This window comes from Cucumis melo, chromosome 8, assembly GCF_025177605.1.
Source record: "Cucumis melo cultivar AY chromosome 8, USDA_Cmelo_AY_1.0, whole genome shotgun sequence".
Taxonomy (NCBI): domain Eukaryota; kingdom Viridiplantae; phylum Streptophyta; class Magnoliopsida; order Cucurbitales; family Cucurbitaceae; genus Cucumis; species Cucumis melo.
Genome location: NC_066864.1, coordinates 22,108,655 through 22,180,743, shown reverse-complemented (window position 1 = coordinate 22,180,743; position 72,089 = coordinate 22,108,655). Strand labels below are relative to the sequence as shown.

Sequence of the window (72,089 nt, the reverse complement as noted above, 5' to 3'; positions counted from 1 at the left end):
GAATTAAAGCTGACTCGTATATCTACCAAAATTCCGAACACTGAGTACTTCTCATAAACATTGCAGCCATTCCATTGACCTCCATAAAAAACAATAATAGGAATATACATTCTAATCTGGAAAAAAAATATAATGACGTATTTAGATGTAATAAGAGAATACTAAACGATCGTGCAAAGAGGAATTGTAACAAAACTGATAAGCTAATAAATACTAAACGATTGTGCAAAGAGCAATTGTAACAAAACTGATAAGCTAATAAATACTAAACGATCGTTTACCACCAATACATGATCGTATATAATAAATTAAATCATCATATAGAATAAGTTATATACGATTGTTTAAAGACACTGATCGTTAAATCATCGTATTCATTTTGATACACGATCGTTTAAAGACGCTAATCATTTAAACAATCGTATTGAATTTGATACACGATTGTTTAAAGACGCTGATCATACAAAATATTGAAAATTTTCGTGTTCATAAAGATGAACGATCGTGTTCATATAACAAAACAATCATCTATATATTGTTAAACGATCATGTTAATAGAGGTAAACGATCAAGTAATTAAAAAAAAATTAACCTGAAAAACTTCAAACTATCAATCTTCATAATGAAATACATAATTCTTACAGTAATTCTTAAAAGTTCAAAAAAAAAAACTTAAATTCTTACAAATAACAAAAAACTCAAACGACATTCATACTGAAATATAAATTTTTAAATCAAATACAGGATGTCTTACAATAATACCTACATCTTCTAAACATTCTATCTTCACGCCGAAATATATAATTCTGAACGAAATTTTATAATCAACTAAATAGTTCAAAGAAAAAACAATATTTACAGTACTCAACAAAACCAAAATAACTGAGACGATATTAACATAGCAATATACACGATTTTGATTGTCCAAAATGACAAGAAGAAAAACAATGTTATCGAAGATGATTGATATGAGAACGAATGTTGTCGAAAGTTATGAAAAAGGTAAAGAATGATCAAGATGAAAGATATATAAATTAGGATGAGATGAATAACTCGGAAATGACGATCGTGAAAGAATCGAGAAGAAGAAGAAAATCATATTTGAAAGATCGTTATAAAAGATTAAGGGCAATTAAGGAGTTATGAAAAAATAATTTGCCTTAATAGGCCTGTTATACAGGCCGTAAATAGTTTACAGTTTTGTTACATTTATGTAAGTTTCCCTAACAATTATCCATAAAACTAATGTAAGCAGGCTAAAAAATAATAAATCTAAATTAAAAATGTGCCTCATAAAAAGTCACCCACAACAAATGATAAAAAGAAAAGAAAATTCAAAATTTCATAACATAATGCAAAAATGTAAACTAAAACAAATAATAAATCTACATTTGTCTCCTAAAAAGACATCGCACAATAAATGACCAAAAAGATATATTCATAATCTAACTAAATTAAAACAAATATTTTATCTAATATTGATTTCAAAATTTAAAAAAAAATAGAGGAAAGATGTGCTAAAATTTAATATTAAATCTTACTTTGGTTAAGTTATAATTCCATAACAAACTAATAAAAACACACTATGTTTCAAAATTCAGCTACCTAATCCATGTACTTCGTTATAGTTATAAACCTGATATACACCGAATTAAAACAAAGGTTTTACTAAATACAAATTGTTGAAACAAGATGCAAATGGAACACAAACCTCAACGACACGATGATCGTGATACTGAAAAGTTTCGATCCATCTACTATAAAAAATTGTCTTTACACGTTGTAAAGTCATTACAAAAACGTATTGGTTAAAATTCTATTATTTTCATGTGTACATACACAACTTTTTAAAATATAATGTAGTACATAGAAAATAATTTAACATACAAATCATGTCAAACAAGGAAGATATATTTTAAAAATTAGTTTAATACAACTATAAAAGAATAAAAAAAAATAAAAGGTAAATATTTCTGAAATCTAACTTTAAAAATACAAATATGATATCTATTTAATTGATCATAGCTAATGGTACAAATGGGTTAAATAAAACATACAACTAAGAAAAATATATTAAATATTTATTAAAGATAGATCATACAACTAATAAATATATTAAACATTTATTAAAATTAAATATTCTAAATCTAACTAAATAAATAAATATAAGATTTATTAAAGATGGATATTTTGAGAATCTAATTAAATAAAAACAAAATATTACATCTAATATCGATTTGAAGATTAAAAAAAAAATAGGAAAGATATGCTTAAATCGACACTTAAATCTCAATTTGGTCATGTTATAACTCCAAAGTCAACTAAAAAAAATATGTTTCACAAATTTAGTTACCTTATCCTTTGTAGTTTGTTATAGCTGTAAATCCAAGATACATTTAAAATCATTGTATTGTATCCCATCAATAACAAAAGTCAGTGCAATAAATAACTAACACATCAATAACAATAGAACTTAACCAAAAAAACCTCACAATGAAAAGAAAAAAATCCTAAGATAGAGAATACTAAAAGTAAAAATATCAAAACAAACTTCAAATTTCAAAACACCTAATACAAAATTTCAAAATAAATCTAAATTAAAAATGTCTCATAAAAAGACATTTTCAACAAATGTCCATAAAAAGAAAAAGAAAACAAATATTTCCTAAAAAAACTTTGCACAACAAAAGATAAAAAAGAAGAAAAAGAAAAACTCACAATTTCAAAACAATCCATAATGCAAAATGCAGAGAAATTAAAAGATAATAAATCGAAACTAAAAATATCTCATAATAAACGTAGCACATCAAATAACAAAAAAAAAAAAAAAGAAGAAGAAATTCCAAATTTAAGAACAATCCATAATGCAATAATAAATCTAAACTAAAAATATTCGAGAAAAACATCACACAACAATGAGCAAAAAAAGAAAAAGAAACTAGAATTTTTTATTAAAAAAATCATAATACAAAATGCAAAGCAAGCTAAAATATAATAAATCAAATTAAAGATGTCTCATAAAAAGACCACACAACAAAAAATGATCAAAAGACGAAAAAGAAAAAACTCAAAATTTTAAAGCAATCTGTAATACAAAATGTACACAAACTAAAAAATAATAAATCTAAATAAAAAATGTCTCATAAGATGAGATATTGCAAAATAAAGAATAAAAGAAAAAGATAAAACTCCAAATTGCAGAATAATCCATAATACAAAATGAAATAAAACTAAAAGTATAATAAAAATCTAAATTAAAAATGTCTCATAAGAAGTCATCGCACAATTACAAGACAAAAGAAACTCAAAGTTTAACGACAATCTACAATGCGAAAAATGCAAACTAAAAGAAATAAGAAATCTAAATTGAAAGTGTCTCCTAAAAAGACATCGCGCACAACAAAGAGGCAATAAAAAAAAAAGAAGAAACTCAAAATTTCAGAAGAACCCATAATACAAAATGCAAGGTAAAAAGTTAATCTAAACAAAAAATGTCTCAAAAAAAAATATTGCACACAAAAGACAAAAGAAAAAGAAGAAACTCAAAATTTCATAACAATTATTCATAATAAAAATGCAAGCAGGCTAAAAACTAATAAATCGAAATTAAAAATGTGCCTCGTAAAAAGTCACCCACAACAAATGATAAAAAGAAAAAAAAAACTCAAAATTTCATAACATAATGCAAAAATGTAAACTAAAACAAATAATAAATTTACATTTGTCTCCTAAAAAACATCGCACAATAAAGGACCAAAAAAATAAAAAGAAGAAACTCAAAATTTCAAACTCCAAAATACAAAATGCAAGAAACCTAAAACAAATAATAAACTTAAACTAAAAATGTCTCGTAAAGAGACATCACACAACAAAGGATCAAAAAAATAAACTCAAAAAAAATTTCAAAACAACCTATAATACAAAATGCAAGTCAAGATTTAAAAAATGAGAGAATAAAAAAGAAAGATCCCAACTAAAATGAAACTAGAAGACTTGTCTTCTATTAAGGTAAAGTTAAGGTAATATAGAAAAATTGGTTCATGGACAAGCAATTTTTCTTAAATCACCTCAAATTTATTAAAAACACTCCAAAATAAATGATAAAGGAAAAAAACAATAATAGCCATGAATTAAACAAATAAAATTCCAAAATATTCAAAAAAAAAAAAGGAAAAGAAAAAGAAAAAGAAAAGAAAGGAATAGAAAAACCTAAGAGAGGGAAAGCTATGAGATTGAATATGGGGCTGTGTATTTAGATCACAGACGATGACCAATATTAATTGAAATAAGATACCCAAAATGCATGTAATTCGAATCATAATAAAAGTTTAATTAATTAAACTGGTAAGAGGATTTATGGTTTGATTAAATTCAATTACCAATTCAAAACTAGAGGTTCCCTACCATGATCATGTGGTCTTCTTAATTTGTTCCCCATCATTTGGCTCCAACTTAAAAAAAATTATATATAATCAAAGAACACTACAAGAAGTGTGGGGACTCCAGACGTACAAAAACGTCCGCGGAAGTGGTAAAAACGTTGGGAAAAGACTTTCTGGAGCAGAAAACGACGTCGGGAAAGTCATCGGAAGAAATGCGTCGGGAGAACACAATTCCTGACGCATCACCAACAAAGCGTTAGGAACAACCTTTTTCCGACGTTTCCTTTACTGACGCCTTTGATGCGTCGGCAATACATAAATCCCGACATCATCATGTCTGACATGAACTATGCGTCGGGAATAACGACTCCCAACGTCATTATATCTGATGTCACTTATGTGTCGAGAAAAACTATCCTCGATGTGTAGTGTGCAATGTATTCCTAACGTTTGTTGCGTCAGAAATTCCTTATATGTAATTTTTTTAAAAATATGTAGTTTTTAATTTTTTTCCTAAAATAAACTATAATGTTTTTCAATCAAGTCTCTATTTTTTGAAATATTCACATTCGTTTTGGATTAAATTAAAGACAATTCAAAATAAATTAGTAAGTTACGAAATACAAACACAAATTCAACAAAAAAAATTAACATTGATAATACAAAAGGTTCAAAAAAAATATAATAGTGTTCATAATACAAAAAATATAATGTTTATAATAGAAAAAAGCGTAAAGAAAGTCGTACGTCTTCTAACGAGCCTCGTACACCATTCTACACCGCGGGTTCTACAATGATAAAAAAGTGGCTAAGTTTAGTACATATATATCCATATCTTCATTGTATACTGTCATTTCAAAAACTTAAGAATAATGGAAACATATATATGTACGGCAGAGCTAGGGATTAGGTGGTGGTCCTTGCTGTCCCGAGTCATGTCTTGTATCAGCTTTCGTATTTGTTCCACTTCTAAAGCTAACGCTTGGTGATTTCTTTTCTGCTCTTCAATCCGTTCAATTCGTTCCAAAGCTTGATCAAGCTTAGCTTGTAATTGAATCTCTCTTTCTATGGATTGCGAACATGACGTCGAGGAACTGCTCGCACTCATCGTCTTGCGGGCCTTCGGCTTGGGTCCCCAACCAAGGCCTTTTGAGTAGTCTGGTTTTCTACCCAACACCTAATCGTATATCTCATCCCCATAGGGTGGTTGACTACCCTCTGAAGTAGGCTGGGACTGGAGTTCCAACATTTGATTCTGCAACAAATTTAAAAACTAAGTTAGTAAATAAAAAATATATATCAAAGAGGACGATTAATAAGGGCATAAGTATTGCTTCGATAATTTACATGCGCATCCTCTATGACCTGCGACACGAATGTCCCAGCTCGAACGTGTATTTTCTAAAATAACTCCACACAGTTAACCCACTCCCTTCTTTGCTCAGCGTGCTTGTGTTGTCGTTGTAGAAACGACTTTGACCCACTGCTATGATTGTAAGATTGCTTCTGTCTAGCAGCCTTGTTCGTCCGTGATTGCTCCTGCATGAAAACAATTATATTGTTTATTTCTTATACATATTAAAAGTTGAAATCATAATTAACCATGACAAATGGTTTAATTGTTCACCTGGAATGCACGGCTCATGTAGTGGTCACAGAGAAAGTGTCAATCCTCATCACGTCCCACCAATAGGTTTGGTGGGTTTGCACGAGCCTTCTCGGGGTCACTGTACTTTTTGAAGTGCCTGTGACAGTCGCCCTGGAACTCTTTAAAGGTGTTGAGCATCTGATGCTCAACGAACCTATTCATTGCTTGATCATTGAAATCAAACACAAAAAACCGCTACACATTACAAAAATAACACATTAGCTTGGTTAACTTAAATATGTTTCAAATGAAATTATAAATGTGTAATGGACTTAAATACCTGGAGGTCGGTCTTGACGACCTCAGTGTATTCTCTACCAACGTCCGCCCACTTAAGGCAGCGGACGGAAAATGTCTTTCGCACATACACGCCTATCGCCTGGCTGAAGCGAACGGCGTGTGGGTAAATAGGCTTCTCCATACCAGGGACAGTCGTCATTGGAATGCGCCCATTGGCTACAACGTAGCGCTCCAACTCTAAGAGTTGAGACTGCATATGTCTCTAAGGAGTCGAAGTTGCAGATGGTTAAGAAGACGACCATGCTCAATAAATTATAAGAATATATAATGTTAGAGAAAAAACATGAAATAATCTTATGTTAAAATGTATACCAATATTAGACTCACCCGAATTGTCGCCCACCGACGACGACCCTCCCGTAAGGTTATCTAAATTGTTTGCAAACTTGAGGAACATAGTGTCCATCTCGAGGAAATTATTACATGGATATGACGATGACATAACGCCTGTGGACATAGAAAACAAACATTCAATAAGCAAATACGAACACATTCAATAGATGTCGTTCCACACCCTCTAGTGAGTTTCAATTTAAATTCATACATCTCTTGCATGGACACCTTAATCGTCCGTAGGCATCAATGTGAAACTTAGCAAATTCTAAAAATTGGGTCACTCCCTCTCTATACTCAAGAGAAAACTTATTCCTTAAGTTTCATCCAACCTCTATCCATCATTTAAGTCCCTAAAACATAAAAAGGTTTGATTAGAAACATATCCATCTCCTATCACATCCTAAATTTACTCCCCCGAATATACAATCTCTCAAAATTTTTACTAAAACTAACTTCAAACTACGGAGGCTACCATAACTGCATGATAGCCAACACAACCTAATTATTAACCACAAAATACTTTAATCTCCGCATCCTACCCACCCCTTCCAACAATGCTACCTTACAAGCTATCCTACTACCACCCCTTCAAACCTTCACAAATACAAACAAATTCAAAACAAAAAAAAGGCTACCATAACTGCAAAATAACCATCCCAAATCAACAACGTAAAGTTATTCAACACAAACAGGATGCCATAACTGCAGGATAGTCATCCCAAATCAACAACAAAGTTATTCAACACAAACAAGCTACCATAACTGCGGATAGCCAAAACGAATTTTAATACATATTACAGAATTTTTGACACAAACAAATTTCATTGCTTCCCTTAAATTTTCAATTCAAACCCCCCACCCCCTTCAAAATTTCTATTTAACCTCCCTCTATTTCAAATTTTCAATTCAACTCCACCCCCTTCAAAATTTCAATTCAACCCCCAACCCCTTCAAAATTTAAATTCAACCCCTACCTTCAAAATTTCAGTTCAACCCCCCACATCAAATTTCAATTCAACCCATATTCAAAATTTACATTTCACAAACAAAAATATATTCCTAAACAAAATCCTAAACTATCTAACAAAAATAATTCATCATCAAAATCCTAAAACAAATTTTAAAAAACAAAACCCTAAACTATTTAAATAAACCTAACCTAATTAACTAAAATTAAGGATTTTAAACTTACCTCAACTAAGAATATGTGGCGACAGACATCGGGAGAGGGACAACGGCAGCTAACGACGATGAGGGCAACAACGGCGAGGAAACGGGGCTTCTCTTCCTCGATCGCCGACAGCTTCTCTTTAAGTTTTTCTTCGTTCGTTTGAAACATCGAATTTATAGGGGAACTCCCAACGCAACACAAAAACGTCGGAAGATTTCTTTTCTTTCGATGCCTTTCCTGACGGATAACTAATGGTGTCGGAGATTTCGCGTTACTACCGACGCCATTTCGACGCACCAAAAGAGTGTCGAGAGAGCGCCTTATTCCCGACGTCGTCCCCGATGCCATGTAGCATGCGTCGGGAATATATGTCTGAGAAAATTAATGTTATCTAATTTTTGACAGTCAATTCTCGACGCGACATGCATGCGTGGGGATAACTTGTTATTCCCGACATCTATATCACGACATTGGAAAAGGGTGGCTCCCCCGATGTGTGTAACTGTCCATTGGGATATTGTGTCATTCTCGATGAATTTTCTATCGATGCCTTTCTCTGCATTGGAAGAACTCCGATTTCTTGTAGTGGAAAAAAAGTGTGCTTAAAAACGATACTGACAAAGATAATAAAAATATAACTAAAGCAGAGACAACAATAGAAGAGATGTAAATTAAACAGAGAAGAAGAGTATTAACTTATAACCTGGTGATGTTGACTTCGAGAGAAAAAATAATGAAAGCCCTACTAATAGAAGAGGCAAAGACACACCTCTTTTGTTGGTTTTTTCGACAATCCAAATAACACTGTTGCCAATCAACTATCGATCAACACTTCATCTATTTTGAATTACAAATTAAATAGAGAAACGATTAATTTATTTTATTTTTGTTTATATACATGTGTTTGGAATAAATATATATATAAGACACATGTGAAAATGTTCAACGACAAAAGATTCTTTAGCATTTATTGACTTCCCAATTAAGGAATGGTTGTAGATCCTTAACAAAATATTCAAAACATTCCATAAATTAAAAATACAAAAGAAAATGAATGAAATTAAAATACCAATAAACAAAATGAAAGTGCACCCAAAAAAATGATTAAAGAAATGAAAATAATTAAAAGACTCACAATATAAAAAAAGAAAATATAATCAATAGTTGGTCAAGAGAGTTGTATCTATGCTAAACAAAATAAATAAATAAATAACTCAAAACAAATATATATGAAAAAGTGATCTACAATTCTATAAAGAATTAGGGCAAGAAATAACTAATACATGAATAACAATAAAACTAAACAAAAGAAACCTCACAGTGAAAAAAAAATCCTAAAACAGGGAATACCAAAATGTAAAAATATCATAACAAACTTCAAATTTCAAAACAATCTTTGTACACGATCATGATCAAAAGAGAATTACATGCGCGCGTGTGGTCGATATTGATACTACCTACACGATCGTGTATCATTTTCTAGAGGATTGTGTATCATTTCCTACACGATTGGATATCAGATGATCGTTTAGAAGAAGAATTACATGTGTGTGTATCATCGATTAATCGCATGTTGATTGGGGCATTTTTTTCGTATTTCCCATCGTGGGCCTTTAGGCTTTTTTCGTTTACAAAATTGTTCTATACAGTAAATATTTTGCTGATTTGTTATATTTTTTAAACCTCTTTAAATATCGGGGAATTGTAAAAAATGATAAAATGAACAAATTATTTACATTTTATGTCAAATGTAACAAAATTTTGTCTTTTAATGGTTTTTTTGGTGCCATAAAACATAAATAGTTTGTATTTTGGGGGTTTTCCAAAAATAGAATAAAACGCGAAAATATTTACCCCTTATAAAAGGATTTTTAAAAATGAAAAGGTCCACAGGTCCACAATGAAAAATACCAAAAATACCCTGCGATTAATCGACCATTTGCACTTGAAAAGCTTGGTACACGATTATAAATCAAGAGTTTAGATCTTGGTACACGATCATTTAGATTTGGAAGAGAAAATATATGAGAGATAATGAAGATTGTTTATCAATTGGGAATATGAAGAGGTGATGATAAAATGTAAAAGATTTCGAAAGAGGAAATGAACAAATCACGAAAAAAAAGTGAGAATATGAAAAAATTAATAATATGAGAAGGAGAATAATAAATCTTGAAAAAGAAAAGAAGATAATGGTCTACCAAATGTGCGATTTATGAAAATATGATGATTTTCTAATTTTGTTAGGGGTGTTTTGTTATGTATTTTAAAATTAAACTTGAATCTTTTTATTATTCTGGAAAAAAACCATTAAATATTTGGGAAATTGCCAAAAATAGGTTAAAAAAAGAGCTTTAAATGAATTTTGGGACAAGTTTTCAAAAGAAAGACTTTTAGGACAATTTGGGTGTGAATGGACAAAAATGCCCTTCATTAAATTTCTATCGCTCTCTATTGATTTTTCGCCTACCCACGTTCGCTTTCCCTTCTCTTTCGCATAGAACACCTGAAGTAAAAAAAAACATCTCCTTTCGTTGGCTTTTGAAATTTCCCACTCTGCTCTTCGAAGATACTCCGACTGTTCGTTTGTCGTCGGTCCTCCAGTGCATTTCGTCGCTTCTCCTTTTCGAACCTAAGAATCAACTTTGAGCGTGTTCTCTTATTTCAGTGAGTTTTATTTGTAACCCATTTTCAATATATTTGCTGGAATTTGTTCCTTTTTCTTCAGGCTTCAATCATGACATCGACTTCGACATCGACCGACGGACCCTTGTACAAGATTAATCCTTCCCATCATTTTTATTCCCTAGTAAGTTGTTTGTCTCATTTGGAAAAGACAACACATAATATTAAGGCCAAACTCAAACCCGATCAATTAGCCTTATTTAGGAAAACAAAGTTTGGGCACTTTTTGGACCTAAATATTGTCTTTAATGGGCCACTCATCCACTACTTACTGTTAAGGGAGGTGGAAGATGAAGGAAAGGATTCTATAAGTTTCTTACTAGGGGGCGTTGTTTGTACTTTCGGTAGGAGAGAGTTTAACATCATAACTGGACTATGGGGTCCTAAAGAGGACTATATTCAGTTGGTTGGGAATAGTCGACTGTTGGAGAAGTTTTTCAAAGACAAGGAGTGTGTTTATGTTAGCGACTTAGAGGATATATTTTTGGAATACGAGGGTGATGACGATGATATTGTGAAATTAGCTTTAAATATCTTTGTTGGGAAAAGATAGGCGAACCAAAGTGGACATTGGTTTTTTCAAGATTGCTGATGATTGGAATACATTTAATAATTATGATTGGGGTCGGATTGTTTTTGTACGCACGCTAAGTGCCTTGAAAAGAGCCTTGGACAAGCAATATGCCAAGGGAAAGAAGAAATCAACACAGACAAAAAAATATACTATCAATGGATTTCCGCATGCATTACAGGTATGTGACTTCTTACTTCTTACTTCAAAACTTTAAAACGATCGTTTAGTTATTTTAAACGATAGTTTAGTTATTTAAACGATAGTTTAGTTATTTAAACGATCGTTTAGTTGTTTTAAACGATCGTTTAGTTGTTTTAAACGATCGTTTAGTTGTTTTAAACGATCGTTTAGTTGTTTTAAACGATCGCTTAGTTGTTGTTTTAACGATCGTTTAGTTATGTTAAACGATCGTATAGTTGTTTTTTAACGATCGTTTAGTTATGTTAAATGATCGTATAGTTGTTTTCAAACGATTGTATAACCACTTGTTTATATATCTATATATATCTTGTGGTACTTCCTAAACTTGTTTGTCAAATGTCGAATAGGTTTGGGCATATGAGTCTATACCAACCATCATTGGATGTGGTGTAGATAAAGTAAACGATCATGCCATACCACGAATGCTGAGGTAGGTGTGCCAACAATCACCAAAGTCCCAAACTATAAGCCAGGTGTTTGACTCGCCAATGGTAAGTAGCAAGCAATAGTAACTTACTTAAGGATCGCGTGATTTTGTGCTTATTTCTTTGTCCTAAATACATTTGCCTTTTTCTATTTGCAGTTTATAATTAAGGCGGTCATTGAGATGACACCTGAAGAGGAGCAGTTGAAAATTGCTTCAGGTGAACTTTTTGAAAACTTCCGCTCATCTACCATTATTCAGTCGAAGAATGGTGGTTCAAAAAGAGTAAGAGAAGTTGTTAATGATGAAGATGACTTCAAAAAGAGTAAGAAACAGAAGTCCAAGATTAAGATGAAAAAGGCTATTCGAAATCTCCAAGATCGAGTAGCGGTTGTTGAAGGGCAACTTAATAGTATAAAATCAGATATTGACGAATTGAAGGGCATGATGTCAACCATATTGAAGCACATTGGACTTCAAAGAAAGGTTAGGAATGAAACTGTTAAGTGTATTGACGTTAGTTGTTTCATATTTGGTAATTACTCATACATTAAGTTGCATGTTCTCGCTAATTCATTTTGAGGTTCCATAGGGTGACGAAGGGGACCACAAGGTGTCCGAAGGCTTAGTAGATCATACATTAGAAAGTAAAGATGTGGATAATGCTAAGACCGAAGATGTTGACACAGGCGGTACCCCTAATTGGTTGAGGATGCCAAAAGAGGATGAACACATTGAAGTTAAAAAGAAGGTTTGGTTCCATGTTCTTGCTAATATTGATGTTTAATTTCTATCATTATCCACACTAATGCATTATGAGCTTCCATAGGGCGACGAAGATGTGTTGAAGAAGAAGGTTGATATTGGTTTAGAGGAGCCAATAGATGTCGTTGACGATGAGGACGTCACAGAGATAGAACCATTTCTCACTCAACGACCACACATTCGGCCCGCCCGTAGGAAGCGTGCAAGTGTTTACCTATCAACCCCATTCACAACTCTACCTAAACGGTCTCTGACATCAACCACCAGCACCTCTGAGTATGAACCAATTGTTTATGATCCTATGCACAAAATACTTGACGTCCATTTAGATAGACTTCGAGCTTGGATTACAGACAAGCGTACAGACGATGAGCTGCGTGAAACCTTTCATAGGAAAAAATCGAAGGCTTTTTTCAGAGACTTGTTTATGTGTCGCCGGTGGTTGTCAGATGAGGTATGGGATTATCTTATCATTTATGCAATTATAATTTTATCATTGTTATGGTTCTATACATTTACTGCTTACTTTTTTTTCTATTAGCATTTGGATGCACTTTTTCTTTTCATTCGCTTGAAGATTAAGGCAGTCGGGATACCTTTTTCTCAGAACTTCACAACTGCAGACACAATCTTTATGGTTTGGAATCGTCGCGTTACTTTATGTATGTATTTGCGTTTGATATTTGTCTTTCGGTCTGATATTTGCGTTTGTATGTTTTTCTTTGCAGCGCATTTTAGTTTCGAAGTGGCCCCTATACAAAGAATGTATTAAAGAGAATCGCCCGTTTGACTGGGACGAAGAGTATAGGTTGGTTGACTATGTTGTCGGGTCAAAAGAGGACTTCCAAGATCCTTGGGCAAGTGTTGATTACGTTTACTCTCCATTCAATGTCCATGGCAACCATTGGGTTCTATTATGCTTGGATTTGGTAAGTTGTCAAGTGAAGGTATGGGATTCGCTTCCGTCACTTACAACTGCCGAAGAGATGACAAACATATTACTGCCCATTCGACAGTTGGTGCCAAAGTTGTTAGATAGTACTGGCTTCTTTGATAGGAGAGGTAGATCATCGACATACAAGGAACCTTGGCCAGTTGTCATTGTTGACTCAATTCCACTTCAACGAAATAATAGTGATTGTGGCGTATTCACAATTAAGTATTTTGAGTACATAGCTACTGGTGTTGGTTTAGATACATTATGTCAAGAAAATATGTCATACTTTAGAAAACAATTAGCATTTCAATTATGGACCAACACTCCTATGTATTGAAATATTAACATAAATCACAAGTAGCAATTGGCTGTTCAATTATTGTGTATGTTGCATTTCAATTAGTATCAATTGACATTTCAATTAGTAGTATCGATTATTCTCTATGTTGCAAAACTACTTGTAGCTAAACGATCGCTTAACTTTTTTATGATTTTAAGAAGATCGTTTAGACTTTACCAAACGATCGTTTAGACTTTACTAAACGATCGCTTAATATTTTGACGTTTATTAAGAAAATCGTTTAGACATCGTTTATTAAGAAGATCGTTTATACTTTACCAAACGATCGTTTAGACTTTACTAAACGATCGCTTAATATTTTGACGTTTATTAAGAAGATCGTTTAGACATCGTTTATTAAGAAGATCGTTTATACATATGTGCGTGATGAGTATTTCTCTACACGAATATTTTGTGATATGTATCTAAACGAATACAAATATTAACTCAAATATTCTTTCTCAATTTTGGCCGTGTTTAATTGAAAATATCACAAAGTATTTATTTTATAACAAAGTTTAAAATTATAATATGTTATTCTCTCTATAAAAATTACATAAAAAAATTATATAAACGAATACAAATATTAACTGAAAAGTACAAGAACGAAATATATATTTTTTTATTTAGCAAAAGTATTTATTGGCCCAAAGTTCCAGCACATATTGTTGTCTAAACAGTTTCATGTTTGGCACAGTTAGACAACCAAGGTCACTAGCAGTGACAAGGCATTCAACAAATTTAGCACAGAAAATTCCACAATCCAATGAACGCCCTTTCTGTAATGTGGCCTTCGATCTGCGTATTGGCCAAGGGCCATATGTGAAATGATCTGAATGGAGGTTGACTCCAATTGCAATCGCGAGTGAGGGGATGCATCGTGCAGGCATTTGAAGAGCTTCATCAACAAGTTTCTGCTCAACATAATTTGGCATTGAGTCGGACACGTAGATCCTGCATTTTCTCATATCAGCTGCAATAACCAACCAGTGTTCTTTTATGTTGATGCAGTTAATCACGTAGTTGACATCTCCCCACCCTGGTATGTGGTTGTAATCACCAACAGCAGTGTTGAAATAGTATTCCACATCTTTTCCTGTCCATATAGTTAGGTGTGCTGTTGGGTCTGTCCATTCAGCTTTCGTATTATCTGGTGTCACCAGATGAGTATCGAAAATATGGTTCCAAACAATGCAGTCTGGTTTATTGATTCCAAGCTTCAAGAACAAGTCAAAAAATTTAGTCAGAATATAATGATGCAGTTTAACTTCTATACAAAAAAAAATTAAAAAATAACAACTTACTAGAAACGAGGAATGTAATATTCTAAAAGAACGCTTGCAATGGTGCTTGAGATGCAACATTTTATTCTGCAAGTGGGATAATAGCAAATTCAATGTCTACAAAGAAAAAATAAACGATTGTTTAGTGAATGAAAGGAGAGTATAAGCGATCGCTTAAGAAATGTACATGTGATCGTTTTACTTAGTAAGCGATCGTGTAATATTAACTTAACGATCGTTTAGTTAATAGAAGTGATCGTTTAGTTAATAGAAGCGATCGTTTAGTTAATATAAGCGATCGTTTGGGAAGAGTACTTACGTCTCCATGTACCCATGTGTTTTCTTCAAGCTGTCTGAAAAAGTCTTTCTTTCTGGTTGTGGAGACTACTTTCCTTTGTTCATGGGTTGTTTTTCTTGATCTTTTCCATTGTAAGTATTCCTTCCATAATTTTGGATCCACTTTCCACATCGGATTATATGTATCTACTTCTCTGATTTCCACATCTGAGACAGGTGTTGTAGATTCTGATATGATCTGAGCAGATGTTGTGGGTGGATTACCTTGTTCATCTTCATCTTGCACCTCTTTATTTGCTATTTTACATAGCTTTCTTCTCTTTATTGGTTTTTCTTGTTCATCTTTATCAGGCACAGTTACTGGTTCTTTTTCAACCAAAGTAACTGCTTCATCATTTTTTTTTAATCTCAACCTGTTTTTTTGTTGTTTCCTGCAATGTAATCGTATTAAACAAGTAACAAACTATTCATTCAAACGACTACAAATTTGTTGTGTATACATACCAGTTGAGATTCTTCATTTACAATTTGTACAGTTTGATCCAATGGAGCCAATTCACAAAGTGCAAGAGGTTGGCTCACAAATGGAAGGGTAGTAATCATTTGTGGCAGGTCTGTTTCTTTCTGAATTTGATGACTTAGACTATCCGATATATCTCTTATAGTCATTAGCAAGTCTGCATCCCTACCGTCTATGCTTATATCACTACCACATTCCTCTTGATGTTCCCTAAACAAAATGAGAAAAAACATGAGAATAAGAAAAAAAATACAATTGTTAGGTATTTATAAACTAGTAAACAATGAATGAAATGTTAACCTTTGGGTTTCCTCTTGATGTTCAGTATGTTGTTCTTCAGTAGGTTGTTGTTCAGTATGTTGTTCTTGAACAACATACTCATTGTCATTCTGATTAGTATGATCATTCCCTTGATTTTCAGTTTGATTCTAATAAACAAATAAAAACGAACATAAAATTAAAAAAATAATGTATTGTTAAACCATCGTGTATATAAAAGTAAACGATCGCGTAACTTTGATAAACGATCGTCTATCAAAGTTAAACGATCGAGTAACTTTGATAAACGATCGTCTATCAAAGTTATACGATCGTGTAACTAATGTATTATGAAAACAAATTTTACCTGGACCAATCTCTCCAGCATATGCTTCATTTCATACAGCTCAAATGACTGCTTTGTGATTGTGTCATCCATCCTACAGACTATAGAAGTCAGTGTGGATAAATCCTTACGAACTTCTTTTATTTCCTTCTTCAGTTTCTTGTAGGATTTTGAATGACTTTGTTCTTCTTTGTCATTGGACTTCTTTGATCTGAAATGTTTCTTCTTGGTGATTGGATGCATTTCAGACTCGTCAGCCACTGTTTGACTTTGTTCTCTTTGGGGTGACAGTTGTTCTCTTTGTGGAGATGAGTCTGATTGCTCCAATGATTTGTTGTTCATTGCTCCAATGGATTCATCGTCCTCCATTTGCATGTTATTATCCCCTCGAATTCGACTCTCCATGAAAGCCTTCTCTTGAGTTGACATCTTGAGTTTAGGTTGAACAACAGTCTGCAATATAATTGTATTAAACGATTGTGTAATTATATTAAACGATGACTGACAGGTTTTACTTACATTTTTGTTGTCGAATATGTTATTCTGCAGCATTTTGTAAGATGGAGCTTGTGTACAATTCCATCTCAATATCCTAGGGATTAATCCCTTACTGTTTCTTGTGGCCAGGTGCTCATTTGCAGTTGAGAGTACTTCATAAGCCCACACCTACAACATTTAAACAAATATGTTAAACTTTGATGTTCAATTGGCATTTACTTAAAGTGTATGAACAAATAAAAATCACCTGAAAAGCAAGCACGTAGCCTTTGATGTTGTAGTATGACACTGCTTTGGAACTTCGTGTCTTCTTCAGCTCGTATGCTTCTTTTTTTCCTTGGAGACTTGTCTTTAAACTGTTGAGCAGACGAGTGTAGAAGAAAGTTGACCAATCGAAGCTTTTAAATGCTTCTTCATCATCAACTCTTCCCAAAATATCCATGTCAAACTGTGTTTTCTTATCCTTCCCGACCATCACATTTTCTATAAAGACGGTCAAGGCGACCTTCACAGCATCATCATCATTTGTAAACTCAAAATTCTTGAAAATTTCCTCAATTTCCAAGCATGTTATTAGTTTCTTATTTTCTGATCCGAATAGAAGACTTTGTAGGCGCTTGCTATCGCAATCTTTCTCCAATGGATTGTTTGTTGGCCACAATCCAGTTATGATGTTGAATTCCTTTTGGATAAAACGGGCGTTCTTCCCTAAAACTGAGAAACAGATTCCATCTGCGTTACCGTCTTCAGGTATCTGCCTCAGCAAGAAATGATGGATCAACTGGCCGTTGAAGACCATGTTCACATTCAGCAATGGACCAAAAATTGTTTTTTCGAACATTTGCAGCTGGTCCTTGGTCAGTTTATCCTTAATAAGACTGCCGATCTTGTGCACTTGGCATGATGCAGTGGCAGGGAAATACTTGTCGCTAGGTACAGCCATCCTGAAATGATAGTTAATCGAAAAGTAATAAATTTAACAATCTGGAGAACTATATTGAAGACAGAAGTCGAATCCGAAACCCTAAACGCTTCACAATAATAATTTAAGAACACAATGATAGTTTTTGAAGACAGAAGTTGAAACGTTTGAAATATAAAGAAAGGAAAAGTGTAATGTTATAGTAGGAAAAGTTCGGGAAAATACCTTTTAACGTTGACGAAAAATATGGACTGAGACAAAAATGGTCTGAGAGAACAATTGACTGAGAGAAAACGAAGGTGAGTGATCAGTGCGGTTGTGTATTGCGTAGTGACGAAAAACGAACGAAGAAGGCGGAACGTATATATCGGTCGTTTTTACCAAAGGGGCAATATTGTAAATTCGCATACTTTTTTGAAATGTTGAATCGCGGTTGTAAACAAGTCGCGTGTGTCTTTCGTTGTTTCAAAAGATCGTTTAGTTTCTGTAAACGATCGTTTAGTTTTTTTATAATCGATCGTTTAGTTAATTTCAAACGATCGATTGGTTGTTTTAAACGATCGTTTAGTTTTGTTTGACCAATCGTTTAGTTTTGTTTAACTGATCGTTTAGTTAATTTCAAACGATCGATTGGTTGTTTTAAACAATCGTTTAGTTTTGTTTAACCAATCGTTTAGTTTTGTTTAACTGATCGTTTAGTTAATGTCAAACGATCGATTGGTTGTTTTAAACGATCGTTTAGTTTTGTTTGACCAATTGTTTAGTTTTGTTTAACTGATCGTTTAGTTAATGTCAAACGATCGATTGGTTGTTTTAAACGATCGTTTAGTTTTGTTTGACCAATCGTTTAGTTTTGTTTAACTGATCGTTTAGTTTTTTTCAAACGATCGTTTGGTTGTTTTTACACGATGTTGTTAAACGATCATTTGGTTGTTGTTAACCGATTGTTTAGTTATTTTTAAACGATCATTTAGATATTTTTAAACGAACATTTAGTTATTTTTAAACGATCCTAAAACCAGTTTTTGTGTTCTTAAATGAATGTTAATTGTTATTTTCGTCTTCTTCATCCATCTGGAAGCACAGAAAGTAAGAATGTTGGGACAAATCATTAAGAAAACACATCATTAACAAACATTCATTAATTAGTGTAATACTTAGTACATTGGTAGAGAAATTTCTAATATTGTATGCTCGACTTGTCGGTATATAAAATTGGATTGGTACACGTTAATCTGTTGTGACCTATTTGTTTACACCGACCACACTTATGCAATTTCGGAGCTTCACCAACACTTGGAATCCTCTTTTTCTTCGGTCGACCAACTCTTTTGACTACTTTTGGAGGTAAAACAGTCATATGTACGTAGTCTTCGCTTGTCTTCCAATCTGACTGATTCCCAACTGGGTAGACGGCCTCCGCATATGCAGCCAACAAACATTCATTAGTGTAATAATTAGCACATAAACTATAAACATTTATATTACGATCCCGTGCTACAGCAATGGCATGTGAGCATGGTAGTTGCTCAGCTTGAAACTCCTTGCAAGTGCATTCTTTAGTCTGAAGGTTTACGACCTCCTCCTTATCTAAATCTTTGACATGAAATTGGTAACAGTCAATTGGGTTGACCTTCATTGTCAAAGCTCCTTCTTGTTTCTTTTGAATAACTAACTCTGCCCATTTGGTCAATGTAGATGTCACTTTAATGCCTTCTTCTCGACGCTCCCAAAACCAACGTTGTAGCAAAGCTCGAACATTTTCAAGGAATGAAGCAATAGGCAAATCTCTAGGTTCTTTCAGTATAGAATTCATGGACTCTGCTATATTTGTTGTCATCATGTTATACCGTCTTCCTGGGCAGTGAATACGAGACCACCGTGCTATTCCAACATCATTTAAATATTTCCCTGAACCATTAGGAAATGCAAGAAGATGTCTCCACGCTTCTACAAATGTTGATTCACGATATGTTCTCGATGCATTATAAAACAAAGTAGCAACCGTGTCATTCTTATATTTATCATGCAAATTTTGACTCAAATGTTGGACACAAAGGCCGTGGAATGCAGAGGGGAAAACTGATGAAATACCCTTGGCGAAGCATGTTTTCCAATCTGTCACAAAGCCTAGATTAGGCACCTCCCCTATTGCACCTTTCAATTTTTCTAAGAACCACTGTATTGAGTCATCTGTTTCTCTATCAACTACTCAAAGGCTAGAGGATAGATCTGATTGTTACCATCTAAACAAACGGCCACTATCAACTGACCCCGATATTTGTTCTTAAGAAATGTTCCGTCCATGACTATGACCGGTCTAATGCAATTTAAGAATCCTCTAACACATGCACCAACAGCCATAAAAAGATATTTAAAGAAACGATCATCTTCGAGTTCCATGTGAAATATTGTACTTGGATTTGTAAATTTGAGTGCTTCACCATATCTACGCAAAAGATTATATGACTCTTCAGGAGACCCTCGCACTCGTTCATATGCATTTTCTCTGGCACGCCATGCTTTCTCATAACTCATATTTATGTCATAGTCTTGCCTCATGTCTTCTATGATATCACGTGGTTTGTATATGCGACCGGGTCCCTTGAATTTGGACTTTATTAATTCTCCAACAACCCAAGATTTTGCTTGCCTATGGTCACGATTCAAAAACTCAAGAGAACATGAATGAACTTTCACATACTTTTTAATCTTGAATATATTTGAATCCTTCAGTCTAACCGTTCGCAATCTCCAACCACACTTGTTGTCGATGCATCTAACAAAAAGAACCTCTTTTGTAGACTTTTTTACTACAAACTGAAAAAAAAAATTTCATTGCCAACACACTTAATCTCATTGACAAATCTCTCTTGCAAAAAAAGATTTGTCCTACATCCAACTCTTCACTTGTAGAGCTTTCTTCCGACCAGCCACTTCCTTTTGTCTTCAACTTCCGACTAGAGGAGCTGTAGTCAACTTTACCTTTTCCTTTGCAATCTTTTGTAGGAGCATCTCTTTGTTCTGGGATGTCAAACAATTCATTGTACATCTCAACTGACTCCCATGTAAAAGTATCATCTATTGAATGATATGACTCATATGATTCCCATATAGCCGAATTGGTCCCTATCATGTTATCACACAAGCCAACCTGAACTTCACCAATATCAACTTCATTCTCATCTAATGTATCCATTCCAATTGGAGGAGGATGAGGGTTTAAATTTTGAACTTGGTTGCTCCCAGATACTGAATTGTAATCTTTGTTTAACACTTTCATGCTTCGATTGCTTGTAGGCTCAAAAGATAGGTATAGGGGGACCTCCAATGGATTTTCACTAAGAATATAAAACTTCAAATCACGGTCCTTGCTTAACTCAAATGGAGGAGCTTCCTTTTCCCCTTTGATATCATATATACATCTTATCTTTATGTCAAACTTTGTAGGGTCAACTTCTGCAAGGTCATATAGTTCAGACTGTAAATCTTTGTGTGTTATTTCTTTAGGGACAACAATGCCTTTTAACACTCCTCCTTCATATTTTCTTTGTCCCTCATCCCATTCACCACCGTGACGCAATAAAATCCGAACATGTGTCATCCTTAAACTACCTTAAGTAGTTTTGTATCTTCAAAAATTGATTTGAACTTAAGAACCTACAAGATGCGTGCAAGATGTAAAGAAATAAAAAAAAATAACTGCAAGATGTGTGCGGGCCTAAGTGAGTTACTAAACATGCAAAGAATAGATCTACATGGATTAGGAGGTGTACCAATTTGATTTTGAAATAAATAGTGGAAGTTTGGAACGTGCGAGATGTGTGCGAGATACGTGCGAGATAAAGCATGAGGGCCGAAGAGAGTTACTAAACATGCAAAGAATAGCTCTAAATGGATTAGGAGGTGTACCAAGTTGATTTTGAAATAAATAGTAAAAGTTCGGAACGTGCGAGATACGTACGAGATGTGTGCGAGATACGTGCGAGATGTGTGCGAGATACGTGCGAGATAAAGCATGAGGGCCTAAGAGAGTTACTAAACATGCAAAGAATAGCTCTAAATGGATTAGGAGGTGTACCAAGTTGATTTTGAAATAAATAGTAAAAGTTTGGAACGTGCGAGATAAAGCATGAGGGACTAAGAGAGTTACTAAACATGCAAAGAATAGCTCTAAATGGATTAGGAGGTGTACCAAGTTGATTTTGAAATAAATAGTGAAAGTTTGGAACGTGCGAGATACGTGCGAGATAAAAAAAATACGTGCGAGATAAAAAAAAAAACCTTCATTCCTTCTATTCCTATTGCTTACTCCTCCTCTATTTGATCCAACTAAATCCTTATCCTCTAGTTCAATTCATTTTTCACTACCCATTGAACTTTCTAAGAACCTAAAACCAAACTTTGACTAAACTAATTTACGGCAAATAAGTCCAATTCCAAAAACCAGACAATTACGGATGAAAATAGCACCAAATACCCCAACCAAACATTTACTTACAGCAGATAAATTGAAAATCGGTTAGACATGAAACTCACCTAAATAAGAGAAAACACTCGAAGTTGATTGAATGGTCCGAATAGGAGCGACGAAATGCACTGGACAACGACCGACGAAAGGCAAGCGACGAAGGGCAAACGACGATGGGCAAGCGACGATGGGCAAGCGACGATGGGCAAGAGACGATGGCCGGAGTAGGTTCAGGTGTTCTACACGAAAGAAAAGAGAAGGGAAAGGGAACTATACGCGAAAGAGAAGGAATCGATCGTGGAGAGAAGGGAAAGCAAACGTGGAAGAGGGAAAGGAAAGGAAGGGCATTTTTGTTCATTCACACCCAAATTGTCCTAAAAGTCTTTCTTTTGAAAACTTGTCCCAAAATTCATTTAAATCTCTTTTTTTAACCTATTTTTGGCAATTTCCCTAAATATTTTGATATGAAAAAATGAGTCGAAACCAAATGAAATGAACTGAAGTTGTGAAATATTTTCTTGATTCTGGTGGCTACAATTTCCCTCGGCGAGCGCCTAGCGACGGAAGGGGGTGGTGTTTTCGCTTCATTTCTTCAACAGATAACCCAAATTCTACACTTACCCACAATTTACTTCGTGCAAATTCTCTCCAATTTCCAGATCATGGATCCGAACCAGGTAAATTTCACTACTTTCAAACTTTTTTTTTACCTTCTCCATCTTTTAATTATCATCTTTTCGTGCTTAGACATGCTGTTAATCTTCTGCGTTAGGCATTTTCGTCTCCTTATCCTTGTTGATTGCTAGATCCAATCGCAAACTAGGGCCGACGGTTGGGATGCGGCGTAGAAGTAAACATTCATATCTGTTAACGAACAAAATCCGTGATTACTGTAAGATCTGAGCTGATGATGGGCAGATTATGGAGGATTTTCAAATTAGCTACGGTTGAATTTCAATTGGTTTAGATTTTAGGACCTCCGCATATTTCGTTCTTGAAGCATAGGATTGAGCGCATTATTGGGTATTAGTATGTGATGCATTTATGAAATTGGGGTTCCATTGGGATTCTAGATTTGGAAGGTTTTCTTAGAGAGTTATTGCTATTGTTTGACTCATATGATCCCTCTTTTGCAGCCACCTGTGGAAAATTATGCTAACCCAAAGACTTGTTTCTTTCATGTTCTTTTTAAGGTAAGATTATGTTACTAATAGACTTCATTCTTGAATGGTCTCTGGGCTTTCTGGGATTTATGTGATTGTGCTTCTTCTTTTTCAGGCTGGAGCATTGGCCTTTTACATTCTTTCCTCTCTCTTTTTCAATAGTTTTGTTATCATTTTTGTGGTGACTGTTTTTCTTGCTGCTCTTGACTTCTGGGTCGTGAAGAATGTGAGTGGGCGTATATTGGTTGGTTTAAGGTGGTGGAATGAAATAAATGATCTGGGTGAGAGTGTGTGGAAATTTGAAAGCCTTGATCAAGAGGTGAGTGCTTAGTTCTTTCATTTTCAGAATTTGCTTCTCAATTATGTTATCAGGAAAACATTTAAATGCTTATTTCTTGCTTCTAATGCTCTTGGATCCTTGGTTGTTTTCTAGTCATTGTCTCGGATGAATAAAAAAGATTCCTGGCTGTTTTGGTGGACCTTGTACCTCACGGTAAGAAAGTATGGTGATCCCAAATATTGTGATAATTTGATTATGTGTTTGCAATGGTTTATCAAACAAGCGAGATGGTTTTTGAAAAATATATTTGATCATACAGATACGATTGAATGTCAGCAGGTGTGATTCCTGAAAGAGAATAATATTTGATATACATGTCTAAAGCTTGGAGGCAGGCCAGTCACTTTGTTTTTATGTTATCTTTTGTTGGATGTTGGGAGGGAACTTGAAGAAATTACTTATCCCTGATTATTTGAGTGCTTTGAAGAAGAACCAATTTTTTGTTTTTGGTTTTTCTTCAAAGTATGTTGTGGATTTTAGTTATTATTCTCTTAAGAAATGCCATTGCTTGCTAAACATGGACCATGGCCTTAGAAAGTAGGGAAAAAACAAAACAAAGGAAAATAGTTGGATTCAACAAGATTTAATATTTTGAGCCGTTTCTTTCTTGATAATAATTTCTAATTTTATTTTTATAGAGAAAATAATTTTTTGTTTTGGAATTTACTTTTATTCTAAGAAGCAAACGTAGGGGTTAATTTATGATCGACGTTATGTAACTACAAAATTAGACATTTACCTTAGAACTGATAGATTTGAATAAATGTTGTAGGGTCATTACTCGTTACCTTGAAATTCTCAAAAATGTATATGCTTTATGCCATGCAAGGGATATTTGCATTTCCATAAGCTAATATTCGGGAAAACAAAAGAGAACAAGAGAAAAAAGGAAAAAAGCAAATAGAAGAAGGAGAAAAAGAAAAAAAAAATCAACGATGGGGGATTGTTCTTTGGTCATTATGGTTTATTGCTAATCTAAATGGGTTTTCCTTTGGTCTCTATGGTTAGAGAGGAACTCCTGCATCTTCACAGGCGAAGATTGGTGTTCTGATTCCATAGTTTTTTTTTTTTTTTTTTTGACTCATCGATGGTTTATAAATAGTCATTTTTGTAGTTCCATCATTATCTTATTACCCGATGGAAAAGTTTTTTCTGTAGAACCTCTGGATAGTTACTCTACTCAAGAGTGGATCTACTTTATTTTGCAATTTCACTTAAGCATTTCTTATATTTATATATATACAGAAAATTATGATCTTCATTATTCATGTGTGCTCATGCTTCTGAACCTATGAAAAACAGGCAGTTGCATGGACTGTGCTGGGCATATTCTCTTTGATAAAGTTTCAAGCTGATTATCTCCTTGTCGTAGGAGTTTGTTTGACTTTGAGCATTGCAAACATCATTGGCTTTACCAAATGTCGTAAAGGTAAGCAATAAGTTCCTGGAGCTATCAAAATTCTACAGTGTTTGTACAAGCACTGAAATGCCTGATTTGTTGTTGCTTTCTCCGTCGGCAATAGCTTTGGAATTCTTTTCCATGAAAAACTTCTGAATTCTTTTGAAGGTTTTAGAAATATGTTTTTAAATCTCAAGGGATGGACCATTGTGAAACCCTGTCTGCTGTTTGTTAAGTTCAGTGTCTATTTTTAAATCATTGTTAGAAGAGATTGAGTTTAGTAGGGAAGTCTTCGTATACCAGCATGTGAGGATATGATTATATAAACATTTCTGTTTTGTTTGTCATTTTAACCTTTTTGCTGCTTGTGGAGCATAGTCACTTGTAGTGTAGCCCTTAGATACATACACATGCATATGGATTCAAATAGCTGGTATATATATGGTTAGAGCCTCATATCTCCAATACATCAACTTTATCAATGAACCCGATAACAATTATATTTTCTATAAGGAAACTAAGAGTTGCATGGACATAACAAACTATTTAAAATGAGGTAAAATTACATCGAGTTAAAAGTGTATGATTAAAAGACAATAATAATCTGATGATTACAAAGAAATTTAGACAAGGAACTTTACGAGGAAGCCACAAAAATAGTAAAATTATATATATATGCCTAAGAGATCTCCAAATCCAGACACTTCCTCAAAAATATTTTAATTCCCATAAAGCCATAGAACTTTTTTGTCCTTGCACACTAGAGAAAGACAAAGACCAGCCAAAAGATGAACACCTCCTTAGTGCTTCTCTGTCTGGCAGCTTAAAGAAAATGCCAAAAGACCTCTACCCTTGATTAACTCTTTCATTCATACCTTTTCTCATATTACACTGGGGCAAAGAATGTAAATTATGCCTGTGTTTAGTATTATTTGGCAACTGTAGTGGATATCACCCATAGGCCTAATAATTAAGTGTATGGTAACATTCTCAAAGAACGACAAATATAGCAAAATCTGTCATCAATGGACTCTATCACTAATAGACTCCAGTTATATAGTCAATCATTGACAAACTTCGTGGGTTGAATTTAATTATGCTATATTTGTAAATTCTTTTGCATTGTGCTATATATACTTATATGATAGACCCCTATCATTTACCAATATAGTAGTAGGAGAGGAAAGAAGACTTCATCTCATAAGGAAGGAGAAGGAAGCCGGGGAATATAAATAATAAATAAGTCAGCTGTAAGTATAAATAGGTTGTTACCTAGGGAGGGAAAGGCAGTTAGTCATTTGAATTGTTAGTTGAGTTCTGTTCTTCCTTGAGAGATAGGATAACAGAGTGCCCTTGTTCTGAATTGAGATTACTCAATTCATTTTATCGTTTTCATGAGATTGTAACTGAACTACAGAGTATTCACTCTATTAATAAAGTTCTGTAGTTGATATTCAAGCCCGGTTCCCATCATGGGTTACTAACAATCTTTTGGCATCGGGAAGTTTATAGGGGTGTTCTCTTAGACTAGTCATCACCATGATTGGAGCCATAGGAGGGCTCATGGGTTACTAACAATAGTCATTATATGATCTTTCTATTTGATTCAAATTATTCTAGTGCTTATGCACTTTACTGCTTTATTCTTCCCTTTCTTTACATTTTTACTTCAAAGACTGATTAAGGATGGAGAGGTTATTCCCATGTACTTGACTAAAATTTGTGCAATTGTTGTACTACTTTCAGATGCCAAGAAGCAGTTTCAGCAATTTGCCACTCAGACCATTGCTTCTCAGTTCTCCTCTACATTACAGTCAGCTTTCAGTGTTGTTTGAAGCATCCCATAGCAATTTGAAAGAAAGCAGATGAAAGAAGAGCAATGGCACAAGAGATGTGTTGAGCAACAGCTCTAAGGGCATGTAAATGTGCATTATTTTAGGTATTACTGGGTTGGATTGGATTGGTTCGTTTTAAACATTCCTTTTTCTTCTTCTTTTTGGATATACAAAGAAAAATATTAAATAATTTTGTACAACTCCCTTTTTCCCAATGTCTTGTATTGTGAAAATCCAATGAAGTGAATCATAGGGAAAAAACAAAACGTTAATTTTGGTTTATCCATATAGTTATAGTGTAGGCACATGCAATGGAAGAAACATTTAACACGCATGTTTTTATCATCACATTCATTTGTTTATTTTTTTTTTATTTTTTATTTTTTATTTGTTTATTTTTTATTATTTTAGATAAAGGCGATCTCTTTTACCATTTCATTATTTCTTTTGAAACTTTCCATTAAACCCCCCAATGCATGACAATTTTTCAATGAAGTCATATGGTAGAAATGGGTAACAATTAACATATTTGATTATAGTTTAGGTGTGTTCTTAAGTCTTACACTGTCACCGGAGGGGATATGATTTTTATAAAGGATTAAAATGTCACTGAGTTTAATTTGTATATTTAATATTCTATCAACTTCTTTGACATTGTAGGATTATATGATTATTTTGTGAGATTAAACTATTTTGTGAGATCAAGGTGTACATAAAATGACTATATAGTCGTAAATATAAAAATTTGCAAAATGGATAATTGTTGAAAATGATTCACGTGTTTTCAAAATAAATGACCTTATATTGACTAGATAGTTGTAAAGTTTTTGCTAACTTCTTTTAACAAAACAAATAAATTAAAAAAAATGTTAATTTTCATAAATATAATAAAATATCAAAATATTTACGGTATATGTAACAAAATAAAAAGTTCGATACTTTCATAAATTTCAGATTTTCCTTTGAATATTGCAAAGGATTTTACTTATTTTTCTTCTTTACAATTTATTCATCTCCTTTTCATATTATTAATTTTTTTATATTATTACTTTTCCTCATATTTCCACTTGTTCTTGTTTGTGGTTTATTCATTTTCTCTTATAGAATTTCTTCCTTTTGTCATCTCTTTTTTTTTTTTCTTTCTTCATCATCTTTCATATATTTATTCTTCTAGATTTAAACGTATACCAAGATCTAAACGATTGTGTCTAAATTATGGTGTACTAAGATCTAGGTTCAAGATCGTGTATCAAATATAAAAGATCTTGGTATATGATCTTAAATAAAAATTGTTTAGATCTTGATATACGATTGTGTACCAATATCTGAACAATATTGTATCATTTCCTAAATATTCTCATATCATGATCGGTTAGAAGAATTACACGGACGTGTGTGATCGATTAATTGCGTTTTGACTAGGACATTCTTGATATTTTCCATTATGGACCTATGGATTATTTTTGTTATCAAAATTATTCTATACCGTATAAATATTTTATTGATTTATTATATTTTTAAAAAAATCCTTGAAATAAGACCTAATGACTTCTGTCGTATTAACATAGAATGATAATATAATATTATATCTTTTTCATTTTTTTTTTTTGGGAAATTGCTGTTTTTTATTTAAAAAGGGTCTCATTTAAAGTAACCTCATTTTTAAAATCTACTTTTTCTTAACTTATTTTCAAACATTTCAAACATTAAGTGGAGAGATCCAGGACGTGAATGTAGAAGTTTGTCTTTAATAAATGGTCCTTAAATTGTCTAAAAGTATTTTTCTTTTCTTAAAATATTTGAACATTTATGGAAATCAAGGAACTTTGACGAAGAAAAATAACAGTGAGCTTGGTATAACCTATAATAAATTTCATAACCCATTAAAGAAAAGTAATAATATACACACACGCGGTTGCAGTTTAGAGTAGGAGAAATAGCGCATCCTCGATTTTAGCATTTCCATTAAACTAAAAGGATGCAAAAGTAAGCCTTGAAAGTTGATATAGATACATCAACTAACTAACCTTTCAAGGGGCCTGAGTTTATTGGCTTCTGCAACACTCTCACTGCAGGCATCCCATCCCCACCATCGTTTCCCATCCGCCACGATCGATCCTTTTTTCTCTCTGGCTTCTTGTGGCGTTTATGAGAAGATGCCTTAGCCTTCTTTTCGCTAATGTTTGGCTTGGCAAGTCCATTAGCTAGATCAAATGAATCAAGATAATCAGCCACCTGTTCAACACCGTGGCCTTTTTCACCATCATCCGAGTCTGAATCGTGCATTGTAGCGGAGAGCTTTTGAGTCTCAGCATCTTCTTCCTGAATATGATCCTCATTGGATATTCCTGGGGGCAATTCATGGTGGGGAATCTTTCCATCAACGTAATCCTTCAAAATTTGGCGGGAAGCTCTAGTTTCGTCCGGCAATCCACTAGATGCAACATAACCTCGGGAGACGCAATATGCTTTCAAAAGTTCTGATGCTAGGGGTGGTTGAGATTGTGGCTCATAAGGTTTTGGTTTCGGCAATTTAATCTTGTACACATCCTCAATCACATGCCTTGGGACTCGATTGGCAACGACTTGAATAGCCTCCCTGTGCTCCGTCATTCGATCAATAGGCAATACTCCATAAGCAATCATTTCGTATCTTGAGCTTGAAAATGAAGGAAAAACTAAACCAGGGCAATCACATAGTGTAAGCTTGTCGGAAATAATCAATGTTTGGAAGTGCTTTGTCTTCCCAGGAGTAGAGGTGACTCCTGCCCGTTTCTGGCCAACTAAAGCATTAATTGTCGAGCTCTTTCCAACATTTGGATACCCAACGAATCCCACCATGACGCTACCTGGTGATTTTTCATTCATTTTTCCTCCTACAGAAAGATTATCTGATCGGCTTGTAGAGTTAGTGCTTGATGTTCTCCTTTCAACAATCTGCTCAGCCTCATACTGCAAACGAGCCAGAAGCTCGTCTCGAGCATATATTTTCATATCAGGATCATCCACACCATTCTGGGGTTCATTGGTGTTCCACTGGGTGCTAAGTTTTTTCCCATCCAGAGCGGCAGAGGCAGCTTTAGCTGACCAAAACAGATATAATATTTCGTGCTGACTGAAAAATTCTGCCCATTTCTTCCTGTTCATAAGTTTTGACAAGGAATGTTTATTTGTTAAAAGATTGCACTAAAACATAGAGACTAACATTCCACTGGTGATTGATAACCTGACTGAATAAGACAGCAGATCTGCCTTGTTCACAAGAAGCATTGTCCTTTTATGTTGATCAACTTCTCTTGCATATGCCTACATGAACAACAAAACCAGGCCATGAGCACATAAAGGAGACAAGTTACAAACTAAGTTACATGCATTGGAATCATAAAGAGGACAAGAAATTTATGTAAGCGTTCATCATTGTTATTGTGAGTAGCCATTTTTATTCAAACATTGGAAGGTAAAGAAAAGACAATTAATGAACATAAACATAAAAGATGAATGTTGCCGTGTAGAGCAATACAAAATATTATAAAGATTCAAAACCAAGTAAATGATTTAACTGTTCAAAATATACAAAATATTTGAACTAAAATATACCATACTATTCTATGATTTTTCGATAGTACATCAAACTTTAATTGAGAATAAATAAATAATGCAAGGGCATAAAGAAACCAAAACCACAAAAGGAAACCTACCTCTGTCTAAAGAAAAGAACTCCTATGAAGAACAAGAAAAGACCTAACAAGTAATTACAAAGACTTCATCACTGACACCTCGAGAGAAACTTCAAAACCTCACAAGGGACAATCGTATGATTGAAAAAAAAAAGCCAAATATTTCTCATTCAAGTACTTCACTTTTTTCTTTTTTATTGTTTTTTTTTTTTTCTTTTCTTTCTTTCTTTCGTTGTTTTTTTTGGAAAGGGAACATGCTATTTTATTGCTTTTTCAGAACTAAAAAAACTACACACGATCGTCACATCAAGTGAATAACTTGTGTTGGAGAATGTACATGTACCACATAGAGTCATGATATCAATTGGGGAACTCATATTTCAGACACTCAGAATTTAATCAAACGAGTGCTTTCAACATAAAATTTACTATTTGGATCAACAAAAAAAGAAAAGAAAAAAAAAAAAGAAGAAAGAAAGGCAACAAAAACAATATATTAGCTAGTTTGCAACTCATTCTTCATTATAATTTTTATTAAGAGCCAAACTTTCAATTAATAAAAAATGAAAGATCCATTATTTTCTAGTATAAAATATAAACCCTGCTCCATATAAATGAGCTAAATATTCTCCAGCATAAAACTCAATCAAAATAGAAATAGAATGATAGAAAGTTATAGTGGAAAAGGCAAAAAAGAGTATAAGTCACCTCCAGGTCAGGGCAGCGGTAGAACAAAGGGTCTCGAGCATCAACAACCATCACAAGCTGAAAAGAAAGAAGAAATCAGCATTACGAATTACGACAAATAAAAGAATATCATGGATTCATGATGGAGGATGAACTGAACAGTTAACTATTGGAACTCCAAACAATTTGGTAAATTCTTTCTTTATTGATTCTCTTTCTGAACAATCTATAGGATTGTAGGAATGTCAATCCTAGGTTACAAGGTAAATTCTGTTCTTCTCTCTACCAGAAGAATTCAGAACATGTTGTCTAATTTCTCAAAACATGACATATCCCTCCAGCCAAAAGACAACTGTCTTTTATACAATGTTCCCGCCCAAAAAGACAACTGTCACTAAACTAATTTCCCGCCACTGACCTATTTAAATCCCACGTGCTATTTATTAACAAAAATCTATTTCTTCCTTCTACTATACACTTGCTTAATAAGAGGTCTAACATTAACATGAATGTACATGCCAATCAACAAAGGAAGCACTTAAACAATTACTGAAAAGGGATTATTGGAAACAATGATTGCTTTTTATAATACTTGAGGAATATTTTTTAAGAAACATACATAGTAGCTAGCTTATATTCACTTCCTAGTTTTCATGACCACTAGACGTTAATAATAAAACAGGAAACTACAATGGCAGTTAGTAAGTTTCATAATGTTTTTCAGCTTTTGGTTGGGCCTTGCTTGAAGCCTGAGACTCAGCTTTTATGATCAACTACAGTTAAAGGCTTACTTGTTGAAATATTGTTTGAGAGAGAGATGAGTTTGTCAAGAAAAGCCTTACATGGATAAATTGTATCAGTCCTGGATCAATATCTCCACTTGGTGTTCCCTTTCTAAGCTCTTCGCCAATTTGTCCATTCAAGACTTGAGCATAAATTGGATTGCATTTGTTTTTCCAGCCTAGTTATAATATTTGATGTTTTGTTGTTGAGTTTTCAATTTGTTTGTTACTTTTTGTATTTTGAGCATTAGCCTATTTTCATATTTTGATGAAAAGTATCATTTACTCTTTAAAATAATAATTAAAAAAAAGTATAAGGCATTCCAACAGTTAATGTATAATGTCATACTAAAGTTTGATACCAAGTTATCAATATGCATTGTAATGCAATAATGATTTAGGACAAAAATTGCTGTACTGGAACACAAGGTAGTTTTATATTTATTGTAAATTCAAACTCAGAAACTTTCCGATTATAAACTTTATATTGATACATTGATTTGCTACTCTGAACTTGCCGCACATGATAGGGAAAAGGACGAACCATTCTCAAACAGAAAAGAAAATAATAAACTTCAAAAAACAATTCCTACAAGATGAAGAAATAAACCCTATAGATTTAATACATCAACTCCAGAAATGGGAAAATTACTCAACTCCGGTAAGAGAAAAAAATTATATATGTGGCACAATTAAAAGATCTAAGAACAAGCTCTCCTTTTAGAGAACCCAACAACCAAAGGAATCCCCCTAAACTCTAGCAAGCGCCCACGTGATAAATCATCCAACCCTCTGTATGATTTGTTATCGTTGATCATACAAAATGTCTATTCTTTTTGTATGAAAGAACAATAATGGTAACAACAAATTATGTTGGAAAAGAATGGTGTGTGTTTGTTGACTAACAACTATATCAGTCATCATCAGAAGGATAAATGCCACCTTACCAAATCACATCGCTCGACAACCCGCCAAAGCTGTCTCCAAATATCTAGGTTTTTCTCAAATGGAGTAAGAACAAGATTTTCATTCTCCTCAAGCCTAAAACAAGTAAGTATAATCACATAAAAATGCTATCAATGAACAGGAATACTTGAGAACAATTAACAAATTTGAGTTTAATATGCTAACTGCTAAGACGAAACAAATAAAAAAGAAACAAGAACATCTCTTAAGAGCAAACCTCGCAAGGCTTCGACGCCATATTAAGAAAGATTGTCTCTCATTATCATCAAGCTCCTCTGCAGACATCTTTGAATTCCAGGGGGGCCTAAAACAAGAGAGAGATTTACTAATTGCCCAACCAAATTTCCAAACAAGAACTTGCATAAATTTGGTAAGGATAAGAAAACCAACCTACGTGGAACTCGTAGACTGCTGGCGTGCAAAGCCTCCTCTATTTTTTGCTGCTCTCTTCTTTCTGCAGGAGTCATTTCACTAATACTCGAACTTCCATCCCTAATAGCAAACATAGCATAAACCAATAACAATATCCCTTAGCAAAACTTCATTCATACTCAATACCTTCCAATCTGTCCATGACATACATCTAACTTGAACAAACTATGGCCACTTTCTATGTTGAAAACCCAAACGAACTTTAAAGCTCGTGGATTAACAGTTTCAATTTCAATCAAATACTGTAAATCCAAAACCTCAGAGGTACAGATAGCTAGAGAAACTTACAAGTTGATAAGAAAGTTGGGAGTAGGGTTATTGATAGAGAAGAGGCGCTCGGCCTCATCTGCTTGTTGGATAACAGCATCAATGTCACTGACCTCAGTGACCGACTCCAAAACCTTCTTCTGCTGAGATTTGTAGAATCTACCTTTCTCCTTAGACTGCTGGATCATTTGGTTATGTTGCTTCACAAGAGCCCGACCTAGCCCCATCTTGTCGTTCTTCCCCATATCGAAATCCCAGCACACAGCGTAATACAAGTATCTCGTCTGGAACCGTTGATTTTATTTCCTTAGGTATAGATATTTATCTATACCGAAATGGTGCATACTCCCTATTTAGAACCCCAAAGAATCAGTACATGCCTAGGGACTGAAAAATGATCTAAATTGTAACTTGACTTTTTAATACCTCTAACTAGGGTCACTACTTTATGCATGACAATTAGAACAAAAAAGCTCTCAAATACTTTATCTTTACTTATTTGTAAATAAGAGAGCCACATAAACATCATCAGTTTGAATAAATACTTTTATTCTGGCATACCATTCGTAAAAACAAAATAAAGTCCTTCAAACTACTTAAATCAACTTCAGTGCAAAAATCGCCCCAAAGTGCTGAAATAATTTTACAAAACAAACATATGTGGAAATAACATCTTAAGGCACTGTCAACGGACCATCTTGTCATGTGCCCTACACACTACTATAAAAAAAAAATTATTATAAATACTCAGCAAGTCCATGTCTGGGCATTCTAGAGAACTCAAACCCTTTTCAGTAGTAGTTGGCACCCATTCAACTGAGTTAAGTCTCACTCATCAAACCCTTAATTTAAAGAAAAAAGTAATTGCTCTTCTCCTCTGCCGACTACTCCACTTTACATCCCCTGTTTGAGATTATTCATATTTTTTTAGCATACTTCAGGTATTTCTATTAATTTATCCAAAAGTGAGCTTCTGGGGATTCATATTGATGATTCTAACTTGGATTGGATGATTGATTCTTTTGGCTGTAAGCAGGGCGTTGGCCTACTACTTACCTTGGCTTGCCTTTGGGTGGGAACTCTCTCTCTAATAGAATCTACCATCCCATTGTTGAGCGTATTTAAAAGAAACTCCACAATTGGAAGTATGCTTTCATCATTAAGGGGGAGCGGCATACTCTTATTCAGGCTTCTCTGTCTAGCCTGCCCATTTATTACTTATCTCTTTATTATGCTCCTTCAGATAACATTCAGGCTATGGAAAACTTGATTCGTGATTTCTTCTGGGAAGGGCTCACAGTGAGGATGGGATGCATAATGTGAATTGGGAGATTACTCAGCAATCTAAAGTAATGGGTGGTATTGGTATTGGTAATCTTTGCCATCATAATTTAGCTCTCTTAGCTGAATGGATTCGGCATTTCCTTCATGAGAAAGATGTTTTATGGTGTGAGCTCATTGTGGCTAGATATTATTCCATTATTCCCCCATTTAAATATGGCTGATCCCAATGGTTGTCCGTGGTCACTCTAAATCTCCTTGGCGGTTCATTTGCCAAATTATTGACCTGGTTGTCAATTGAACCCGTATTCAGCTTAGTTCTGGTACTTCGACTTCTTTTTGGAAGGATTCATGGATTTCTTGGGCGCTACACTATCTGTACAGCTTTTCCTCGTCTGTTCAACCTTAACCACTCCTCGGATGTTAGGGTTGCTAACGTCTGGGTTTAAAACATTGACGCTTGGGGTTTGCAACTCTGTCAAAATCTAAATGATTTAGAATCTATTGAGTGGGCTGCTTTGTCCCTTTTCCTACCTTCTGTCCATCTCCGCCTATTGCTTGATTCTTGGATTCAGACCATTGATCCTTCCTCCACGTTTACCGTTAAATCTCTTATGGATGATTTGGTGGGATCTCTCGACTTTCAAGTTAAGGAGGTTTATTCTGCTTTTTGGATGGATCATATTCCAAAGACAATCAAAATTTCCTTTGGGAACTCAGCCTAGGTACGATTAATAATGTTGATCGTCTCCAATGACGTCTGCTCTATATGTCCATCTCCCTTTCTTGGTGCCACATGTGTCATAATCATTCAGAATCAACTGCGCATCTCTTTATGCATTGTCCTTTTGCTTTACAGTTCTGGCATACCATATTGCAGGCCGTTGGTTGGTTGACTATTTCTTCTTATTATATGTTTGACAACCTTGCTTCTCTGTTTGGTTGGTCATCCATTTCATGGCACGAAGAAGACCATCTGGTCAGCCATTGTTCGTGCTTTTTTCTGGACCTTGTGGAACGAGCATAATAAGCAAGTTTTCAGCAATCTTCCTTCAAGTTTTGACCTATTCTTAGATTATACTCTCTCTACTTCTCTGTATTGGTGCAAAACTAAGCCACCTTTTTAATCATTTGAGTATTTCTTATTTAGTTTCCAACTGGAAGTATTTATTGTAATCACCTTTTGGTGCTTGGGGGTTCCCCCTATTTCATTTTATCAATAAAATGTTTCTTCTCTAAAAAAAAGTTAAAAGAGTAATTGCCACTCACTTTCCTTGACATATGTGATAGCCACAACTATGCATAAATTCCATGACTCGTATATTAATTGAGACATGAATCCACTGCTTTTCATTATCACATGCATCCCTTGAATCACACTTCATTATCAAATGTATTAGCATCACATTCACATTGAATACACATAACACTAAACAATTTAGTCATTCAACACACATACATCATCAATAATTATACATGATACTTAAATATACGATATACACATATACACATTGGATAGCCCTAAGGCTGTCATCAAAAGAGCCACCTAGCTTTAGTTAAAAAATTTAGTGATTAACCCAAAAATCACCAACATAAAATCTCATTTGGGCTAAATGACACTTCGGCTCAACAGGATTTCACACATCTTTTACCAACACTAATCAATATTTTGAATCTTATACTTCAGTGGTTACTCATACGGCTCTCACTTGGTGTAAATTGGCTCATCCATTTTGTGACTATGGTTTAGACTCGCTTATAGACTATTGGTTAAGTTTTTGTAATCCATTAGATTGGTCATACTTTTCTAATATCATCTTATCAATGAAAATGTTTCCTTTCCAATTAAAAAGAATATCGATGATGATTAAGAATGAATTTTACTCCATCACAAAAGGAGGGAAAGGGAAAAACTAGGTAACGTACAAGAACCCTAAACAATAAATTCCATGAGGCACATTGGGATTCAATGCATACTTGAAGAAGAAGATATTATTCCAAAATAAGAGCAATTTGTATTGTGGCAAAAAAAACTCAAATTCTACAACACAACGAAAAAGTGTAGTGAACCTTGAGAAATGAATGAAAAAAAAAAGCAACAAGTGACCATAACGATGAAGATGATAATACCAGGAATTGACAAAGAAGAAAGCAACAGAGGTGGTGAAGATTGAGACTGAGATTTGAGGCTTGAAAAGTTTGACAATGGCAGAAGACAAAGAAATGTGTATAGGACAGCATAAGAAACCCGTGCCAATAACAATGGGGTTTGAAATAGGGCTTCGACTTCTTTCTTTTTTTTCCTTGGGCTAACCTTAACAGGGATTTCAATTTCAGAAGTGTCTAGTCTGATGGAACTCTAACTTTGTAATAGCTTCTCTCTTTACTTCAATATGAATATAGAAAATGAATTGATTGGATATCAATTCGGAATTACAACTTCTGTTGATCTCCTCTCAAGATTCAACAGCCAAACTTTACATGAAAATTCATATCCTTTTTCCTGCCTAACAACTAGTATTTATACTTCCTAACTCACCAACCTACCTGCCCCCCCCCCCCTCTCACACTCTTTACATGTGTGTTTTATTCCTCCTCCTATAGACAAGCTTAATGGGAGGTCTAACATTACTCCCCCCTTCCAAAATCACCTTGTCCTCAAGGTGAAAAGTTGGATATAGACGATGTATCTCATCGTAACTCTCCCATGAAGTTTCATGTTCCGGCAGTTCTTTCCAACGAATCAATACTTCCCCGCCACAAGCACTGTTCTTTTGATATCCCAGTGTTTCTTCCGAGGTCAATATTTCTTCAACCAGCTTCTCCATTTCCTCCTTCTGGTCGAAGCCATACCTATAAGGTCTGACGTTTTAAGATGAATGTGATGTTCGATTTCTCTCCTTGGGGGAAGTTTTTCCGGCCATTCAAAGGCATCCTCATACTGTTTGAGTACCATCTGCACCGGATCTGATTCACTGGGGGGGACTTCAGTCATATAATGTTCTGAATTTGCAGTATTTCTTACTTCAACTGCTCTGCATTCGATTAAGTATCCCTCATCTTGGTCGCCCCAGGTTCTGAACATGCTTTTTAGACTAATCCCAGTCTTGGTTAGACTAGGATCACCTTTGATACAAATCTGTTTACCATTACCAGTGAAGGTGAAGGTCAAATTTTTCCAATCCACCACATAAACTCCCAAATAATGGAGCCATTGCATCCCTAGAATAACATCTACACCTCCCAATTCAAGAGGTAAAAAATCCTCTTTCACTTTCCAATCTGCTAATTGAATTTCAACATCTTCACAAACGCCCTTACCTTGGATGTGCCAGAGCCTAGGATAACTCCGTAATGGGTTGTTTCCTTAGTTACTATCTGTAAGGATTTAACTAGCTTCTCCAAAATGAAATTGTGCGTGGCTCCACAATCAATCATAACGATTATCTCCATATCTCGCAATTTCCCCTTTACTTTCATAGTGTCGGGATCGTTTAAACCAACGACTGAATTGATTGACAACTCTACAAAAGTCTGGTTATCATCCTTCACTTCTAACATTGCCAGTCCTTTCGCTGCCGATTCTTTTTCCTCAATTATTTCATATTCTTCATTTTCTCCAACCACTACAAACATTCTCAGCTCACGTAACTCCTTCATTTTACACTTATGGTCAGCTGAATATTTTTCATTGCAACGAAAACAGAGTCCTTTCTCCTTTCGAGCCTAGAATTCCGGTAATCGTCGAGAATTCGCCTCTTTCCTAACTTCATTAGCATTTGAGCTTCTCAATATTATCGTTCGAATAGGAAATGTAGTATTTCCTTTGTTTTCGAATAGAGTATTTCCCACCGTAGGTTTGCTGGAAGACACAGTTTGAGAAGGATATTTGCCGCCAGAAAATCCATTCAAACTTGCCTCATTCCTCATTAACTCTTTGTTTTCCACTAACTGAGCAACCTGCATCATCTCAGCTAACCCTTTCGGTCGACAGAAAGCAACCTCAGCCCTTATCCATGGAAATAACCCATTCATGAACGTATCTTCAACTACTTTTTCTTGTACATTAGATAAAGGAGCTACAAGTTTATCGAAAAGGTTATGATATTCTTCTATGGTGGTTTCCTGTTTGATTCGAAGAAATTTTCCTAAAATCGTTCCATCTCTACTCGATCTAAAACGGATTAGTAATCTTTCTTTCAAATTCATCCAGCTGAGGAATTTATCTCTTTCCTCTTGCAAACAATACCAGTTTAATCGTCGACGCTTATAGTCGATACTAACATCCTTTTAGATTCATTGAGTTTATGAATTTGAAAATACCTCTCTGCGGAATACGCATGAATCCGAATCATCTCCTGTGAATACTGACATTTCCACTTTCTTGAATTTGCTCCGTTTTGCTGTAACATTGTCGCTATCAGTTTTTCTCTCATTCCAGCATTCCCTGATATTTCAGTCCAACTTGGTCGATTTACTCGACATTGCTTCATTCTCTTTCCCTTTCGCTGATGCAAACTCGCGCACAGCCGATTCGGTCGTTCGTTCGCTGATTAAGGATCGCTCCTTCGCCATCTACTCCATCATTACCAAAAGCATTTACTGCTGCTTCTCCGACTGTAATCGCATGAATTTTAAGTTCTTAGCGATATCGCTTAATTTCGATTCAACCACCGGTATTTTACTTATCTCTTTCTTCATCGCGGCGATCTCTTGATCGATCAGCTCTAATCTTTCTTCGATCTGCATCTGTACCATTATCTTCTCCAGTAATCGCGGCTCTGATACCAAAATGATGGAACTCTAACTTTGTAATAGCTTCTCTCTTTATTTCAATATGAATATAGACAATGGATTGATTGGACATCAATTCGGAATTACAACTTCTGTTGATCTCCTCTCAAGATTCAACAGCCAAACTTTACATGAAAATTCATATCCTTTTTCAAGCCTAACAATTGGTACTTATACTTCCTAACTCACCGACCTACCCGCCCCTCCCCCCCCCCCCCCCCCAACACACACACACTCTTTACACGTGTGTTTTATTCCTCCTCCTATAGACAAGCTTAATGGGAGGTCTAACATAGCCCAAACACCAAAAATTACAAAATTCTCATAATTCATCCCAATGCATAATGCAAATATTACCATAAAACTCCAGCAATGTACTATATGTAACAGTGCCTAAAATGGACAATATTTGGGTCCCCTTGAAGCCCTCCACTTTACTATTTAAAATACGTCTATCTTACTCCTTACATTTTCATGAAGTAAATCGCATATAGATGGTCCTTATTTCCAATAAATTCAAAGAATCATTAGTCGCTGTATTAGTTAAACCGAGGGAGAAAATTGCAATTTCAAAAAAGATAAAAAAAAAAAAATGATTGTCTTCTTCTCCCTAATTATAATCGATAAATATGGAAATATAAATATGATTGAAATTCAACCAAAATAACTCTGTGGCATTCAAAATCAAAGGTTACAATTTCATTTCCATAAAACAAAACATTCTCGTTTGCCATATTTATAGTAGCGGTATTCATCTAACTTAAGTTCAATTGAATTAACACCTACAAGCTAGAGATTAAAAAGAATTGGATACTGTGACAGGTTACCTCAACAGGTTCTCTGATAAATAAAAAAGACGACATATGCGAGAAAATTTATGGTCTATGAAACGAAGCAGATTTTAGAGATGTACACATGGCGAAAACCTCAACTAATAGACGTATGCAACAAATCAAACAGCAGTTCGAAAACTCAAAATTTGCCGCAAGCGCTATTCTGCTATTTTCATGGAAAAGGAAAATAAAAATCAAATAAAAAAACAAGTAGATTAAGATAGGGAGAATACCATAAGAAGAAGAGAGGTGAAAATAAGAGCAAAATCAGAAGGAGAGAGATTACGGCGCCACGAGTGGAAGAAAGACAACGGCGACGGCCGGGCTTAATGGTAAATAGGCGGGGAGAAGAAGGAGAGAGGAGGATGGAAAAGTTTAGGTTTTCTCTTTCTTTTATTTATTTGTATTCCATTTTACAAAATTAGGCCGACTCTTTTCTAAAATAGGCTGAGATTTTATATATCTTAATATTATAAATAATAATATAATAATGTCCAAGTACATCTAAGTCTCCTTTGTCAAATTGCCTGTAAACAGGGCTTTTGGTGAGTTTAAGTGTACGATTTAATTTAGAATTTTTTAAAAAATATAACAATGCATCGAAATATTTACAGAATAATATCGAATGGGCCACAGTAAGAAATACAAAAAATAATTAATAGGCACTCAAGGTGCGTAACATATTTGGTAAACGAATATATATTTGGTAAACGATCGTTTAGATTTGATTATTATCGTTTGGATTTGACTATTCTTTGCGTCGTTTATATTTAATCTTTAATTGTTTCAATTTGGTTAGCCAAATTTAAACAATTGTTTTCAAGATTTTTTTGGTTTATATTTGGTATACGATTAAATTTGAGTAGCCAAATCTCAAGAATTTTCTTAAAGATTTTTTAGTACACGATCGTCTAGATTTGGTATACGTTTATATTTGGTACGGGATCATTTGGATTTGGATTTGGTACACGTTTAGATTTGATCGTTTAAATTTAATGATTTTTTTTTAAAAAAAAATTGTGCACAATTGTTTATATTTGGTATAGTTTAGATTTGATCGTTTAAATTTGACTACCCAAATTTAAATGATTTTTAAAGGTTCAGTTAGATTTAGCTATTTTGAAAAAAAAAATAAAAAATAAATAAATCTTTTATATTTGGTACAGGATATTGAACCAAATAATAATTAAAAAGAAAATTTGAAGAAGAAAGAAAAAGATGATGGAAAGGAAAAGAAAAATTGCAAAATAAAGAGGATGGAAAGGAAGGGCAAACGAAAATATATTTTAAAAATTGCATAACAAGAAAAGAAAAAGAGGATGAAAAGAAAAAAATTATAGAGAGGAAAGGAAGAAAGATAAAAAGAAATGACAAACCTGCAATATTAAAAAAAATGGTCAATTTTATGATCTTTTTCATTTTGTTACACGGATTGTAGCTATTTTCACAATTTGTTATATTTATGAAAATTAACCATTTAATTTCGAGCCACTTTGTATTTCTTCCTCTATTTTATTTATATATATTATTTTAATATTATCTTTCTTGATATCTATCTTTCGGTTGCACCTCGTTTTTACAACACTTATTGTTTTTAAATTTTAAAAAAATCAAAATAATTTTTTCTAAATTAGGTAAAATATGGATTAGAATCGAGACTCTCTTGTGTTCAGACACATACAGATGCTAGTTGCACTTGAGCTTTTGTTGGCTATTGTTACTAAATTTAAAAAAAAAAATTAGAAAATTTCATATACAACTTTATAATATTCTTTTATTTTTTTTTATTACAAATTGGGTGGAGATTTGAACAAAGACCTATTGTGTTCAAATATGCATTCTTAACCATCAATCTAATACGACATGAAAGCATTGGAATGTTTGTATTTTGTTTTCTTTTTTATCTTTGTATTGAATGTGTCTCTCAAGAGACTTTTTTTTTTTTTTTAATTTGTCAACCAAATTTATTGGTATTAAAAATTTTATAACTACATTTACAATCATTCATTCTCTTATAATGTTTTGAGTTGCTTTTAAAATTCTGCGTTGAATCCCTATTTTCTCTCCACTTGAAATTTTGAACAAAAGAAAATAATTTTATTAGATTCAAGTTTTTTCTTTAACCTTTTCATTTATTTTTCCCGTAATTTTTTATTCTTAGATATCTTTTTTAATACAAGCAAGTGAAGAGATTTGAACTACAAACCTTTTATCTTTAGTATAGATGTCGGTTGAACTAAATTTTTGTTTGTTTTTTTCTTAGATGTTGCATATGTTTTATTTAGTGAAATTTTGATAAAAATTTTAAATCATTTTCCTTCTTTTTTTATTGAGATGTTTCTTTTTCCTTTCCTTTATTATTTTGGATTTATTGAGTTTATACTAGTTTTATTATTGGAGAATTGTGGGAAATTGCCAAAAATAGGTTAAAAAAAGAGCTTTAAATGAATTTTGGGACAAGTTTTCAAAAGAAAGACTTTTAGGACAATTTGGGTGTGAATGGACAAAAATGCCCTTCATTAAATTTCTATCGCTCTCTATTGATTTTTCGCCTACCCACGTTCGCTTTCCCTTCTCTTTCGCATAGAACACCTGAAGTAAAAAAAAAACATCTCCTTTCGTTGGCTTTTGAAATTTCCCACTCTGCTTTTCGAAGATACTCCGACTGTTCGTCTGTCGTCGGTCCTCCAGTGCATTTCGTCGCTTCTCCTTTTCGAACCTAAGAATCAACTTTGAGCGTGTTCTCTTATTTCAGTGAGTTTTATTTGTAACCCATTTTCAATATATTTGCTGGAATTTGTTCCTTTTTCTTCAGGCTTCAATCATGACATCGACTTCGACATCGACCGACGGACCCTTGTACAAGATTAATCCTTCCCATCATTTTTATTCCCTAGTAAGTTGTTTGTCTCATTTGGAAAAGACAACACATAATATTAAGGCCAAACTCAAACCCGATCAATTAGCCTTATTTAGGAAAACAAAGTTTGGGCACTTTTTGGACCTAAATATTGTCTTTAATGGGCCACTCATCCACTACTTACTGTTAAGGGAGGTGGAAGATGAAGGAAAGGATTCTATAAGTTTCTTACTAGGGGGCGTTGTTTGTACTTTCGGTAGGAGAGAGTTTAACATCATAACTGGACTATGGGGTCCTAAAGAGGACTATATTCAGTTGGTTGGGAATAGTCGACTGTTGGAGAAGTTTTTCAAAGACAAGGAGTGTGTTTATGTTAGCGACTTAGAGGATATATTTTTGGAATACGAGGGTGATGACGATGATATTGTGAAATTAGCTTTAAATATCTTTGTTGGGAAAAGATAGGCGAACCAAAGTGGACATTGGTTTTTTCAAGATTGCTGATGATTGGAATACATTTAATAATTATGATTGGGGTCGGATTGTTTTTGTACGCACGCTAAGTGCCTTGAAAAGAGCCTTGGACAAGCAATATGCCAAGGGAAAGAAGAAATCAACACAGACAAAAAAATATACTATCAATGGATTTCCGCATGCATTACAGGTATGTGACTTCTTACTTCTTACTTCAAAACTTTAAAACGATCGTTTAGTTATTTTAAACGATAGTTTAGTTATTTAAACGATAGTTTAGTTATTTAAACGATCGTTTAGTTGTTTTAAACGATCGTTTAGTTGTTTTAAACGATCGTTTAGTTGTTTTAAACGATCGTTTAGTTGTTTTAAACGATCGCTTAGTTGTTGTTTTAACGATCGTTTAGTTATGTTAAACGATCGTATAGTTGTTTTTTAACGATCGTTTAGTTATGTTAAATGATCGTATAGTTGTTTTCAAACGATTGTATAACCACTTGTTTATATATCTATATATATCTTGTGGTACTTCCTAAACTTGTTTGTCAAATGTCGAATAGGTTTGGGCATATGAGTCTATACCAACCATCATTGGATGTGGTGTAGATAAAGTAAACGATCATGCCATACCACGAATGCTGAGGTAGGTGTGCCAACAATCACCAAAGTCCCAAACTATAAGCCAGGTGTTTGACTCGCCAATGGTAAGTAGCAAGCAATAGTAACTTACTTAAGGATCGCGTGATTTTGTGCTTATTTCTTTGTCCTAAATACATTTGCCTTTTTCTATTTGCAGTTTATAATTAAGGCGGTCATTGAGATGACACCTGAAGAGGAGCAGTTGAAAATTGCTTCAGGTGAACTTTTTGAAAACTTCCGCTCATCTACCATTATTCAGTCGAAGAATGGTGGTTCAAAAAGAGTAAGAGAAGTTGTTAATGATGAAGATGACTTCAAAAAGAGTAAGAAACAGAAGTCCAAGATTAAGATGAAAAAGGCTATTCGAAATCTCCAAGATCGAGTAGCGGTTGTTGAAGGGCAACTTAATAGTATAAAATCAGATATTGACGAATTGAAGGGCATGATGTCAACCATATTGAAGCACATTGGACTTCAAAGAAAGGTTAGGAATGAAACTGTTAAGTGTATTGACGTTAGTTGTTTCATATTTGGTAATTACTCATACATTAAGTTGCATGTTCTCGCTAATTCATTTTGAGGTTCCATAGGGTGACGAAGGGGACCACAAGGTGTCCGAAGGCTTAGTAGATCATACATTAGAAAGTAAAGATGTGGATAATGCTAAGACCGAAGATGTTGACACAGGCGGTACCCCTAATTGGTTGAGGATGCCAAAAGAGGATGAACACATTGAAGTTAAAAAGAAGGTTTGGTTCCATGTTCTTGCTAATATTGATGTTTAATTTCTATCATTATCCACACTAATGCATTATGAGCTTCCATAGGGCGACGAAGATGTGTTGAAGAAGAAGGTTGATATTGGTTTAGAGGAGACAATAGATGTCGTTGACGATGAGGACGTCACAGAGATAGAACCATTTCTCACTCAACGACCACACGTTCGGCCCGCCCGTAGGAAGCGTGCAAGTGTTTACCTATCAACCCCATTCACAACTCTACCTAAACGGTCTCTGACATCAACCACCAGCACCTCTGAGTATGAAGCAATTGTTTATGATCCTATGCACAAAATACTTGACGTCCATTTAGATAGACTTCGAGCTTGGATTACAGACAAGCGTACAGACGATGAGCTGCGTGAAACCTTTCATAGGAAAAAATCGAAGGCTTTTTTCAGAGACTTGTTTATGTGTCGCCGGTGGTTGTCGGATGAGGTATGGGATTATCTTATCATTTATGCAATTATAATTTTATCATTGTTATGGTTCTATACATTTACTGCTTACTTTTTTTTCTATTAGCATTTGGATGCACTTTTTCTTTTCATTCGCTTGAAGATTAAGGCAGTCGGGATACCTTTTTCTCAGAACTTCACAACTGCAGACACAATCTTTATGGTTTGGAATCGTCGCGTTACTTTATGTATGTATTTGCGTTTGATATTTGTCTTTCGGTCTGATATTTGCGTTTGTATGTTTTTCTTTGCAGCGCATTTTAGTTTCGAAGTGGCCCCTATACAAAGAATGTATTAAAGAGAATCGCCCGTTTGACTGGGACGAAGAGTATAGGTTGGTTGACTATGTTGTCGGGTCAAAAGAGGACTTCCAAGATCCTTGGGCAAGTGTTGATTACGTTTACTCTCCATTCAATGTCCATGGCAACCATTGGGTTCTATTATGCTTGGATTTGGTAAGTTGTCAAGTGAAGGTATGGGATTCGCTTCCGTCACTTACAACTGCCGAAGAGATGACAAACATATTACTGCCCATTCGACAGTTGGTGCCAAAGTTGTTAGATAGTACTGGCTTCTTTGATAGGAGAGGTAGATCATCGACATACAAGGAACCTTGGCCAGTTGTCATTGTTGACTCAATTCCACTTCAACGAAATAATAGTGATTGTGGCGTATTCACAATTAAGTATTTTGAGTACATAGCTACTGGTGTTGGTTTAGATACATTATGTCAAGAAAATATGTCATACTTTAGAAAACAATTAGCATTTCAATTATGGACCAACACTCCTATGTATTGAAATATTAACATAAATCACAAGTATCAATTGGCTGTTCAATTATTGTGTATGTTGCATTTCAATTAGTATCAATTGACATTTCAATTAGTAGTATCGATTATTCTCTATGTTGCAAAACTACTTGTAGCTAAACGATCGCTTAATTTTTTTATGATTTTAAGAAGATCGTTTAGACTTTACCAAACAATCGTTTAGACTTTACTAAACGATCGCTTAATATTTTGACGTTTATTAAGAAGATCGTTTAGACATCGTTTATTAAGAAGATCGTTTAGACTTTACCAAACGATCGTTTAGACTTTACTAAACGATCGCTTAATATTTTGACGTTTATTAAGAAGATCATTTAGACATCGTTTATTAAGAAGATCGTTTATACATATGTGCGCGATGAGTATTTCTCTACACGAATATTTTGTGATATGTATCTAAACGAATACAAATATTAACTCAAATATTCTTTCTCAATTTTGGTCGCATTTAATTGAAAATATCACAAAGTATTTATTTTATAACAAAGTTTAAAATTATAATATGTTATTCTCTCTATAAAAATTACATTAAAAAATTATATAAACGAATACAAATATTAACTGAAAAGTACAAGAACGAATATATATTTTTTTATTTAGCAAAAGTATTTATTGGCCCAAAGTTCCAGCACATATTGTTGTCTAAACAGTTTCATGTTTGGCACAGTTAGACAACCATGGTCACTAGCAGTTACAAGGCATTCAACAAATTTAGCACAGAAAATTCCACAATCCAATGAACGCCCTTTCTGTAATGTGGCATTCGATCTGCGTACTGGCCAAGGGCCATATGTGAAATGATCTGAATGGAGGTTGACTCCAATTGCAATCGCGAGTGAGGGGATGCATCGTGCAGGCATTTGAAGAGCTTCATCAACAAGTTTCTGCTCAACATAATTTGGCATTGAGTCGAACACGTAGATCCTGCATTTTCTCATATCAGCTGCAATAGCCAACCAGTGTTCTTTTATGTTGATGCAGGTAATCACGTAGTTGACATCTCCCCACCCTGGTATGTCGATGTAATCACCAACAGCAGTGTTGAAATAGTATTCCACATCTTTTTCTGTCCATATACTTAGGTGTGCTGTTGGGTCTGTCCATTCAGCTTTCGTATTATCTGGTGTCACCAGATGAGTATCAAAAATATGGTTCCAAACAATGCAGTCTGGTTTATTGATTCCAAGCTTGAAGAACAAGTCAAAAAATGTAGTCAGAATATAATGATGCAGTTTAACTTCTATACAAAAAAAAAATTAAAGAATAACAACTTACTAGAAACGAGGAATGTAATATTCTTAAAGAACGCTTGCAATGGTGCTTGAGATGCAACATTTTATTCTGCAAGTGGGATAATAGCAAATCCAATGTCTACAAAGGAAAAATAAATGATCGTTTAGTGAATGAAAGGAGAGTATAAGCGATCGTTTAAGAAATGTACATGTGATCGTTTACTTAGTAAGCGATCGTGTAATATTAACTTAACGATCGTTTAGTTAATAGAAGTGATCGTTTAGTTAATAGAAGCGATCGTTTAGTTAATATAAGCGATCGTTTGGGAAGAGTACTTACGTCTCCATGTACCCATGTGTTTTCTTCAAGCTGTCTGAAAAAGTCTTTTTTTCTGGTTGTGGAGACTACTTTCCTTTGTTCATGGGTTGTTTTTCTTGATCTCTTCCATTGTAAGTATTCCTTCCATAATTTTGGATCCACTTTCCACATCGGATTATATGTATCTACTTCTCTGATTTCCACATCTGGGACAGGTGTTATAGATTCTGATATGATCTGAGCAGATGTTGTGGGTGGATTACCTTGTTCATCTTCATCTTGCACCTCTTTATTTGCTATTTTACATAGCTTTCTTCTCTTTATTGGTTTTTCTTGTTCATCTTTATCAGGCACAGTTACTGGTTCCTTTTCAACCAAAGTAACTGCTTCATCATTTTTTTTAATCTCAACCTGTTTTTTTGTTGTTTCCTGCAATGTAATCGTATTAAACAAGTAACAAACTATTCATTCAAACGACTACAAATTTGTTGTGTATACATACCAGTTGAGATTCTTCATTTACAATTTGTACAGTTTGATCCAATGGAGCCAATTCACAAAGTGCAAGAGGTTGGCTCACAAATAGAAGGGTAGTAATCATTTGTGGCAGGTCTGTTTCTTTCTGAATTTGATGACTTAGACTATCTAATATATCTCTTATAGTCATTAGCAAGTCTGCATCCCTACCGTCTATGCTTATATCACTACCACATTCCTCTTGATGTTCCCTAAACAAAATGAGAAAAAACATGAGAATAAGAAAAAAAATACAATTGTTAGGTATTTATAAACTAGTAAACAATGAATGAAATGTTAACCTTTGGGTTTCCTCTTGATGTTCAGTATGTTGTTCTTCAGTAGGTTGTTGTTCAGTATGTTGTTCTTGAACAACATACTCATTGTCATTCTGATCAGTATGATCATTCCCTTGATTTTCAGTTTGATTCTAATAAACAAATAAAAATGAACATAAAATTAAAAAAATAATGTATTGTTAAATCATCGTGTATATAAAAGTAAACGATCGCGTAACTTTGATAAACGATCGTCTATCAAAGTTAAACGATCGAGTAACTTTGATAAACGATCGTCTATCAAAGTTATACGATCGTGTAACTAATGTATTATGAAAACAAATTTTACCTGGACCAATCTCTCCAGTATCTGCTTCATTTCATACAGCTCCAATGACTGCTTTGTGATTGTGTCATCCATCCTACAGACTATAGAAATCAGTGTGGATAAATCCTTACAAACTTCTTTTATTTCCTTCTTCAGTTTCTTGTAGGATTTTGAATGACTTTGTTTTTCTTTGTCATTGGACTTCTTTGATCTGAAATGTTTCTTCTTGGTGATTGGATGCATTTCAGACTCGTCAGCCACTGTTTAACTTTGTTCTCTTTGGGGTGACAGTTGTTCTCTTTGTGGAGATGAGTCTGATTGCTCCAATGATTTGTTGTTTATTGCTCCAATGCATTCATCGTCCTCCATTTGCATGTTATCATCCCCTCGAATTCGACTCTCCATGAAAGCCTTCTCTTGGGTTGACATCTTGAGTTTAGGTTGAACAACAGTCTGCAATGTAATTGTATTAAACGATTGTGTAATTATATTAAACGATGACTGACAGGTTTTACTTACATTTTTGTTGTCGAATATGTTATTCTGCAGCATTTTGTAAGATGGAGCTTGTGTACAATTCCATCTCAATATCCTAGGGATTAATCCCTTACTGTTTCTTGTGGCCAGGTGCTCATTTGCAGTTGAGAGTACTTCATAAGCCCACACCTACAACATTTAAACAAATATGTTAAACTTTGATGTTCAATTGGCATTTACTTAAAGTGTATGAACAAATAAAAATCACCTGAAAAGCAAGCACGTAGCCTTTGATGTTGTAGTATGACACTGCTTTGGAACTTCGTGTCTTCTTCAGCTCGTATGCTTCTTTTTTTCCTTGGAGACTTGTCTTTAAACTGTTGAGCAGACGAGTGTAGAAGAAAGTTGACCAATCGAAGCTTTTAAATTCTTCTTCATCATCAACTCTTCCCAAAATATCCATGTCAAACTGTGTTTTCTTATCCTTCCCGACCATCACAGTTTCTATAAAGACGGCCAAGGCGACCTTCACAGCATCGTCATCATTTGTAAACTCAAAATTCTTGAAAATTTCCTCAATTTCCAAGCATGTTATTAGTTTCTATTTTCTGATCCGAATAGAAGACTTTGTAGGCGCTTGCTATCGCAATCTTTCTCCAATGGATTGTTTGTTGGCCACAATCCAGTTATGATGTTGAATTCTTTTTGGGTAAAACGGACGTTCTTCCCTAAAACTGAGAAACAGATTCCATCTGCGTTACCGTCTTCAGGTATCTGCCTCAGCAAGAAATGATGGATCAATTGGCCGTTGAAGACCATGTTCACATTCAGCAATGGACCAAAAATTGTTTTTTCGAACATTTGCAGCTGGTCCTTGGTCAGTTTATCCTTAATAAGACTGCCGATCTTGTGCACTTGGCATGACACAGTGGCAGGGAAATACTTGTCGCTAGGTACAGTCATCCTGAAATGATAGTTAATCGAAAAGTAATAAATTTAACAATCTGGAGAACTATATTGAAGACAGAAGTCGAATCCGAAACCCTTAATGCTTCACAATAATAATTTAAGAACACAATGATAGTTTTTGAAGACAGAAGTCGAAACGTTTGAAATATAAATAAAGGAAAAGTGTAACGTTATAGTAGGAAAAGTTCGGGAAAATACCTTTTGACGTTGACGAAAAATATGGACTGAGACAAAAATGGTCTGAGAGAACAATGGACTGAGAGAAAACGAAGGTGAGTGATCAGTGCGGTTGTGTATTGCGTAGTGACGAAAAACGAACGAAGAAGGCGGAACGTATATATCGGTTGTTTTTACCAAAGGGGCAATATTGTAAATTCGCGTACTTTTTTTGAAATGTTGAATCGCGGTTGTAAACAATTCGCGGGTGTCTTTCGTTGTTTTAAAAAATCGTTTAGTTTTTGTAAACGATCGTTTAGTTTTGTTTGACCAATTGTTTAGTTTTGTTTAACTGATCGTTTAGTTGTTTTCAAACGATCGTTTGGTTGTTTTTACATGATGTTTTGCTTATTTTTAATCGATCGTTTAGTTTTTTTTAACCTATCGTTTAGTTGTTTTCAAACGATCATTTGGTTGTTGTTAACCGATCGTTTAGTTATTTTTAAACGATCATTTAGATATTTTTAAACGAACGTTTTGTTATTTTTAAACGATCCCAAAACCAGTTTTTGTGTTCTTAAATGAATAAGTCAATTGTTATTTTCGCCTTCTTCATCCATCTAGAAGCACAGAAAGTAAGAATGTTGGGACAAATCATTAAGAAAACACATCATTAACAAACATTCATTAATTAGTGTAATACTTAGTACATTGGTAGAGAAATTTCTAATCTTGTATGCTCGACTTGTCGGTATATGAAATTGGATTGGTACACGTTAATCTGTTGTGACCTATTTGTTTACACCGACCACACTTATGCAATTTCGGAGCTTCACCAACACTTGGAATCCTCTTTTTCTTCGGTCGACCAACTCTTTTGACTACTTTTGGAGGTAAAACAGTCATATGTACGTAGTCTTCGCTTGTCTTCCAATCTGACTGATTCCCAACTGGGTAGACGACCTCCGCATATGCAGCCAACAAACATTCATTAGTGTAATAATTAGCACATAAACTATAAACATTTATATTACGATCCCGTGCTGCAGCAATGGCATGTGAGCATGGTAGTTGCTCAGCTTGAAACTCCTTGCAAGTGCATTCTTTAGTCTGAAGGTTTACGACCTCCTCCTTATCTAAATCTTTGACATGAAATTGGTAACAGTCAATTGGGTTGACCTTCATTGTCAAAGCTCTTTCTTGTTTCTTTTGAATAACTAACTCTGCCCATTTGGTCAATGTAGACGTCACTTTAATGCATTCTTCTCGACGCTCCCAAAACCAACGTTGTAGCAAAGCTCGAACATTTTCAAGAAATGAAGCAATAGGCAAATCTCTAGGTTCTTTCAGTATAGAATTCATGGACTGTGCTATATTTGTTGTCATCATGTTATACCGTCTTCCTGGGCAGTGAACACGAGACCACCGTGCTATTCCAACATCATTTAAATATTTCCCTGAACCATTAGGAAATGCAAGAAGATGTCTCCACGCTTCTACAAACGTTGATTCACGATATGTTCTCGATGCATTATAAAACAAAGTAGCAACCGTGTCATTCTTATATTTATCATGCAAATTTTGACTCAAATGTTGGACACAAAGGCCGTGGAATGCAGAGGGGAAAACTGATGAAATACCCTTGGCGAAGCATGTTTTCCGATCTGTCACAAAGCCTAGATTAGGCACCTCCCCTATTGCACCTTTCAATTTTTCTAAGAACCACTGTATTGAGTCATCTGTTTCTCTATCAACTACTCAAAGGCTAGAGGATAGATCTGATTGTTACCATCTAAACAAACGGCCACTATCAATTGACCCCGATATTTGTTCTTAAGAAATGTTCCGTCCATGACTATGACCGGTCTAATGCAATTTAAGAATCCTCTAACACATGCACCAACAGCCATAAAAAGATATTTAAAGAAACGATCATCTTCGAGTTCCATGTGAAATATTGTACCTGGATTTGTAAATTTGAGTGCTTCACCATATCTACGCAAAAGATTATATGACTCTTCAGGAGACCCTCACACTCGTTCATATGCATTTTCTCTGGCACGCCATGCTTTCTCATAACTCATATTTATGCCATAGTCTTGCCTCATGTCTTCTATGATATCACGTGGTTTGTATATGCGACCGGGTCCCTTGAATTTGGACTTTATTAATTCTCCAACAACCCAAGATTTTGCTTGCCTATGGTCACGATTCAAAAACTCAAGAGAACATGAATGAACTTTCACATACTTTTTAATCTTGAATATATTTGAATCCTTCAGTCTAACCGCTCGCAATCTCCAACCACACTTGTTGTCGATGCATCTAACGAAAAGAACCTCTTTTGTAGACTTTTTTACTACAAACTGAAAAAAAAATTTCATTGCCAACACACTTAATCTCATTGACAAATCTCTCTTGCAAAAAAAGATTTGTCCTACATCCAACTCTTCACTTGTAGAGCTTTCTTCCGACCAGCCACATCCTTTTGTCTTCAACTTCCGACTAGAGGAGCTGCAGTCAACTTTACCTTTTCCTTTGCAATCTTTTGTAGGAGCATCTCTTTGTTCTGGGATGTCAAACAATTCATTGTACATCTCAACTGACTCCCATGTAAAAGTATCATCTTTTGAATGATATGACTCATATGATTCCCATATAGCCGAATTGGTCCCTATCATGTTATCACACAAGCCAACCTGAACTTCACCAATATCAACTTCATTCTCATCTAATGTATCCATTCCAATTGGAGGATGAGGGTTTAAATTTTGAACTTAGTTGCTCCCAGATACTGAATTGTAATCTTTGTTTAACACTTTCATGTTTCGATTGCTTGTAGGCTCAAAAGATAGGTATAGGGGGACCTCCAATGGATTTTCACTAAGAATATAAAACTTCAAATCACGGTTATTGCTTAACTCAAATGGAGGAGCTTCCTTTTCCCCTTTGATCTCATATATACATCTTATCTTTATGTCGAACTTTGTAGGGTCAACTTCTGCAAGGTCATATAGTTTAGATTGTAAATCTTTGTGCGTTATTTCTTTAGGGACAACAATGCCTTTTAACACTCCTTCATATTTTCTTTGTCCCTCATCCCATGCACCACCGTGACGCACTAAAATCCGAACATGTGCCATCCTTAAACTACATTAAGTAGTTTTGTATCTTCAAAAATTGATTTGAACTTAAGAACCTACAAGATGCGTGCAAGATGTAAAGAAATAATAAAAATAACTGCAAGATGTGTGCGGGCCTAAGAGAGTTACTAAACATGCAAAGAATAGATCTACATGGATTAGGAGGTGTACCAATTTGATTTTGAAATAAATAGTGGAAGTTTGGAACGTGCGAGATACGTGCGAGATAAAGCATGAGGGCCTAAGAGAGTTACTAAACATGCAAAGAATAGCTCTAAATGGATTAGAAGGTGTACCAAGTTGATTTTGAAATAAATAGTGAAAGTTTGGAACGTGCGAGATACGTGCGAGATGTGTGCGAGATACGTGCGAGATAAAGTATGAGGGCCTAAGAGAGTTACTAAACATGCAAAGAATAGCTCTAAATGGATTAGGAGGTGTACCAAGTTGATTTTGAAATAAATAGTGAAAGTTTGGAACGTGCGAGATACGTACGAGATGTGTGCGAGATACGTGCGAGATAAAGCATGAGGGCCTAAGAGAGTTACTAAACATGCAAAGAGTAGCTCTAAATGGATTAGGAGGTGTACCAAGTTGATTTTGAAATAAATAGTGAAAGTTTGGAACGTGCGAGATACGTGCGAGATAAAAAAATACGTGCGAGATAAAAAAAAAACCTTCATTCCTTCTATTCCTATTGCTTACTCCTCCTCTATTTGATCCAACTAAATCCTCATCCTCTAGTTCAATTCATTTTTCACTACCCACTGAACTTTCTAAGAACCTAAAACCAAACTTTGACTAAACTAATTTACGGCAAATAAGTCCAATTCCAAAAACCAGACAATTACGGATGAAAATAGCACCAAATACCCCAACCAAACATTTACTTACAGCAGATAAATTGAAAATCGGTTAGACATGAAACTCACCCAAATAAGAGAAAACGCTCGAAGTTGATTGAATGGTCCGAATAGGAGCGACGAAATGCACTGGACAACGACTGGCGAAGGGCAAGCGACGAAGGGCAAACGATGATGGGCAAGCGACGATGGGCAAGTGACGATGGACAAGAGACGATGGCCGGAGTAGGTTCAGGTGTTCTACGCGAAAGAAAAGAGAAGGGAAAGGGAACTATACGCGAAAGAGAAGGAATCGATCGTGGAGAGAAGGGAAAGCAAACGTGGAAGAGGGAAAGGAAAAGAAGGGCATTTTTGTCCATTCACACCCAAATTGTCCTAAAAGTCTTTCTTTTGAAAACTTGTCCCAAAATTCATTTAAAGCTCTTTTTTTAACCTATTTTTGGAAATTTCCCGAGAATTGTCAAAAATAGAAAATTTGACCTAATATTTACAACATATAACAAAATTTCAGATTCTATGAATAATAAACATTGATAGACACTAATATGCTTCTATTAGTGATATTGATAGACAGTGATCGAAGTTTATCAGTTTTTATCATTAATAGAATCCAAAATTTTACTATAGCTTGTAAATATTTTAATTTATTTTGTAATCTTTAAAAAGACCCTTTCATTATTCAATTTTTTTTCTTAGGATTTAATAGCTAAAATGACTAATAACTATTTATTCAAATATAAGGTGAATAATGTCACAATTATCTAATTTCTTTAACTACGATGTTACCTTAAAGAAAAGATCATCTATTACGTCTAAGTCAACCTTGTTGAGTCACATGGTATCCATGACTTCTTAAATTTGATGATTGGCCCCATTTGTGATTTGTATACTATAAGCTCTAGATCTATTCTCCCTTTAGAATTCCTAAAGTTAAGTAAACGAATAAAGGTTGAGGTCTTGTTGTTGTTATAGTTAAGTTTTGTGGTTGTTGTTGCTAAGTGAATTTAAAGAGGGAGGAAGCCAAAATTTGTTTGAAGTGTTAATGTGTTAGGAGACCAAAGTATGGGAAAAAGAGGAATGTTGTCTAAGTGTTGAAAGCTTAAGCGAGGAGTGTCAAGGAAACCTTAAGGGACAAAGTTTAGGCGAATAAAAGCACACCTAGGCACATGAGAGTAATGTTAGGGTGGCATTGTTTTGAAGCCATGTTGTCACACGACCAAGAAAGAGCTAGGCTGCCAAGGGCTTGTATGATGCAGCTAATGTTGGGGTTGATACCCTAAATCTCGTGGTCTTGTAGTTTGTAATTATATATATTATACAAACTTATTTATCTAATAAAATAAAGTGTTTTATTTTTTTTGACATTTAGTTGCATTAACCCACAAAATCAATAAACTAACATCCGAGGTTATCTTCTGTAACCTAAACATGTATGTAGAGACATACAAGTGGATCATGTTTAAGTGATAACCTAAATGGTATGTAGTAAATGGATAAGGTTGGGTACCTTATCCTGGTAACACTATGAATACGGTCTGCTTTGTAGTTGTTACAATTGTTCTAAAGTGCTACAAATAATTTGATCCTAATCATTCATGTCGAGACATTAGAGCGGGGGTATTCTATACAAAGAGTTTGTATGAGACCGTACCATGAAATGAATAGTCTCTCTTATTAACACCGTTACTACTTGAGACTACACTTTACTAGGATGACCATAGGTGACTTGACCAGAATTCTGAGTGAGTTGTGAACTCTTGCCTATGAAGGCGGTCCTTTGATTTGCATGGGTGAGAGTGGCCTATGTGATGGAAAACATACAATCGCAGCGGAAACAAGATCGGATTTTTACCCTAATTGCAACTAAACTTAATTTAGTGATTAACATGCATACTAAACACAACCCTAATTACATTAAATTAGGGTTAAAAGAAATACTTACCTTTGTAGCTTTCCGAAGCTCCAATTCTTCTCCCAAACTCGAACCGGACCACCACTATAATTGATCCGTTATTCTCCAAACTTAGAATCGGGTTGTGGGACCTGTTCAAAGTAGGTAATTTGAGAAAGAGATTGAATTTTGAGGTAGATTTTGGTGTGAGATTTGGGAGAGAAAAAGGTTTTCTTTTGTAATTTTAAAAATGGCAAAAATTCTCTTCAAAATGAAAATTGCTTCTTATATAGACTAATTACATGCAAAATTTGCATGTAATTGGATCACCAAAGCCCAACACCTCACAATCCACTAACCATTAGTGGATTGATTCACCATTCCATTTTCTCTTAGTGGGCTTGGTGTCATCACCATGAGCTTCCACATAGCCCACTAAGAGTTAGTGGAATTATCCAACAAAATGTTGGATTTTTCCACTAACTTTGGTCAAGAGGCAAATTGGTCATTTGACCATTCTAGTCAAAAGTCAACATTTTGACTTTTTACCATTTTTATCCATTTTGACTAATTTCGACCTCCCGAGCATGAACCCGCATTCATTTTCTTGAAATTCAAATCACATTTGAATATAAAGCCGTTCAAAGTTTGATTTTTCAAAGTCAAAAGTCAACATTTTGACTTTTTACAACTTTGACCATTCTCTTTAATTCTGAGATTTCGAATATGAATCTCTATTCATATTTTTAATATTTAAAACACATTTAAACATAAAGCTCTTGTCCAAAGCTATAACTGATGACTATATCACTTGTAGTTGTCAGTTTCCTCTCTTTACTTAATTCGAACAATTTGAATTATTCCAACATATTGTTCTAAGTTAATTCCGTATGAGCTAGCAGGGGAACCTAATGGACATATAGATTGTGGGCTCCAACGATCCAAGATTAACTAGCTAAACGTTTTTAGACCGAGTTAATCAACATTCGTTAACTAACTGGTCATTCCACTAAAGTCCCGCAGTTGCACTCCCTCATTATAGATATATTTGTGTCCATTTGATATAACCATTATCAGTAAGTTAATCCTTCACAGATTGTTTGTAACCTCGGCTAGGTCAAAATACCGTTTTACCCCCGAGACTACATCTTGTTCCTTAAGTCCCCCTGATCCACTATTGAACATTTGGTTCAAGGTGAAGGAATGGAATTCCCAAAGCGAAAGCGTGTGAACGCGGTGCAAGTGAAATTCAATTTAAAACCAATAAATTCAAAGAAAAAACAATAAACAAAATAAGCATGCTTCTCATGGAGGAAAAAGTGAAAATAAACTAACCTTTGTAAAACCAATTCTTCTTCCAAGCTTTCAAAACACCACAAAATCTTCCTTGTTATTCTCCAAGTAAAGAATCACAGAGAGTTGTGGGCTTCTGTAATTTTGGTGAGGGAAGAAATTTTTGAGAGAATTTTGTTTCCTTTGGAATATAGAGAGATCGTAAGATAGTGCTTAAAAAAAAATCTTAGTCCTAAAAAAAAATCTCTCTTTTTTCTTTTAAAACAAATCTTAACAATGATATGGAGAGGGAAGTTATCAAAAATAACTTCCTCCATCTTTCCCACGTAGAATAACTCCCAACGGAGTTATTCATTCTATTTATTAAAAAAATTAATTAAATTAAATAAAATCAATATAAATTTAATTAATATATATTATATCTCATATGATATAAACTTTATATTATATCATATATAGTATAACCAATGGTTTAGATCTCTCATATAATCTATAATTCTAATATGAATCGAATCCATATTAATTTCAACCTATAGTTTATTTATATCATATATAGTATAACCAATGGTTTAGATCTCTCATATAATCTATAATTCTAATATGAATCGAATCCATATTAATTTCAACCTATAGTTTATTTACGAATCTTATTCATATTATTATTATTATTTGAATCATATTCAAATATTAACTTCTCTCATAAAAACTTTACATTATAATGTATCAAATACATTATATTAATTGTATCATATACAACTTATTTCCTTTAATCAATTTGAACAATTCAAATTAAACCAAAATAAATTTGATTGTCATTTATCCTTATTGAGCTAACAAGGGGACCTTATGGACCTACAGATTGAAGCTCCAATGAAATGAGATTAATTAATTAAACTCTTTAATTAAATTAATATATATTCATTAACTATTAGTCATTCCAGTAAAAACTAATAGTTGTACTCTTCTTACTGTAGATATATTTTTGTGTCTATTAGATATAACCAATCAACAGTACAATGATCCTTCACAAATTGCTCGTAAGTACAGCTAGGCCAAAAATTACCGTTTTGCCCCTGTAATTACATCTAACTCCTTAAGTACCACTGATTCCTCTAATGAACAATAATTATAGTCCTACTATAACTGAACTCCTCTCAGGCCAAGAGAGGGTGTGGCGCCACATTGTTCAAGTCCTGAAATCAGCCCTTAAGAGAGCAATTTCTCTACTTACTCTATCTATAGAGAAGGAGTGAATTCCTTCTTGTGTAGCTGTGTTCTCAGCTCCCCAATCAGACGAATCCCCAGAATGGTAGGCATATTGAGTCGGCTACATAGGACACTCTCACCCATACAAATAAAAGGATCGCCTTCATAGGCAAGAGTTCACAACTCACTCAGGATTCAGGTCAAGTCACCTATAGTCACCCTGGTGAAATGTAGTCTCAACTAGTAACGGTGTTAATAAGAGAGACTATTCATTTCATGGCCCGGTCTTATACAAACTCTTTGTATAGAATACCCTCGCTCTAATGTCTCGACATGAATGATTAGGATCAAATCATTTGTAGCACTTTAGAACAATTGTAACAACTACAAAGCAGGCCGTATTCGTAGTGTCACCAGGATAAGGTATCCAACCTTATCCATTTACTACAGACCATTTAGGTTATCACTTATACATGATCCACTTGTATGTCTCCACATACATGTTTAGGTTACAGAAGATAACCTTGGATGTTAGTTTATTGGTTTTGTGGGTTAATGCAACTAAAGGTCAAATAAAATAAAACACTTTATTTTAGTAAATAAATAAAAAGTTTGTATAATATATACAATTACAAATTACAAGACCACGAGATTTAAGGCATCAACCCCAACACAAGGTCCAACCTATAAACCAAGTCCCTTTCGAGCCAATGAGAGGGCGGGATCCCTTGTTCAAGACTTAGATTCAGTCCTTAAGAGAACAACCTATCTACTAACCTTAAAGCGAGTAGGAGTGAATTACGTCTTGCACCCTACGTCCCTAGCCATCCATTCAATCTTACCCTCTGAAATGGGAGGCTTATTGGGCCAACGTTGTTGAACTGCCCTCACCTATACAGATCTAAGGATAATACCATTTGAACAGAAGTTCATAGTTAGCTCAGGATTAAGATTAAGTTACCTAGGTCATCATAATCGAAATAGTTAGTTTATATAGTTAACGGTGTTATAACTTAAAAGTGACTATTTCATGGTTCCAGTCTTATGCAAACTCTTTAGATAGGATGCCCTCACTCCCATGTCTCTACATGAATGATTTAGGATCACGTCGTTTGTACTAACTACAAAGCGGGCCACATCTATAGTGTTTCCAAAATAAGGCGTCTAACCTTATTCATTCACTATAGACGGTTTGGGCTATATACTCAAACTTGATCCAAGTTTATGTCTCTACATAAAGTTCAAGTTTACACTAGATAGCCTTTAGACCTTAGTTTATTGGATTCAAGATTATAATATTCTATTTTCATTAATAAATCATCAATAAACACTTTATTAGATCGAATATAGTTTTAACTACAAACTACGAGTTTTATGACATAAATTTTAACATTATGTCGCTGACTCAATATGCCTACCATTTTAGGGATTCGTCTGATTGGGGAGATGGGAACACAACTACACAAGAAGGAATTCACTCATTTTCTATAGATAGAGTAAGTAGAGAAATTGCTCTCTTAAGGGCTGATTCCAGGGCTTGAACAATGTGGGGCCACACCCTCTCTTGACCCGAGAGGAGTTCAGTTATAGTGGGACTTTAATTATTATTCATTAGCGGAATCAATGGTACTTAAGGAGTTAGATGTAACTATAGGAGTAAAACGATAATTTTTGGCCTAGCTGTACTTACGAGCAATTTGTGAAGGGTTATTGCACTGTTGATTAGTTATATCTAATGGACATAAAAGTATATCTACAGTGAGAAGAGTGCAACTATTAGTCTTTAGTGGAATGACTAATAATTAATGAATGAAGATTAATTTAATTATGAAGATTAATTTAATTATAGAGTTTAATTAATTAATCTCATATCATTGGAGCTTCAATCTGTAAGACCATAAGGTCCCCTTGTTAGCTCAATAAGAATAAATGAGAATCAAATTTATTTTGGTTTAATTTGAATTGTTTAAATTGATTAAAGGGAATAAATTGTATATGATACAATTAATATAATGTATTTGATACATTATAATATAAAGTTTCTATGAGAGAAGTTAATATTTGAATATGATTCAAATAATAATAATAATATGAATAAGATTCATAAATAAATTATAGGTTAAATTAATATGGATTCGATTCATATTAGCATTATAGATTATATGAGAGATTTAAACAATTGCTTATATTATATATGATATAATATAAAGTTTATATTATATGAGATATAATATGAATTAAATTTATATTAATTTTATTAATATATATTTAATTAATAAAAGGTAGTTACGTGTAGAGAGAGTGAGGGAGTTATTTTGATAACTTCCCTCCATCTCTCTTAAGTTGATTGAGATATACAGAATCACTCTGTATTCTCATTCTGATCTCTTGGTTCTCTGTGTTCCAAAAAGAAAAAAAAATTCTCTCCCAAACTTTTCCCTCACCAAAATTACAAAAACTCTATAACTACGTGTTCGATTCTTTTATTGAGAATAACGAGGAAAACCTCGTGGTGTTCTTGAAAAATTTGGAGAAGATTTCTTGGAGGTTCTATAAAAGTTAGTTTATTTTTCCCTTTCCTCCATAGAAGCATGCTTACGTTTTAGTTTTGTTTTTCTCTAAATTGTTGTTTTTGGGTTTTACAAATTGAATTCCATTTACACGGCATTAATAAGCTGCCGCTTTGGGAATTCCATTCCTTCAACCAAGAGGTGTTAAGAACCTCTACGAGACATAAGGTGAGTGGACAAGTGAGGTGGGCGTCAATAACCAAATCCATAGTAGATCTACTTTTGAAGTTGGTGCATCATCGAAATAGTCTAAATCGAACGATCGACCAATCTACCGATGTGTTCAAAGAACTTGGTAACTTTGCTCCTTAATGTACCTTCAAATTATATGACTAACTATGTTGTCGTTAATGCTCGATTCTCGATCCACGATAATGAGAAGAATAGTGAGAAACCAGTCCTCGTATGTAAGCATTGCAAGAAACAATGACACACCAAGGATCAATGTTAGAAACTCCACGGTTGGTCTCCAAGAGGTAACAAACGTTCCTGCAATGTGCAAAAGAACTCAGGGCGTACTGATGTTAGGAACACTACTCTCACCTCTTAGTCAACTGGCCCGACTACTAGCAAAACCAACCCTACTGCTAGCTAGACCAACCCTCCTACTTTATGCGCCATTGCTCAGTCAGGTATGCCTCAGTTCATTGACCTTATTAGTGTTAATGGGAAGAATCCCTGGATTTTGGATTCGGAGGCCATAAATCACTTGATAGGTTTTCAGAGCACTTTGTCTCTGGCTATGCTGATAATGAGAAAATGTGGATAGCCGATGGCTCTTTAACCCCAATTATTAGTAAAGGACAAATAGTTCTCTTTGACGGTTTCTCTCTTCAGAATGTTTTGCAAGTACCTAAGCTTTCTTAGAGTTTAAGATCACCCGTGAGCTGCACTGTAATGCTACTTTTTTACTTGAATTTGTTTGTTTAGAGATAATCAGGCAAAAATCAATCAAGTAAAGTAGAGAATGGGTGATAAATTTGAAATCAAGGATTTAGGAAATCTGAAATATTTCCTTGGAATGAAGGTGGTCATATCTAAAGAAGGCATCTCCGTGTCTGATAGAAAATACACCATTGATTTGCTTACCGAGATAAGTATGTTGGGATTACTTCTATTATAATACTCGTATCTTCCATCCCATTTGCTAGCTAGAAAGTTGAGAAGATAAGTTAAAAGTTTATCAAGAGTCTCAGACCAAAAACAAAGGAATCTCAGACCAAAAGTGAGAATATCAGGCTTTGTTCAGCCAATATTAAAAGACAGAAAAGACAGAGAGCTAATCTCGATGCATCTCAAGGTTATGGCAGACCCAGATTTAAATACAAAAAAGCCAGAGAGCTAACTTCGGTGCATCTCAGGGCTATGGTAGACCAAGATTTAAAGACAAAAAAGGTAGAGAGCTAATCTTGATGGATCTCAGGACTGTGGCAAACCGAGATCTACAAACAAAAAAGGTAGAGAGTTAATCTCGATACACCTCGAAGTTGTGGCAGATCGAAATTGGAGGACAGAAAAGGTAAAGAGTAAATCTTGGGCCATCTCAGGCTAGAGTTCAACCGAGATTAAAATCAGATAAGAAAATTTTCAAATCTTTTAGGCCATCCCGGGGCTGTGCTCGACTAAGACTGAAAGAAAGAAAGGGAATTTTAAGGTTCTCGGTTGATCTCAAGTTGATCCTGACCGAGATCACTTAAAGGATGTGAGATATATGATTTTCTAAAAATTTCTATTAGGGAAGGGTTAGAGTGGTTTAGATGTAGAGTTTATTTTAACACCCACAAATCTTTATTTTCTCTTTTTACACCATTCCACTTCAAGAGCAAGGTACAAAGAAAAATTTGAGAGAAGTTGAGCTCTCAGGAGAGTTGAAGGGAAGGCAAGTAAGTTATTTGGTTGAGCTCCGATGTACAGTTTCCTATCAAGACGTTTCTAGAAAAGCAAGGCGTTTGGCAAATTGGAGTTGAAGAAGAAAAGTTAGAGCTTGAGGTTTAAATCCAAGTAAGTAAAGCCTTATTTTCTTTGTTTAAGAAGCTCTAGAGCAAGTTGCTAGATTTGGATGTTGAGTTGAACTAGGAATCTATATAGGAGCTCATTTTGGCTAGGGCAAGCTTGTAGAATCGATCTTAAGCGAGCTAGAACCATCTAGGAGTCGAAAGAGATCAAGGTTAGTAAGAAAAGAGTTCTCTTGAGTGGAAAAGACAAAAAGGTAAGAAGTTGAAGAAGTTTCCTTTAGATGGAATCCAAGTCTTACTTAAGTTTCTTGTTATTTTTAGGGTAAGAGGAAATATGAAAAATCTACAAACTAAGAATCTAGCCAAAAGTAGTGTGTGAGAAAAATGAGTTTCAAATGAATTTCTAAACTTTATTAAGTTATATTTATAACATGCTTTGAGTTAAAGTATTTTCAATCATAATTGCGCTATAAATGTATTATAAAGCATGAGTTTCAAGTTTAGAAAAGTTTGATAAAATTTATAAATAAGTATGCATGATCTAAGTTTAAAAGCATTCAATTTGTACATGTTTCCTTGGACAGAAGATTTCCAAGCTAATTATTTGAATGTTGAGTTTATGAAAATATATCTAAGTGATAGATAAGTTTAGGCAAGGCATAATGCAAGAGTGAGATCAAGTTAAGAAGCTGTAGTAGCTAAGTACGAGTTAAGCTAAGTTTAAACTTAAGCTAGCAAATCTTAAGAGCAAAGCATGATTAAATGTTCTGATATTTCTAAGGACAATGCTAGATACACGACTGAGATTGAGATTATGATGATATTATGTGTATAGAGAAAATTATTTCGTTGTTGATGTCGAGTGTATTCCATGACAATGATACTGTCGTGAGTGCCAGATGATAGGAGTACTAGGCGTGTCCTACTACATCGTGGATAAAAGTTAGTAATGAAGATGTTGAGGGTATTGAGCATGCCCTACCATAACGTAGTAAGGTCAAGCTAGTGGATCTTAAGCCATGAGTTGCTTTTCTAGAAATATTTGCCTAGAAAAGTACTTTATAAGATTGTATTATATGTGTTGCATACATGACTCAGCAAACATGTTTTGTTTTAAAAGTTGTCACTCACGAAACTTTATAGCTCATCCTTTCAATGTTTAATTTCCTTTCAGGAAGAGATCGTGGTTCCAACACTTGTTAAAGCATCTGTTTACGCTGCTGGAAGTTGATTAGATCTTTGTATGGCTCATTCCATGCATGCATGATAATTTGTAATTAAGCTAAGAGATGATTATTGTTCGTTGTCTGTAATAGATTAATTTAAGAGTTTTGATTTAAATTTGTTGATTTTGTTTTAGTGTTGTTTGGTTGGGACTCTGAACTTCCTTTTGACTTTATAAGATTGTTGAACAAGTTGTCCATTGGTTAGATGCTTGAGTTATTCCAAGTTTTATATTTAAGTTTAAGTGTTTTCCTCAATGTCTTTATAAGAGATAGTTTTAAGTTCAGGTTAAGCAGGGTTGACAGGTACGTTAGAAGGAGAACGATGTTGGTAGACTTTAATAACTTGTAGAAATATAAGTTATTGCAATATTTATGTAAAATAATGAAGCCTTATTGTATAAGAACAGAAGAAAACATGGGAAAAAGTAGAGAATTTGATTAACTCGTGTATTGCATCTTACAAAAGAACTTTATCCCTATTTTATTGCATGTTATATGTCTTATTGCAGGATATTAGGCAAAAAGAAATAAAACTTGGCGATTGAACATCGTGCATGGAGTCACATTCAACCAACAAGGCGACGAGCAAACAAGCTAGGCAATCTGATGCACTAGTAGACAAATTTGGTTGGCACGAATGATAGAAAAAGGACAAAAGGATAGCTACACGACGTTGATGCAACTTTAACTAGACGTATTAATGAAGTATGGAATAACCTGTCAACATCACTCCCTACCTATAAATAAAAGACTCTACTTCAGAACATAGGGTGCAAATTTTGGATTGGAGAGCAAGCTCATTATCTTCCATTCTTTTTTTCTTGAGTTTTAGGTGAGAGCTTAAAAAAAGAGAGAGAGAGAGAGAGTTCTTCCCTTATCATTTCCCATCAACAAATAGGCAAAAATCAGAGTCAAGGAGTATGAGAAATCATACTCTGAGGCTTGACACATTTCTCTCTATACCATTTTATGATTTTGTTGTGTTAATTTGTAACATGTACTCCATGGCCAAAAGGCCTAAAATTATATTTATAAAATTAGTGTGTTTCTTTTATCATTCTCCTATCTTTTTTTTTTGATATTCTCTTTCAATCTATTTAATTAATTTATGAGTAATATAATGTGTTATTAATATTAGAGAATTCGAATGTATGTTTTATAAGTTTTGTTTAGCTGAATGCGGATATTAAAGCATTGTTTATTTGAGAGAAAGACAATCCCATTGATAGTAATCGCCTGACAAGTGAGAGCACGTATTTAACTAAACAAGCGATAAAGAGATTAACTTAACTTTAAGTATTTGGATCCTAGAGGCAAGTAAGTACGGCGAAGGCGCCGAAAGGATGCTTACCTTAATTTTGAAGTTAATAGATGCTTTGTATCGCCTCAAAATGTTAATACACAATACATTGCAATTAGATAATTAAATATTCCTTCATGCCTCGCTTGCAAATTGAGTTCATTTTCATTTCACTCCATACCCATATGATCACCTTACACCACCAAATGCACCTTAGTGTAAATAATTAGGAAAAAAATTATTCATATTCACACTATATAGATTATATCGCATAGGTTTAGCTACACAAGTTCAATAGGAACATTAATTCTCTGTGTTTGATGTTGGACTAAATAGGAAACCTCTATTTGCTTACACTTGGGTGATAGAGAGGAAAATTTGTATTACACATATGTTATGAGAAGTTCAGCAACACATAGATAGGATTTTCTCCTTTTATCGTATCATTCTATTTTAGTCGCCAATAGGTCGCTCAATTAGAGCTTAAACATGACATATCCACGAACAAATGTATGCACATAATGAAACAAATAAATTTTTTAGGTCGCTCAATTAAAGCTTAAACATAACATATCCAAGAAGAAATGTATGCACATAATGAAACAAGCAGGATTCACGCTGTCATCTTGGACCTAGAGAGGAGGTGCTCGGGATGAGGTGTGACACCTATTAAATTCAACTGTATACTAGGAAACTTAGATGATCAAGTTCCAGTTGATAAAGAATAATATAAACGTCTTATGGTAAATTGATTTACTTATCCCATACTCTTCCTGATATTTCTTTTGCTGTCACCCAGTTTATGCAGGCCCCTTATGAGGAACATATGGAAGTTGTCAACAGATTCTGAGATACTTGAAAACAACATCTGAAGGATTGATGTTTAGAAAGATAGACAGAAAGACCATTGAGGCATACACTGACTCAGACTAAGCATGATCTGTTGTTCACAGAAAGTCTACCTTAAGGTATTTGCTTATTGGTTTGTGTGTGTGTATTTGTTCATGGTTATGTCAAGTAAACTCTAAGTTGTTGACTTAGGCGATTAGGAAGGATTATGTGATAAAAGGTACTTCCTACCTATGCGTTGGGGACTTCCAAATAATAAACATGTAGGACAAGTTTTCCTATTGCTTGCCCAAGTGTAAGCAAAATGATAGGTTTCCTAGGAAGTCTGGGGTCAAACATAGGGAATTTCTATCAAATCTTAGTCATAAAGTTTACTTTTAATCTAGGCAGTATACAATCTCTATACAGTATAAAGTAAAAGTATATCTATGTGCTAAATCTAATATCTAGGCTAGAGATTATGTAAAAGGTGGCATAAAAGGGTGAGAATATGGAGAATGAACTAATTTGTCTTAAGAAAGTGTGAAGGAAGGTCTCTGCATTTTAAGCGATAAAGCTACACAATAGTCCTTGATGCGATAGAGATCAGTTAACTATCTTTTAATTAAGGTAGACACCTCTTAGTTCCTTATACGCCACACTTGCTTGCATCCTATGATGCAAATGATAAAGCTTAATTAAGCAATAGCTATCTAGAAGTTGTTACTTATAAAACTCATATTACCTCTCTTTTAAGGGTGACAACCTCTCGACGCCAAATTATCACGCTTGTTCTCCTTTCGAGATACAAATGATGGAGGTTTAATCGCTAAAATTGAGTTTGCCTCCAAACTCTTTCCTGTGCGTGTTAGCTATGTCCTTTCTACTTACTCTGGTAGTAGTTGGCGACAAACGCTGGCCAAGCGATAGAGTAAAGCTCAACTAATGTGATAAACCTTATAAATTAGACTTCTTATCAAGAACTTATCACAAGCCTAAACTACTTATAACACTTTGACAAATAAACAATAAAGACATGATACATTGAAAAGGGATAAAGTGGCAATGTATTAAAGAATGTAAGCCTTTGGGCACTGTACAATATGAATTCATACATTACAATGAAATACAAAAGATGGAAAGTAAAGAAATGAAAGTCGGCCGCAAAATGCCTAAGCATTCCCTGACTCTTTTACAAGTTAGGGGGGAAGAAAATGGTGGTTCTCTCTCTAGTTTTCTCTAAGCTCTCACTTACAGTTGACAAGAGAAAAGGATAAAAGTCTTATATAAAAGGCGAAAAGGCTAGTCCTTTCTGCTAACTCCAATGACGCTCTCTAGGTATTGATTCATTCAAACTAGACAATGTACATGGTGGGGATAGAGTTCTTTATATAGACTACATTCGGCAGAAAACTTCTATTCTTCTGATCATGTCAGCGCCCGTTGCAGTTCTTGTCAAGTTACACCAACTCCAACTACCATTCTTAGCCACTAGTGAATCTTCATTGCGTGATGATGTGGTTTATTCCTATCACATAGCTTTTACACATTCTCCTCTCTGATTCACTATCTCTTCTTTTCTTTATAATCTTGCAATAAAACACTGAAAAACAAGGTAAAACAAGTGTGGAGACTTAGTAAGTTGTATTTTCTTATATTTTTGAATTCGCGACAGAAGCTACGCGTTTTGACACATTATCTTGTATTTTGGCTCCATTATTCTACCTAAAAAGTCATAATAACTTGTACATCTACAAGTTATCAGTATTCTACCTTCGTTTAGGGTAATCTTATAACTTGGAGGAGTAAGAAGCAAAGTGTTGTAGTTAGGAGTAGCGTTGAGGTTGAATACCAAGCTATGAGTTTGGGAATATGTGAGGAAATTTAGCTCCAAAAAGTCCTATATGATCTTCATCAGGAGTATGAGACACAATTGAAGGTTTTTTGTGATAATAAAGTCGCTATCATTATTGCTAACTAAAGGGATAAGAGCCCTATGCAGCGAAATATTTAATAGAGACCTTACTCAATTTAATAAGGATTCTAAACATACCATTACAGTGGCAAAAAAAAAAAAAAAAAGAAACTAATTTCTAAGGCTAAACATGTTATAAAAAAATATAGAGAAGAGGAAAGAAATATTGACGACTCTGGATCTGTCAATCACCAAGTTGGAGCACCCTACTAAGAAATCTTCCTATTCTCTAAGCTAGAGATTGGTTTGTAGGAACCAAAAATTGGAAGGGAAAAAATTGCAAAGAAAAATTGAGAGAAATCACTGAGTACGCAAATCACAGAACCCTTCTGTCTATTTTTATGTGTATCAATATCTCCAGAAGTTAGAGAGTAAATGGGGAACCTGGAAAAATCACCCACGTTCCCTATTAATTTAACAAATTAAATTAATATTAAAATAAAATTAATTAATTAATTAATTAATTAAATGGGAAACTTTCATAAATATAACAAACTATTAAAATATTTACGGCATGTGTAACAAAACCCATAAAGTTAGCCATTTTTTAAATATTCTAGGTTTCCCCTTCCATCTTTATTCTCCTCTATGAATCGTCTTTCTTCCTTTACTGTTCTTTTTTTTCCATTGCGAATGATTTTTCTTCTTTTCCTTTTATTTTTTTACGTCCCAAATATGATTTCTTTCTATCGTCTTTCTTCTTTTTCGTTGTGTGCATCGTCTTTCTTCTTTTCCTTCATTTAAATTTGGGTAACCAAATCTGATTTCTTTCTATCGTCTTTCTTCTTTTTTTTTTTCACTATCGTCTTTCTTCTTTTCTTTTTTTTTTTTAAGATTTAGGGGTAACAAAATCTTCGTGTATAAAAAGAATCTTAAAAAAATCGTCCCAAAAGAATTAAAAAAATCATTTAACCAAATCTAAATGATCGTGTACCAAAGAATCTTGAAAAAAATAAACGATCATGTAAACAAATCTAAACGGTTGTGTACAAAAAGAATCTTGAAGAAAATCTTTTAGCCAAATCTAAACGATCGTGTAACCAAATTTAAACGACCAAATCTAAACGATTGTACCCAATTAAACAATCGTGTAACCAAATTAAACGATAGAATTGAAAAAATAAATTGTTTAGATTTGGATTGACCAAATCTAAATGATCGTGTACCAAATAATAACCAAATCTAAACGATCGTGTATCAAATATATTACACGCTTTGTACCAAATATATTACGCGCGTTGTTGACGTGGCTTTTTTAGTATTTTCGATTGTGGGCCTGTGGGATTTTTTCGTTTTTAGAATTGTTCTATACAGTATAAATATTTTGCCGCTTTGTTATATTTTTGAAAAGACCCCTAATTAAATTATATTTAATTAGTATTTTATTTAAATCATATTTAAATGAATATCTCTCACATAACTTATAGTTTTAATTTAATTAAATAAAATTAAGGTTAATTTTTATAAATATAACAAAAAACAAAAATATTTACGGTCCGTGTAAAAAATCAAAAACCCATAATTTCAGGTTTACCCTTGAATAATGGTGACCATTTTTCACTTCTTTGTTTTCTTCTTATTTGCGATTTATTAATCTTCTCTTCATATTATTAATTTTTCATACTATTACTTCTTCTTCATTTTACAATATTATGGTTATTTATGTAAATTTTACCAATTTCTTCATTTCCTCTTCCAAAATTTCTTTCTTCATCTTAATTTCTCATTTTTTTCTTCTTGGTATAAGATCAGGTCGTTTAGACTAGGTACAAGGGTATAAGATTATTTAGACTTCCTATGAGATCATTTAGACTTGCTACAAGATCGTTTAGACTAGATATAAGGGTATAAGATCGTTAGACTTGCTACGGGATCGTTTAGAGTTGCTATGAGATCGTTTAAACCAAGTAGAAGGGTACAAGATCGTTTAAACATGGTAGAAGGGTATAAGATCGTTTAAACTTACTATGAGATTATTGTTAAGAGATCACTGCTAAGAGATCGTTTAGATTGGGTACGAGATCTTTTAGACTGGGTACAAAAATCATTTTTTCACGCATGTGTGTCTGGTTAATTGTGGGGGTATTTTTGTTATTTAACGTTGTGGTCTTGTGGGCCTTTTTCTTTTTTAAAATTGTTTTCTATGGTGTAAATATTTTCACGCCTTGTTTTATTTTAAAAAAAACCTCTAAAATTAAACTAAAGGGTCTTTTAAAAAATATAACAAAGTGGAAAAATATTTATACTGTATAGAACAATTTCGAAAACGAAAAAAAGCCCACAGGCCAATAATGAAAAATACCATAAATACCCCGTCAACCACACTGTCAAAAATGCGCGTAATATATTTGGTAGAAAATCATTTAGATTTGATCGTTTAGATTTTGCTATCCAAATCTAACGAACAAATCTAAACGATCGTGTACAAAGAATCTTGCAATCTAAACGATTCCAAATCTAAACGATTTTTTTGCAAGATTCTCTATACACGATCGTTTAATTTGATTATAAATTTTTTTCAAGATTCACAATCATTTAGATTTGGTTATACGATCGTGTAGATTTGGCTAAACGATTTTTTGTACACGATTGTTTAAATTTGGCTACCCAAATCTAAACGATTTTTTTAAAGATTCTTTGGTACATGATCGTATAGATTTGACTATTTTTTGTACACGATCATTTAGATTTGGCTACCCAAATCTAAA

The 72,089-nt window shown here is 34.1% G+C and overlaps 2 protein-coding genes and 2 long non-coding RNA genes across 5 annotated transcripts; 1 reads left to right on the top strand and 3 right to left on the bottom strand.

The window, feature by feature from the left end:
- Nucleotides 1-15,846: 15,846 nt before the first annotated feature.
- Nucleotides 15,847-16,253, bottom strand: LOC127150732 (uncharacterized). The gene is made up of 2 exons (XR_007823265.1): nucleotides 16,164-16,253; nucleotides 15,847-16,073 (listed from the first exon to the last, which is right to left on the bottom strand). It is a non-coding gene; the product is annotated as an uncharacterized LOC127150732 (long non-coding RNA).
- Nucleotides 16,254-22,821: 6,568 nt separating this feature from the next.
- On the top strand, nucleotides 22,822-27,443 carry LOC103486078 (Golgi apparatus membrane protein-like protein ECHIDNA). 2 transcript variants are annotated; one of them, XM_008443903.3, is made up of 6 exons: nucleotides 22,822-23,035; nucleotides 23,495-23,551; nucleotides 23,637-23,840; nucleotides 23,955-24,014; nucleotides 25,164-25,290; nucleotides 27,007-27,443. In XM_008443903.3, the coding sequence occupies exons 1-6, from the start codon at nucleotides 23,021-23,023 to the stop codon at nucleotides 27,093-27,095; spliced, it is 552 nt and encodes a 183-aa protein (XP_008442125.1). In that variant the 5' UTR covers nucleotides 22,822-23,020; the 3' UTR covers nucleotides 27,096-27,443. The 2 variants fall into 2 exon arrangements, with proteins under 2 accessions (XP_008442125.1, XP_016899529.1); XM_017044040.2 differs by lacking the exon at nucleotides 22,822-23,035 and having other exon boundaries at nucleotides 23,462-23,551.
- Nucleotides 27,444-28,946: 1,503 nt separating this feature from the next.
- On the bottom strand, nucleotides 28,947-41,258 carry LOC103486077 (GTPase LSG1-2-like). Its single transcript, XM_008443901.3, has 8 exons — nucleotides 41,048-41,258; nucleotides 33,928-34,255; nucleotides 33,598-33,699; nucleotides 33,425-33,511; nucleotides 33,189-33,282; nucleotides 31,481-31,537; nucleotides 30,322-30,401; nucleotides 28,947-30,234 (listed from the first exon to the last, which is right to left on the bottom strand). The coding sequence occupies exons 2-8, from the start codon at nucleotides 34,149-34,151 to the stop codon at nucleotides 29,118-29,120; spliced, it is 1,761 nt and encodes a 586-aa protein (XP_008442123.2). The 5' UTR covers nucleotides 34,152-34,255; nucleotides 41,048-41,258; the 3' UTR covers nucleotides 28,947-29,117.
- A 7,811-nt stretch (nucleotides 41,259-49,069) lies between these two features.
- Nucleotides 49,070-49,616, bottom strand: LOC127150759 (uncharacterized). The gene is made up of 3 exons (XR_007823322.1): nucleotides 49,551-49,616; nucleotides 49,226-49,353; nucleotides 49,070-49,135 (listed from the first exon to the last, which is right to left on the bottom strand). It is a non-coding gene; the product is annotated as an uncharacterized LOC127150759 (long non-coding RNA).
- Between the last annotated feature and the right edge of the window lie 22,473 nt (nucleotides 49,617-72,089).

Bases quoted from the DNA above. Each gene is read 5' to 3' on its own strand.
- LOC103486078 (XM_017044040.2), top strand. From the start codon at position 23,477: ATGATCCCTCTTTTGCAGCCACCTGTGGAAAATTATGCTAACCCAAAG. The intron at 23,552-23,636 runs GTAAGATTATGT...CTTCTTTTTCAG, and splicing joins TCTTTCATGTTCTTTTTAAG to GCTGGAGCATTGGCCTTTTA. The intron at 25,291-27,006 runs GTAAGCAATAAG...TACTACTTTCAG, and splicing joins CTTTACCAAATGTCGTAAAG to ATGCCAAGAAGCAGTTTCAG.
- LOC103486077 (XM_008443901.3), bottom strand. From the start codon at position 34,151: ATGGGGAAGAACGACAAGATGGGGCTAGGTCGGGCTCTTGTGAAGCAA. The intron at 33,283-33,424 runs GTTTGCTCTTAA...TACTTGTTTTAG, and splicing joins TGGCGTCGAAGCCTTGCGAG to GCTTGAGGAGAATGAAAATC. The intron at 30,235-30,321 runs GTTATCAATCAC...ACTTATGAACAG, and splicing joins CTGCTGTCTTATTCAGTCAG to GAAGAAATGGGCAGAATTTT.